Source organism: Triticum aestivum, chromosome 7B, assembly GCF_018294505.1.
Source record: "Triticum aestivum cultivar Chinese Spring chromosome 7B, IWGSC CS RefSeq v2.1, whole genome shotgun sequence".
Taxonomy (NCBI): domain Eukaryota; kingdom Viridiplantae; phylum Streptophyta; class Magnoliopsida; order Poales; family Poaceae; genus Triticum; species Triticum aestivum.
Genome location: NC_057813.1, coordinates 763659683 through 763731771, shown reverse-complemented (window position 1 = coordinate 763731771; position 72089 = coordinate 763659683). Strand labels below are relative to the sequence as shown.

General features: G+C 43.8%; 2 protein-coding genes and 1 pseudogene across 4 annotated transcripts; 2 read left to right on the top strand and 1 right to left on the bottom strand.

Annotated features, from left to right (window-relative positions):
• Positions 1-31983: 31983 nt before the first annotated feature.
• On the bottom strand, positions 31984-33392 carry LOC123158857 (uncharacterized; annotated as a pseudogene).
• A 10790-nt stretch (positions 33393-44182) lies between these two features.
• LOC780661 (serine/arginine-rich splicing factor SR45a) lies at positions 44183-49584 on the top strand. Of its 2 annotated transcripts, XM_044574641.1 has the most exons (8): positions 44238-44438; positions 44956-44985; positions 45169-45237; positions 45271-45453; positions 45691-45802; positions 45946-46095; positions 47952-48006; positions 49055-49584. In XM_044574641.1, exons 2-8 carry the CDS (start codon positions 44963-44965, stop codon positions 49180-49182), a joined length of 720 nt encoding a protein of 239 aa, XP_044430576.1. In that variant the 5' UTR covers positions 44238-44438; positions 44956-44962; the 3' UTR covers positions 49183-49584. The 2 variants fall into 2 exon arrangements, with proteins under 2 accessions (XP_044430575.1, XP_044430576.1); XM_044574640.1 differs by having other exon boundaries at positions 44183-44438; positions 45169-45453.
• An 867-nt stretch (positions 49585-50451) lies between these two features.
• LOC123156835 (uncharacterized) lies at positions 50452-56609 on the top strand. Of its 2 annotated transcripts, XM_044575022.1 has the most exons (19): positions 50455-51741; positions 52054-52125; positions 52204-52408; positions 52494-52578; positions 52679-52755; positions 52825-52996; positions 53098-53179; positions 53295-53354; positions 53513-53565; positions 53658-53824; positions 54048-54258; positions 54591-54648; positions 54737-54793; positions 54881-55123; positions 55234-55298; positions 55374-55430; positions 55516-55609; positions 55733-55873; positions 56004-56609. In XM_044575022.1, exons 1-19 carry the CDS (start codon positions 50518-50520, stop codon positions 56241-56243), a joined length of 3363 nt encoding a protein of 1120 aa, XP_044430957.1. In that variant the 5' UTR covers positions 50455-50517; the 3' UTR covers positions 56244-56609. The 2 variants fall into 2 exon arrangements, with proteins under 2 accessions (XP_044430956.1, XP_044430957.1); XM_044575021.1 differs by having other exon boundaries at positions 50452-51741; positions 55234-55430.
• The last annotated feature ends 15480 nt before the right edge of the window (positions 56610-72089 follow it).

Genomic DNA, 72089 nt, shown 5'->3' with positions numbered 1-72089 from the left:
CAGTAAGTCTTCGATGACAGGTATAGGAAATTTGTTTTTAATGGTCTGAGCATTTAACTTTCTGTAGTCGATGCACAATCTCCAAGTTCCACCTTTCTTCCTGACAAGTATGGCTGGTGATGCATAAGGGCTCATACTATGTTGGATAATGTGTTTGGATAGCAGCAGTTTCATTCTTTTGCAGATGGGGAACTCTGTATGGTCTGACATTAGGTTGTGTGGAGTCTTCCTTGAGGGGTATGGCATGATCACAGTCCCTTGGAGGTGGTAGTTCAGTGGGTTCAGTGAACAATTGCTTGTACCGTTCCAAAATCGGGAGAAGTGTAACTGGAGGTTTATGTACTGGTTGCAATGGAGCACTCTGGGGGTTGCTGACATGTGTCATGTAATTGAGACTCATAGTAAAGCCTACTGCTCCCTTGGAACACATTTGCTCCAATTTCTTTGCAGAAATCAGTTTAGGAGCTTCAATTGTAGTGCAATCAGGAAAGGTGACCAGCTTAAGTTTGTCCTTGTTGAAGGTGACAGTTCTGGCATCAAAATCCATAGAAATAGGGCTATGTTTCTTTAGCATGTCACATCCCAAAACTAGATCATAACCTTTTAGATCCAGCACTGTGAGGTCATTGCAAAATGTTTCATTTCCAATCTTGAAGCTGGTATCTGGTGCAAAAGCTCCAGAGTTGAGTGAACCTCCTCCAGCCACTGTGACTTTCTTTGTTGGTGTATTGATTAAGGGGCAATTTGTTTTGAGAGCAAACTTGAGGTCAATAAAGGTGTTTGTGCTGCTTGTATACACTAGTGCCACTCCTTGTCTGCCACCAATCATAATAGTAACTGCCAAAGTTCCTTCAGAAGTGTTTCCTGAAACTGCTTGGGCAGATATCTGCATGCACTTATCAGGTGTTTCAAGGAACTGCCCTTCAGCAGATAAAACTGCTAGTTGGGCCTCTTCTTCTGGAGATAATTCTTCAGTCTCATTTTCACTGGCAATAGCATGAATGGCTGGGGCTTGTTTGCATTTATGGCCAGGAACCCATGGCCCATTACATCTCCAACAAACTCCCGGTCTTTTTGTGGCTGGTGCTGGTTGTGGAATTTGTAGGGTTGGAGCAGCAGGAACAGATGTCTTATGTTGATTATTGTGGAGCTGGATTTGTTTGTCTTGGTGAGTCATATATGCCTGATATTTTGCTTGGAGCCCACTTTCATAGTCCTTTGCCATCCAATATGCTTGTGTTAGAGTTTTTGGTCTTTGAGGTCTCAAATTACACCTGATGTTAGGTTTTAATCCATTGACAAAGCTCACGACATAGTAATGTTCCTGCAGGTATGGGTGTTCGTCTCTGACCACTGCCATGATCTCCTCAAACTTGTCAATGTAAGCTGCAACAGATAAGGTGCCCTGTTTAACACTATGAAATTTTTCCAGTATTTCATAGATGCTAGAGTCTGCAAATCTGTCACAAAGCAGCCTACAGAAATCTTTCCAAGGAATTGCACAGTTCTCCAACTGGGCACTTCTTATCCAATTATCAGCCCTCCCAATGAAGTAAGTTAATGCCAAATCCACCTTACATTCATCAGGAACCTGAGCTAATTGGAAGTACTTGTTGACCTGCCTTATCCATCCAAGAGGATTATCCCCATTGAAGCAAGGAAAATCGATCTTAGGGCCCTTGGAGATGTTCTTCATGAACTGTGCTACACGTTCGGACTTGTGCTGATCACTAACTTCAGAGGTCTTTTCTACTTGTTTTGGCTGCGGCTCTGTTTGCTTCAAATGTAACTGAACCAATGATTCCACCTGTTTCTGCAAGTCTTGCACCGTCATCTACTGATTGGGGATCTGAGTTTGTTGCCTCCCAGCAAGACTCAGGGAAGATGAGGGTGATTCAGGGTTGGGAGGGTGGGTATTTTCACCTTGCATACGCTTCAGAAGGGCAAAAATCTCGGTCTAAACCTCCGAATTTTTCTCCACCAGTGTTTCAACCTTGCCGATCTGGCTCTCCAAGGCCTCGACCTTGGACAGTCGGGTGTTGACTTCTGCCATCTGATCTTGAATTCTGTCTTGTTTAAGTGTCATGGCGGTCACCTCCGCACGAAGAAGATCCAGTTCGTCCGACATCTCCTCCATGTGCTTGGTCCTTGTCGGCATGGCGAGATCGCACACGGCTCTGGAATTTTACCACGGGAAGACCCGAAACCCTTGCCGCGACCTCGAATCTCTGCCTCCATACACTGCTACAGGAACCCCCCGCTGCTCGATCGATCGCTTACAGAGGAATTTTACCATGTCGAAATCCAACCACTGGAGCTTCGAGCAGAACGCCGCCGAGAATCGTCTGGCTACTGATACCAATTGACAGAACTAATTTGGACAGAGAAGAAATCACACTCGAACTAGCCCCAATTTCATATAGCAGCGGAAAAGTTATAGATACAAGTTCAAGGATCTACCTCATCTACCAAGTAGTTCTAGGAGTCTGAGCTATGAACTAATACAACTTGGAGAAGGGGAAAGATGATATCCCGATCGGGAAAGGAGACTTAATAGCCCCTGTGGCTGGCGACTCCCAGGAAGCCGCTAAGGCCACGCAACCGTTGATCGCCACTCACTTAATGCATTGTAGCCGTCCATGTCCCAGTCACGTACTGTATCGCTGTAGGTGTCGAATTCTTCAGAGATGTTGTCGATATCTTTAGTTAGGCGGAACAGAGCTTCAGGGTCCTGACAGCTTCTTCTCTCTCTTTGAATCTCAATACAAAGTTCTCCTTCCTCTTCTTGGAGATCTATTCGATGTAACTCATTTTGCGGTGTGTTTATCGAGATTCGATGAATTGTGGGTTTATGATCAAGTTTATCTATGAGAAATATTTGAATCTCCTATGAATTCTTTTATGTATGATTGGTTATCTTTGCAAGTCTCTTCGAATTATCAGTTTGGTTTGGCCTACTAGATTGATCTTTTTGCCATGGGAGAAGTGCTTAGATTTGGGTTCAATCTTGCGGTGTCCTTTCCCAGTGACAGCAGGGGCAGCAAGGCACGTATTGTATTGTTGCCATCGAGGATAAAAAGATGGGGTTTATATCATCTCGCATGAGTTTATCCCTCTACATCATGTCATCTTGCTTAATGTGTTACTCTGTTCTTATGAACTTAATACTCTAGATGCAGGCAGGAGTCGGTCGATGTGTGGAGTAATAGTAGTAGATGCAGAATCGTTTCGATCTACTTGTTGTGGACGTGATGCCTATATACATGATCATGCCTAGATATTCTCATAACTATTCACTTTTCTATCAATTGCTCGACAGTAATTTGTTCACCCACTGTAATTATTATGCTATCTTGAGAGAAGCCACTAGTGAAACCTATGGCCCCGAGTCTATCTTTTATCATATAAGTTTTCCATCTACTTTTATTTGCATCTTTTATTTTCCAATCTATATCATAAAAATACCAAAAATATTTATCTTATCATATTATCTCTATCAGATCTCACTTTCGCAAGTTACCGTGAAGGGATTAACAACCCCTTTATCGCGTTGGTTGCGGGGTTCTTGTTTGTTTGTGTAGGTGCATGGCACTTTTGAGGAGCCTCCTACTGGATTGATACCTTGGTTCTCAAAACTGAGGGAAATACTTATGCTACTTTGCTACATCAGCCTTTCCTCTTCAAGGGAAAAACCAACGCATACTCAAGAGGTAGCAATACCGACAAAAGGCATGACAACGGGACGACTAACGGCCTCCCATACTAAGGCAAATGTGGTTGCACTTGTTAGCCCGATTCAGTGGCACCATGACCCGGCCAACTTTATGTTCAAGTTCAATTATCATCAGGTTTAACTTGAAAATAAATATGCTCGAGTCACTAGATGCCATACATATGCAACCATATATCATGCATCATATATCACTAAGAAATAACAGATCAACTTTATTCAAAGGTCTACTTGCACAAACTCAACTTTAAACATTTCTGGTTCTTTCTTACTCGTTATTTATACTCATCACTTTAGTTGGCATTTATCAAATAAAACTCATTATGCATATAGGAAAAATAATATCGATGATCATATTATTATAGCCATGACAAACTTACTTAGTTCAACTACTCAAGCTATATCTCACTAGTTCAAGCATTCATTTCTGTTAACTAAGCATTTTAATCATGAAAAACTAAATACACAAGAATTATTTATTTTAATACTATATGCAATGAATATCATATAAATTCAACTAGAAAATCATGAATATTGCAAAGACACCATGACAATGTTGTTGTTGCTTGCCTTAGTGCAGAGGAGCTTCACACTCCTCCTGGATGCCTTGAAGACAAGCTTCACCTTCTGAAAATAAACAAATGACAAAAAGAAAATATCAAGAACACTTCTAAAAATTACCAGAAATTCTAGGAAGCAAAGAAAAATCCCATCTTGGGTGTCTGCTCGGATTTTCTAGTAAGAACAGAATGCAAAAAGAATCAACTCATTTGGACTTGAAGAATAAAAGTTACAGCTAGTCAAAGTTCTGGTCAAATTTGAACTAAATTCGCATTAAAAGAAAAACCAAAGGGTGGTGATGTCGAAGGCGTAAACTGGCTGGGCACCACCACTCATACCGCTTCGGCCGCGGCCTGAGTGGCTGACAGCGGACCCCAACGGTTAGGCCGGAGGGGGATGGGGAGAGAAGCAGAGTCGGGCGGCGCGGCGACACCACTTTCTCCGGCAAGGGGTGCCCAGCGACTAGATCTAGGAGGATAAGGTTGTAGAGGAGATCGAGGCGCACCTGCCTATACCCGTAGCATGTCTAGGGGTGGCCGGACGGGGTCGGAACGAAGCTCTCCAGCGGCGGCAGCGGGCGGAGCTCATCGGAGATGGTGGTTCCAGTGAAGCAGGGCTAGTCCAGTAGCTCCAATGGCACCAGCACGCACCAGTGGACCACCACGAACACGCCGGAGTGGTCAGTGGAGCTCGAGCGGCTCTGGAGAGGGAGGGGGCAGAGGACGGGGATCGCCAGCGAACTCGGGGCAGGGACGGCGGCCAGAGGCCTGCCCGGCCGGGCTGCGACCTCCTACGGTGGTGTGGAGGTGTGCTGAGTCTGTGTGCAGAGAGAAACGAGCTCGGGGGAGCTCTATTTATAGGCGAGGCCGAGGCGGGGATCAAGAGCTCGCCGGAGCTCTCTGGAGTGTCGCCCAACGACGAATGGCGAGCGCCAGGGTGGAGTTAATTAGGTGTAAACGAGGATGGGGGTCCGATTTGGCAAGGTGTGGTAACCTGGTCAGCGAGCACGCATGAAACAGAGGAGTTGGCACACCGCAGAGCGCGTCGGCCGCATGCCAACCCCCTTGGACGAACGTGATCACCGCGTGCACTTTGGCATCAGGCTAAGATAAGCGCAAACACCATGTCTGGTAGGTAGTCCTTAGTGGTTTTGGTTGTTTTGCACGGTTGGCTGGGTTACAGGTGAACTGTGGGAGTGGCTTTCTTCCTGGCAAGTTTCTGGACAGAAACTTGTGAGCTTCAATGAGAAAATTTTAGTGAGAACTAAAGGTTGTGCTTTGGGGTTTAGTAATTTCTTAGGAGGTTAATAAAGCTCAGAAAAGATCAGCCCCAAAAGATCAAGCAAAAAATATACTTGTTGTGCAAAGTGATCATTCTGTCCAGAACAGAAATGGATTTCTGCAGCAAAATTATTCCAAAAAGTTATGCAATATTTCTGCTCAGGAAGGTGCCCTAGGGTTCAAAGAATATTTGTGAATTTATTCAGGATTATTGGAGCAAGAAATCTAGGGGTTGCTTTGGAGCATACTTCTCTGAAGTGATTTTCAGGGAAGAAAATGAATATTTTTATTTTATGAAAAATATTCCTTGGGCTTTTGTTGGAGTTTTTCAGAGAAGGAAAGGTGAGTTAGAGGTGGATGGGTCACTTGGGTGAAAATCAAGGGTAGGCCCAAGTGTTCAAGTCCATTTGAATTGATTCAAAATTCCAAATCCAAAGGAAATGCAAATGAAAGTCGGGGAAAAGAGAGAAGGAAAATCTAGGCTGTCACAAACCTCCCCCACTTAAGATGAATCTTGTCCTCGAGATTCGGTTGCTTGGGAAAATAATTCTGGGTAGGTTGCCCTTAAAATTTCCTCTCTTTCCCAGGTTGCTTCTTCTTCGGTGTGATGCTCCCACTAGACCTTGTAAAATTTGATCGCTTTGCTGCGTGTAACCCTTTCTGTCTCATCCAATATTCTGAACGGTCTCTCCTCATAAGTTAAATCTTTGGCAAGCTCAATTCATATCAGTCCTCTGCTCAGGTGGTGAAATACACCTTCTCAGCTGTGATACGTGGAACACGTTGTGTACTTCCGACAATTCTGGTGGCAATTCCAACTGATAAGCAACTATGCCAACTTGTGTCATGACCGGGAACGGACAAATATATCTTGGTGCCAATTTGCCTCGGGTCTGAAATCTCTTCACTCCCTTCATGGGTGTGACTTGGAGATACACGTGTTCACCAGGTTCAAAACTGACTTGCCGATGTTTGGCATCATAATAACTTTTCTGTCGTAACTTAGCCAGTTGTAGTCTATCTCGAATTTCCTTGACTTGTTTCTCTGCCTCTAATATCATATCAATACCGAAGATACGACTGTCTCCGGTTTGAGACCAATTTAATGGAGTGCGGCACTTACGCGTACAAAGCTTCAAAGGGTGAAATTTTCAGATTGGTTTGAAAACTGTTGTTGTATCAGAATTTTGCATATGGCAGACAATCTTCCCATTTGGGTCCATGGGCTAAGGCACATGCTCGAAGCATATCTTCAAGGATTTGATTTACCCTCTTGGTCTGACCGTGTGTCTGTGGATGATAAGCGGTGCTATATTTGAGAGCGGTCCCCAAGGCTTGATGGAGTCGGGACCAGAATGCGGAGGTAAACAATGAACCTCGGTCCGAAGTGATTGTTTTTGGCACTCCATGCAGACTGACAATCCGGGATACATATAACTGTGCAAGTTGATCAGCGCAAAAGGTGGTGCGGATGGGAATAAAGTGAGCCACATTAGTCAGCGTGTCCACTATGACCCATATAGCATCATTGCCTCGGTGAGTCCTGGGTAGACTAGTGATAAAGTCCATGCAGACATCATCCCATTTCCATTGCGAGACGGGTAGAGGTTGGAGAAGTCCGGCATGTTTCTGTTGTTCCGCCTTTACTTTGTTGCAGATGTCACAACAAGCGACAAAATATGCGATGTCCCTTTTTATTCCATCCCACCAAAATATCTGTTGAAGGTTTCGTACATTTTAGTGCCGCCTGGGTGTATTGAATATGAGGATTTGTGTGCTTCTGCCAAAATTTTCCTCCTCAAAACTGCTTGCTCAGGTAGGCATATCCTTCCTCGGAACCTGAGTGTATCCAGTCCGTCCTTTGAGAAATCCTGAGTCTTGCCTTCGTGCAGACGTTTGAGATATCCTTGCAGAATCTTGTCGTCAGCCTGTGCCATGCGAATCTCCTCTTCTAGAGTAGGAGTTACTTCCAAAATATTCGCAAGACCAACATTTACAGTTACCAAGTTGAGCTATCTCTTGCTGGAGTTCTGGAGGCAAAGATTCCAGCATGGCGTTTAAACTGGCAGGCTTGCGACTGAGGGCATTAGCAACCACGTTGTCTTTTCCCGGATGGTAATTTATTCCTAGATCATAGTCCTTGACCAACTCGAGCCATCTTTGTTGTCGAAGGTTTAAGTCTGGCTGGGTAAATATACATTTGAGACTCTTGTGGTCAGTAAATATTTGACATCTTTTCCAATGAGGTAATGTCTCCAAATCTTTAGAGAGTGCACAACAGCGGCCAGTTCAAAATCATGTGTAGGATAATTTCCTTCATGAGGTCATAGCTGGCGAGATGCGTAAGCTACCACCTTGCCGTCTAGCATAAGTACGCACCCAATACCCTTTCTGGATGCGTCACAATACACATCAAAGTTGCGGTAAATGTCTGGGAGAGTCAGCACTGGTACTGATGTAATCTGGTTTTAGCTCATTAAAGTTCTGCTCGCAATCCTCAGTCCATTCAAACTTCTTTTCTTTCTTGAGGAGTTCTGTCATTGTCTTGGCAATTTTGGAGAATCCTTCGATGAACTGACGGTAGTATCCGGCTAATCCAAGAAAACTCCAGACTCCGAATACCGTTGTGGGTGGTGCTCAATCTAGCACATCTTTCACTTTGCTGGGATCCACTGCGATACCTTCTGCTGATAGAACATGCCCCAGAAATCCGACCTGTTTGAGCCAAAACTCACACTTGCTGAATTTTGCATACAACTGATGGTCATGGAGTCTCTGTAAGACTGCTCGGAGGTGTTCCTTGTGTTCTTCGTCACCTTTAGAGTATATGAGAATATCATCGATGAAAACCACCACAAACTTATCCAAGAATTCCATGAACACCTTATTCATCATATGCATGAAAAAGGCGGGGGCATTTGTGAGATCGGAGGACATCACCGTATATTCATAGAGATCGTACTGGGTAGTGAACACGGTCTTAGGAATAGCTTCCTTCTTGATCTTCAGTTGATGATATCCGGTCCTTAAATCAATCTTGGAAAATACTTTTGCACCACTGAGCTAATCGAACAAATCATCAATCCTTGGTAGTGGGTATTTGTTCTTGATGGTGACATCGTTCAACTGACGGTAGTCCACGCATATTCTAAGACCATCATCTTTATTGTCTACAAATATTGCAGGTGATCCCCATGGTGACGAGCTTGGGCGGATATATCCTTTCTGCAGCATCTCATCCAACTGCTTCTTTAATTCCGCGAGTTCGGAGGAAGGCATCCGATAATACTTTTTGTACAATGGTGCAGTCCCAGGTACAAGATCAATTGCAAACTCAAGCTCTCTGTCTGGGGGCATTCCGGGTAATTCTCAGGGAATACATCAGGAAATTCACTGACCACGGGAATCAGGTCCAATTCTTCAGCTACTTCAGTAAAGACCGTCTCCCTTTTGGGTATGCCTTTGCGGGCATAAAATTTTATGGCTCGCCCTTCCTGATTTGTCAGGGTGACTTCTCGGGTCGCACAATTTATGCATACTTGATATTGAGTCAACCAGTTCATTCCCAAAATAACATCCAGCTTGGCAGACTCAATGACTATCAAAGTGGTTGGAAAACGGACTCCCTTGATATCAATTTTCAAATTTTTGCAGACAAGATGGCTTTTGATCACGGATCCTAGGGATTGAACCAGCATACTTTTTCCCAAAAGCGAGACAGGAAATTTGTTTTGGGTAATGAAACTCCGAGAAATAAAAGAGTGGTAAGCCCCAGAGTCAAATAAAATTATTGCAAGTATGTTATTAACGAGAAACATACTAATGATGACTTCGGGGTTTTCCAGGGCCTCATATGCGGAGAGGTTATGAACTTGCCCTTGGATGATCTTCTGGGTATGATATGGCCCATGTGATTGACTTGCGGCCGGAACAGAGCATTTGACTTCTTGGGACACTGCCTGGCATATTGTCCGGTCAGGCCACAATTAAAGCAGGCGTTGTTGAGCTGATGTTCCTCATGCACTGGGCTGGTCACGACATTCTTAGCTTGAGTAGTGGTCTTTGTTCACATTCTGCTGCCAATTTGGTTTATACTCCGCTTGAGTATGTTGCCAGGTATGGGCCTTCTGTATGGGTTGTTCGTCCTTCTTCGGCTCAAATTTACGCTTTTGGTCATTATTTGCGGGTCGGTTGTCTTGCACAGGCTTGTACTCTCTTTCTGCAATGAGGGCCTTGTTCACCAGAGACTGAAAATCTGGAAAGTCGAGCATAGAGAGAGCACTCCTGAGGTGTTGATTTAATCCTCCAAGGAACCTGTCGATCATCCTTTCTTCCATGGCCACATCATAGAGGGAATAACGGGCCAGATAGTTGAACTTGTGCAAATATTCGCTTACTGACAGACTTCCTTGAGTGAGACCAAGAAATTCGCGTTGCTTGACCTTCATGATACCAGCTGGAATATGATACTTGAGAAATTGGTCCTTAAAATTAGTCCATGTAATTTCTTCTCCCGCAGGCCACAGAGCTTTAGCATTATCCCACCATATAGCAACGGCTCCTTCAAGATAGTGGGTAGCAAACGGAACCTTGTCAGCTTCGTCAGTGCGAGTAATCTCAAGTTTCTTCTCAATAGTTCGCAACCAATCATCTGCTTCCAACAGGTCAACCACTTGAGTGAAACTGGGAGGCTTAGTCTTTTGAAAATCTGACAGCTTGGAGTGATGGCCATTTTGATTTCCATTCTGCCCAACCATAGCTTGCACACTTTTTAACAGCTCAATCATATCATTGTTCCTTCTTTCCTCAAACATGCACATAATTTGCTCAGTGGAGGGTGGATTTGGTGGTGGAGGCGGTGGTTGTGGGTACGGCTCGGGGGAGTGTCCTGCCTGTCTTGCTGAGCGACGAACAGGGACATCCTCACAAGCCTGTGTGCTACTGCCTCCCCGCATCATCCTACTGTTTATTTTTCCCAATAAGAGCAGCCGTGATGAGAAACATCCAATCATGGGAAGAAAAGCCAGCGACAAACCCGAAAAAGCAAACGAATGAACCGAGAAACACAGCGATCGAATAAAAAGTTCCAACATAATTATATATAGACTCATACATGAAAGTTAGACATCATGACGGGTGCGACTACTCGCATACATGCATCATGACTTATACAACTACATCCGTACATCACATGACCACTGCTGATACTCAGACGCTCTAGGACTCTGCCGGTGCTGCCGGATCCTCTCCTGAGTCAGACCCAGATCCTGAACTGACAACGCCAATCGAAACCTCCGGGTTAAAGGTAACGCGACGACACTGCCTCGAGGGCTCTCCCTCGGGGGTAGGCGCAGGATGAGAAGGGGTCATGGGAGCTGCGGGGGTAGCAAGAAGAGATGCCTACTCAGCAGGAGCACTGTGTGGGTTCACAGTCGATGTGCCCGAGCTACTCAGGGGAGTAACCGGAGAAATAGGCGAGCTAGAATTGGGCACAATATAAGGAGTAAATCCCATAGAAGGTGGAGTAGAGTAGGATCTAGCGGCGGCTAAAGCAGAACGAGCACGATTCAGCTCTCGAGCCAACTCGTGAATTAGAAGATAACTAGCAGTGATATATCGAGAAAGGTGGCTAGTGTCACTATCAGACGCCGGATCAACAGAATGAAGCGAACACGACCATCATCGTGCAGAGATGGGTAGAAACGAAAACCTGGATGGTTCTGCACCCGAGCCTCAGCATAGCGTAACTCAACAAGAATCTTGAATGCAGCATACTGGACGGCCTGAGTGGTGGTGGATGCATAACCGCTCTGAGAGGAACGAGTGTAAGAACTCACTGACAAACTAGTGCATAGAGTAACCACGGCGCGATACTCATACACAGAGTCGGCTAGACGCTCCTGGTACACCCGATATGCTGGGTCATCACCGTGAGGGTACAGTCGACGCCACACACTACGAAGGAGATGCGGAGAAGTGTAGGGCACCAGCTGCAACTGACATGGATACAACATCGGAGCCATCTACACTCACAACAATTAACCGGTTCAAAATAACAGTAAGTCTAATGCATGCAATGCAGCATCCAGATGCAAATACTAACGGCACTCAATTAGCAAACTAACTAACGTTTACTTCACGTATGGGGTCTAGTGTGTCCTGCAGTCAGCGCAACTCTGGTACCAAGCATTGTGGCACCCCGGCTCAAAGCGACCGGTTTACCTTGCATTGCCAACCCAGAGATCATGTCTTCTGGCAATACACAACATCTTGGTACAGAAATCACCGCTTTATTGAAACTAGTGAAGCATAGTGTGACATTACATCAAGTAGCGAGGCCAAGCGGCACACTCGATGCGGCTGAACAATGTTACATTATTTAGTGAACATAAAGGGGCCTCGAGCACGACATCTACACGGCAGCGGAACAATGACGTAGCAGGACTCCATAGCATAGGGACATCGATGTGGACACGGTCTAGACACGGCAGCACTGCGATCCAGTTAGACTTTCCTAAAATCTGGCATAACACGCCAGGTCAGTACATTGAATGTACTTGCAAGCAATATCATGACATTTAATCAAGTTAAATGCAAACATCAACATGCTACTCATGTAGTGAAACCAAACTTGTGCATTGAGTCACTCGGACTCTCTCTTACCAATAGGTTGCCTTGCAACCGAACAGTGATCATGACGGATCGCGAACGGAACCATACTTGGTTCAACAAGTTGCCTTGTAACCAAACAGTGATCACTCCCGGATCACAAGTGATACCACAACAGTCAGTCTCACTAACATCATCATGATTCAACCAATGCAATGCAAACAACTTAGTGTGCAAGATTTATTTATGAAAGTTGATCCCTGGTGTGACTTACTTATAAACTGGGCACTTATTCGCGGGCGCGGCTATTGATAGATTAATACACTCTGCGGAGGTAGCGCACTTTACCCACACCACGGAACCCATGGCCTCGCACTCCCATTCGGGTGGACCAATGGCATTCCGACAAAACTCTCCCATTGCCATCACACTCTTATGACCACTCCGACCAACTCCCCACTGGGATTAGTCATGGGTGACCGAGCCTACCAAAGGCAAAACAACCACCACGTGGCAAATAAACAGTCCCAAACGGGGACAAGGTACCATAACAACAACAGGTCCACAAGGTTATGTCTGCTTACTGGGCCAGGGTAACACACGCCCATAACCTTCCCTTGTTGGAGGTACCGACAAACATGACAACAGGACGACTAACGGCCTCCCCATACTAAAGCAAATGTGGTTACACTTGTCAGCCCGATTCAGTGGCACCATGACCCGACCAACTTTATGTTCAAGTTCAATTATCATCAGGCCTAACTTGAAAATAAAAATGCTTGACTCACTATATGCCATGCATATGCAACCATATATCATGCATCATATATCACTAAGAAATAACAGATCAACTTTATTCAAAGGTCTACTTGCACAAACTCAACTTTAAACATTTCTGGTTCTTTCTTACTGGTTATTTATACTCATCACTTTAGTTGGAATTTATCAAATAAAACTCATTATGCATATAGGAAAAATAATACCGATGATCATATTATTATAGCCATGACAAACTTACTTAGTTCAACTACTCAAGCTATATCTCACTAGTTCAAGCATTCATTTCCGTTAACTAAGCATTTTGATCATGACAAACTAAATACACAAGCATTACTTATTTTAATACTATATGCAATGAATATCATATAAATTCAAGTAGAAAATCATGGATATTGCAAGGACACCATGAAAATTTTGTTGTGGCTTGCCTTAGTGCAGAGGAGCTTCACACTTCTCCTGGATGCCTTCAATACAAGCTTCACCTTCTGAAAATAAATCAAATGACAAAAAGAAAATATCAAGAACACTTCTGAAAATTACCAGAAATTCTAGGTAGCAAAGAAAAATCCCATCTTGGGTGTGCTGCTAGGATTTTCCAGTAAGAACAGAATGCAAAAAGAATCAACTCATTTTGACATGTAGAATAAAAGTTACAGCTAGTCAAAGTTTTGGTCAAATTTGAACTAAATTTGAATTAAAAGAAAAACCAAAGGGGGGTGACGTCGAAGGCGTAAACCGGCTGGGTGCCACCACTCATACCGCTTCGGCCGCAGCCTGAGTGGCTGACGGCGGGCCCCAGTGGTCAGGCTGGAGGGGAAGGGGGAGAGAAGCAGAGTCGGGCGGCGCGGCGACACCGCTTTCTCCGGCAAGGGGTGCCCAGCGACTAGATCTAGGAGAATAAGGTTGTAGAGGAGATCGAGGCGCACCTGTCTGTACCCGTAGCATGTCTAGGGGTGGTCGGACGGGGTCGGAACGGAGCTCTCCAGCGGTGGCAGCGGGCGGAGCTCGTCGGAGATGGTGGTTCCAGTGAAGCAGGGCCAGTCCAGCAGCTCCAATGGCAACAGCACGCACCAGTGGACCACCACGAACACGCCGGAGTAGTCAGTGGAGCTTGAGCGGCTCTGGAGAGGGATGGGGCAATGGACGGGGATCGCCGGCGAGCTTGGGATGGGGATGGCGGCCAGAGGCCTGCCCGGCCGGGCTGCGGCTTCCTACGGTGGTGTGGAGGTGTGCTGAGTGTGTGTCCAGAGAGAAATGAGCTTGGGGGAGCTCTATTTATAGGCGAGGCCGAGGCGGGGATCGAGAGCCCGCCGGAGCTCTATGGAGTGTCGCCCAGCGATGAATGGCGTCAGTGAGAGGGGGAGAAGACGCCGGAGATCACGCGGGGGCTGTAGACAAGCTGCGACGAGCACAGGAGCGCGGTACGCGACGAGGCACAGGGGCATGGGTTCATTGTTGCCTTGGCCGCGCCGTGCCCGTGCTCGCTGTAGCGAGCTCCGGCGTCGGCGAGCGCCAAGGTGGAGTTAATGAGGTGCAAACGACGATGTGGGCGCGATTTGGCAAGGTGCGGCAGCCCAGGCAGCGAGCACGCGTGAAACGGAGGAGCTGGCATACCACAGAGCGCATCGGCCGCATGCCAAGCCCCTTGGACGAACGTGATCACCGTATGAACTTTGGCATCAGGCTGAGCTAAGCGCAAACACCATGTCTGGCTGGTAGTCCTTAGTGGTTTTGGTTGTTTTGCACGGTTGGCTGGGTCACAGGTGAACTGTGGGAGTGGCTTTCTTCCTGGCAAGTTTCTGGACAGAAACTTGTGAGCATCACTGAGAATAATTTAGTGAGAACTAAAGGTTGTGCTTTGGGGTTTAGCACTCTCTTAGGAGTGTAATCAAGCTCAGAAAATGATAGAGGCGAGGGTGTCCCGATCTTTCGATGAGATGATAACTATCGATTTGGTGGAGACGACTTTGACGATACGACTACAAACGTGCACGACGTTGCGCCTTAGCAATCGCTAAACCAATCTCCTGAGGTTACTGACGATGCCAGAAGCACGATCAGCCTGACCACGAAGGTCTATTCCTGCAAGCAATCGAAGAACGAGCAAGAATATGATAAAGCAATCTGAATATTGCAAATATATATGAAGTATTGATAATGGTGGGGATCCGGAAGCGGTCTTGGTCTGATCGTTGGACACAAACGAAGTACACGAGGTTGCAATGGCTAACTTTTAACTAAACAAATCCCAAGGAAAAAGCTACTAGATGGATCTACTTATATAGGAGCAAGGGGTGGCGGCCAAGGAGGTGGGAGGACGTCCCAAGGCAGCCTAAAACTAACCCTAGGTCGTACAAGGCTCATGGGCCCAAGTGGAGGTGATGCAACACCTTTGGGCTTGTAGTTTGACTCGGATTCTGCTGCAACGTCAGATTGTTTCATCCGTAACTCAACGCTCCGGACGAATTTGAAGGTGAATCCAATTGGGATGGAAAGAGCACGAAATCTAGTTTCCAACAAAAAAAAGAATCACCCAATTTGGAGTCCGTATGAAAAAGTTGTTGGCGTTTTGAGTCAGCTATGTGTGTGCAGTCCGAATCTGAATCCAGAACGTGAGAGACTTGGACTCTATCTTCTCTTGGCCCAAAAGTGACGTGAGAGGACTTTTTGAACACAACCTAAACTTCTCCTTTTCCCTTATCTTCATATGTGGATTGTACAAATGTCCCATACACCTGCAATTAGACAAAACACAAAAGTGTGTGAAGTATTTTTGTTCTGGATAACATAAATAGACTATTGAATAGTTTGCATTAGAAATCACCTAACAAATATGCATGTATGCAATATTTTTGGTCGTATCAAAGGTAGTCATGTCCTCATCATCCTCCCCTTTTTGAAAACAAAGCCGTCCTCGGCATTGCTTAATCTGAAATGTGGCTAACAAAAGAGACAAGGTGTACATGTTGTATATGTATATGTCATCCATTTTAACTTCCCTTGATTTTGCACATATGTCACATGTATACATGAGTAACTTTCATTGTTCATAAAATCTAAAGCCAAAAAATTATCACAAGAAGTAGAAGGCATGAAAATATTGCAACTCAGTTTGCACTTATAAGTGAAGCTCTTATTCACTTCAAAAGATTGGCAATGTTCATCATTAAACCATCCTAACTTCGATGAATAAACCTTACTTGCATCAAATTTACATGCTACAACATGCTTAAATAAGCAAACATGCAATAAGTCATTGGACACAGAATCATCATCAAGATTAGAGGTCATATCAAAATGATTAAACATTGGTTCTTTTGCATCAACAGTTAATTCAATGGGTGCACTCAAAATTGTTGATATTTCAGTTGTTTGATCACATGACGCATTCATGACAGTAACAAGAGTCTCTAAAATAGGTGGTGTGCTCAAATCAACAGGTAACTCAACACATGATGCATTCAAGTTAACTAGGCATGCTTCATTCTCATGTGAAGTTATATCATCAAGACCTTTACTGTTACCTCGCAGAGATGTAGCTGATGTAGGTACGGACGTTGACAATGCACCATACTCTTGAGATGATATCGCGCTCACAATCCGAGGTGGGGCTGCTCTAGTAGGTGCAATAGTGGAGTAACCAACCGGCGGTGGTGAGCATGAACTGGAATAGTAGTTGTTGTAGTCACCCAATGCATCCTCCTGTATTTGTCTCTCAAAGGTACAAGCACGGACATACATACTAGTAATGCAACGAGGAATATACTGAAATCTTGCCTGAATATCATGGTTCAAACCACCAAAAAATCTATTCATTGTATCATCCTCAGATTCTTCTATGTCACAATGATGCATATAAGATTTGAACTCTTGGTAGTAAGCATGAACAATGTTACTGCCTTGTTTTAATTGCTCCAATTTGCGACGCAATTCACGACGATAGTAAGGAGGAAAAAATTGTTGTCTCATTACAGCTTTCAAAACTTTCCAAGTTGTGGGTTGGTTATCAATGTTTTTCTTACAATGTACACTCCACCAAACAGAAGCAAAACCAGTAAATGCTCTAATGGTAGCTCATACTCTCTCAAGTTCAGAAAAATCATGGTGACTAAAAACTTGTTCAACTTCAAGCTCCCAAGCTAGATAAATAACAGGATTAAATCTACCCTCAAATGATGGTAAAGAGATAACCTGACCATATGCTTGTGTGTGTTGTCCCAACTCTCGTGGTGGTGAAGATGTGTCCGTCATCCAAGAACTTCTATCTCTGGAACCTGTCATGATTAGTAGAAACAAGAACCAAAATTCGAGAATAATGTTCCTATGAACTACTAGGATGTGGTTGTAAAGTGCTCACAGTAAAGCAAATATCAATATATTACAAGTTCTTACCATGCGGCAGGTGGTGACAGGCAACCAGCGGTGTCAAATAACTCCGAAGATTGTGTAAAACGATTGCCAGGGGAACGTACGTATACACGGTGTAGAAATATGTGGAGCTGGGTTGGCTATATATGGTAGCAAAAGATTAGCAATAATCAATTCAGAGATGCAATGTTGAATAAACGCTCAACGACGGTACTGTGCTGGTCCTAGGCTAGACCAAACTAGAGACGCGAGCCTAGAACACTAATGAGGTCACGTCGTAGCACAACTAGCATCAATAAAGGATATGAAGTAGCTCTGGATAGCAAGATATAAGTGAAGAACACAATAGCAGTAGACCTATTTAGAAGCTGATGTTGAGGTGCCAAATACTGAACTAGCTTCTGCAACTATTTAGATGCGGCTCATCGCTAGCTTTCATTTGAGTACTCGCGGAGGCAAAACAGACTTCATATGAGGAAGTTATGCCTATTTTACTGAACAATGCACAAAACAGATTCCAATCCGAATTCAACTACGAGATTGAGTCTAGATAGATCCGAATTTTGTTTTTTTTTCTCCTCTCTTTTTTTTCTCACACTTTTTTTCTTTTCCTTTCTTTTTTTTCTCTGACTTTTTTTTACTTTTTTTTTCTCTCGTTTTTTTTCTCTATCTTTTTTTCTCTCTCCCTCTTTCCAAAACAAACTAGATAAGATGTAGATTGGATCAAGCGAAGATGGGAACGATCTCAACTATGATTATGACAATGAACGGTGGGTAGCACGTGGAGGAAATTGATGGATGGGTGGTGGACAGCGGAAGGGATAACGATGCAGTGGCGACGTGACTAATGTGAACAGAACTCGAAACTCTAAACGAACTAGACACTAAGACCAGCAACTCGACACGACGATGCAACCAATAATTCAACTATGCAAGCAATGAAAAGAAAATTGCAAAGGCTCAGACTGGCTTGGACCAAGGATGAATAGATCTAACTCTTTTTTGTGGCTTTTTCTTGGACAATAGGTAAGAAAATAAATCTAATCTAGGAAAACTGGAAATTCTCACCGAGCAACCTGAAAACTGATACCACTTGATAGAGGCGAGGGTGTCCCAATCTTTCGATGAGATGATAACTATCGATTTGGTGGAGACGACTTTGACGATCCGACTACAAACGTGCACGACGTTGCGCCTTAGCAATCGCTAAACCAATCTTGTGAGGTTACTGACGATGCCGGAAGCACGGTCAGCCTGACCACGAAGGTCTATTCCTGCAAGCAATCGAAGAACGAGCAAGAATATGATAAAGCAATCTGAATATTGCAAATATATATGAAGTATTGATAATGGTGGGGATCCGGAAGCGGTCTTGGTCTGGTCGTTGGACACAAACGAAGTACACGAAGTTGCAATGGCTAACTTTTAACTAAACAAATCCCAAGGAAAAAGCTACTAGATGGATCTACTTATATAGGAGCAAAGGGTGGCGGCCAAGGAGGTGGGAGGACGTCCCCAGGCAGCCTAAAACTAACCCTAGGTCGTACAAGGCTCATGGGCCCAAGTGGAGGTGATGCAACACCTTTGGGCTTGTAGTTTGACTCGGATTCTGCTGCAACGTCAGATTGTTTCATCCGTAACTCAACGCTCCGGACGAATTTGAAGGTGAATCCAATTGGGATGGAAAGAGCACGAAATCTAGTTTCCAACAAAAAAAAGAATCACCCAATTTGGAGTCCGTATGAAAAAGTTGTTGGCGTTTTGAGTCAGGTATGTCTGTGCAGTCCGAATCTGAATCCAGAACGTGAGAGACTTGGACTCTATCTTCTCTTGGCCCAAAAGTGATGTGAGAGGACTTTTTGAACACAACCTAAACTTCTCCTTTTCCCTTATCTTCATATGTGGATTGTACAAATGTCCCATACACCTGCAATTAGACAAAACACAAAAGTGTGTGAAGTATTTTTGTTCTGGATAACATAAATAGACTATTGAATAGTTTGCATTAGAAATCACCTAACAAATATACATGTATGCAATATTTTTGGTCGTATCCAAGGTAGTCATGTCCTCATCAGAAAAGATCAGCCTCAAAAGATCAAGCAAAAAGTTTACTTGTTGTGCAAAGTGATCATTCTATCCAGAATGGAGATGATTTTCTGTAGAAAAAATATTCCAAAAAGTTCTGCAATATTTTTGCTCGGGAAGGTGCCCTTGGGTTCAAAGAACATTTGTGAATTTATTCAATATTTTTGGAGCAAGAAATCTAGGGGTTGCTTTGGAGCATACTTCTCTGAAGTGATTTTCAGGGAAGAAAATGAATATTTTTCTTTTATGAAAAATATTTCTTGGGCTTTTGTTGGATTTTTTCAGAGAAGGAAAGGTGAGTTAGAGGTGGATGGGTCACTTGGGTGAAAATCAAGGGTAGGCCCTAGTGTTCAAGTCCATTTGAATTGATTCAAAACTCTAAATCCAAAGCAAATGCAAATGAAAGTCCAAAAAAAAAGAGAAGGCAAATCCAGGCTATCACAACGGGACAAAGCGGCATATCAAGCCGAATACCAACCCGCGCCCCCTCGCCGAAGAGGCGGGGAGATGCAGCCATGGGATATACATATGACCTGCAACATGACCTAGCCTATAAAGCTGGTCAGACAAGATCAATCTATGGATCAAGGGGGCGTGCCCCGACGCGAGATAATGGCTATGAAGCCCGGCGTGACGACAGCTACTATGTTTGGGATCAGCACCGAACCCAGATGCCAGCCGACCTCCGCCACGACATCGCCAGAGATAGAGGAGCCGCACACCCCTTATGCTTTACTGATGAGGTTATGGAACATCAGCTTCCGGAAGGGTTTAAGCCCGTAAACATCGAACCGTACGATGGAACGATGGATCCGGGCATCTGGATTGAAGACTTCCTTCTCCACATTCATATGGCTCGAGGAGATGACCTCCACGCCATTAAATATCTCCCTCTGAAACTGAAGGGACTAGCACGGCACTGGCTAAACAGCCTCCCAGAAAATTCCATTGGAATCTGGGAAGACTTGGAAGATGCCTTCAGGCCTAACTCCCAGGGCACATAGGTCTTGCCACCGGATGCCGATGACCTGAGTCACATAATTCAGCAGCCAGGCGAATCAGCTCGTAAGCTTTGGAATCGGTTCTTTACCAAAAAGAACCAGATCGTAGGCTGTCCGGACGCTGAAGCCTTAGCGGCCTTTAAGCACAGCGTCCGCGCTGAATGGCTCACCCGGCACCTTGGCCAGGAAAACCATGGCAGCCTTAACGGCACTTATGAGCCGCTTCTGTGCGGGCGAAGACAGCTGGTTGGCCCGTAGAAGCAACATCTCAGGTGGCCCCGCCACCTCTGAGGTGCGGGACGGCAACGGTAAACCTCGCCGCAATAAAAACAAATGTCGGAATAGCAATAACGACGACGCAGACGATACGGCAGTCAATGCCGGATTCAGCGGTCCGAAGTCCAGTCAGCGGAAGAAACCTTTCAAAGGCAAAGACGGGCCATCCAACTTAGATAAAATCCTTGAGAGGCCCTGTCAGATTCATGGCACACCCGATAAACCTGCAAATCATACCAACAGGAACTGTTGGGTCTTCAAACAGGTCGGCAAGTCAACTACCAAACACAAGGGAAAAGGGCCCCCAAGTGAAGACGGTGATGAGCCCCGTTAGCCGAACACCGGGGGTTAGAAACAATTTCCCACCAAGGTGAAAACAGTGAACATGATATATCTCACACACATCCCCAAAAGGGAGCGCAAATGCGCATTACGGGACGTCTATGCCGTAGAGCCTGTCGCCCCCAAGTTCAATCCATGGTCAGCATGTCCGATCACCTTCGATTGCAGGGACCACCCAACTAGTATCCGTCACGTGGGTTCGGCTGCCCTAGTCCTTGATCCAATCATCGACGGATGGAGGAAGCAGTCTCAACTTAATCTATCAAGATACTGTCTGGAAGATGGGGATTGACCCGTCACGAATCAAGCCTAGCAACACTACCTTTAAAGGTGTGATACCAGGAGTGGAGGCCCGTTGTATGGGCTCCATCACATTGGAGGTAGTATTCGGCTCCCTCTGACGGGGGCGGATACCAAAACCATCGCACTAAATAATAAGAAGCAATAATAAAAGTAAGAAAATTATACAAGTATCTATCTAAACATACAAGTAAGAATTTTTTTTCCTTTCAGAAAGAAGATAAGAACAAGAGGCTCACCACGGTGGTGCCGGCGACGAGATTGGCGCGGGCGATCGACGATGGTGAAGACGGGGACGGGACGTGACGGACCGCTAAACCTAGACAAATGTTGAGGAAAATGAAGCTTGGAGGTCGAGCTTGGAGAGGAGAAAGCTTAAGTAGTGTGGCTCGGGCATTTCATCGAATACCTCATGTGCATAGGAGGTGAGCTAGAGCACCACAAAACCCTCCCCTCAACGGCCAGAAAAAACAGAGCACTCCACTGCTCTGCTCGGGGGCGAGGGGTATATATAGGCATCTCATTGGTCCCGGTTCGTGGCTGGAACCGGGACTAAAGGGCAAACTTTGGTCCCGGTTCAAGCCACCAACCGGACTAATGATGGTGGGCTAGGAGCGAGGTCCATTGGTCCCGATTTGTCCGATCAACCGGGACCAAAGGGGCCAGACGAACCGGAACCAATGCCCCATGAGGGCCGGCAGGCCCCTTGACCTCACGAAAGCCCTGTTTTCTACTAGTGATGATATATGCGATACCAGAAGTAAAATTATCAAAAAGAAGCTGTTTAGATCCATCATGCTATTAACTAGACAGTGGACAGTGGACGTGACGTCCATCATGCTATTTCTCATCTTAGTACATGCATGCAAATGCTGTGGACGTAGACAATCAGATATACTACTACTACATAGGTCCGTGTGTACGCATCGTTGTGCATGCATACGTATACCCGACATCTTTTTTTTTTTGCATCGACGTATACCCTACATCTTTTCATGCTGTGATCTACTCCATGTGTCATAAAGAGTGGTTTTTCTACCATGGTATGAAGGGCAGTGCAAGTTTTCCGCTAGCAAAAGCAGGTCGTGGCCCATATGCAGCCCATAGCAAATACAGTTGAAGCTGAGAGTAGTAGTAGTAGATTGGGGGGCATTCTCTATTTCGTGCTTCAGGCGCCCGTTATAGTATAAACTGCAGATGGGTGCACACCCTGCTTCGCTATTGGCCGGCCCATATGCCTTCTTATTTACGTTTAAACTTTCAAAAAATGAGCTGGCCAGCGACGGGATAGAAGTGGCGACCTCGTCATCCGAAGGGAAGGGCAGCAACCACCAGGCCACTCACCCGCTAGCGCAAGCTTAATTCTCTTTTTTCTTTTATTTCCTTCTTCAGTTCGTTTTGTTCTTTTCCTTTTTCATTTTTCTTGTACATTTCTTTTTCTTTTTGCTATTTCTTAAATGCGCACCTTTTTTAGGTTTTTGAATTATTTTTTCAAAGTCGATGAACTTTTTTAAAATAGATGAACATTTCCAGATTTGATGAACTTTTTTAAAATTTAATGAACTTTTTCCAAATAGATGAACATTTTCAGATTTGATGAACTTTGTATAATTCTTCATTAAATCTTTTCTAAATTCGTTGAACTCTTTCAAAGTTGATAAAAAAAATTCAATTCAATGAACTTTTTAAAAAATCCATCAACATTTTCAAAATTGATGAAAACTTTCAAATTAGACGAACATTTTCAATTAGATGAACTTTTTTCAAAATCCACGAAATTTAGTCAAATTTGATGAACTTTTTTGAAATTTGATTTTCTTAAAATTCATGAAAAAAATTAAAAACCGGTGAACATTGTTTTGAATTCACGAACATTTTCTTTTTTGCAGAAAAAAATCGTTTCTTTTTCAACTGCGATCGAGTGAACCAGGGGGGTATAAAATGCAATCGAGCGCTAGGATCTACAGGGGTCGGCACACCAGCATTGGTGTGTGGGCGCCAGGGAGCTTTCCTGGTGCCGGAAGCGCCGAATAGGAGCACCCAGACTGGGGTGTGAGGACAAAAATGGTGGGCTTTCCTTTGTGCTACCTGCTCAGATTTGATGATGTAGTTCCGTCATTGATAACGTGTACGGTCCACCGTCAAAAGTTAGCTAGAAATTCATGCTATGTGTGTTTCACGTTTGTGAAAGTTTATGTTGTTTTGGTTACGCAAGGTTTTTTTAGAACTTATCAGTAAATGAAAAAGGTATCATAAATTTCCGTTGTATATCGGCAAGATCCACGTGCACGAATCTCCATCTCTTTATGGACGGCAGGTCCATGCACGCCAGTACTCCCTCTCTCTCAGTTTACAGGGCATGCGCGTATCCCTAAGTCGTCAATTTGACCAATCTAATAGAAGTCATATATTACAAAAAATATACCAATATAAACTTTAGATGTTCTATTTTTAAAAGGTATAATTTTTGTGTTATATAGTTTATATTAGGGTGATAAAATTGGCAACCTAGGTATACGCGTAGGACTTGTAAACTGAGACGGAGGGAGTATTATCTTCGGTCCAAAATTAAGTATCTGGACTATATATTACAACTTTACATTAAAGTTAATGCGTACAAAGTTGAGACACTTATTTTGAGACGGAGAGTATATTGTATGCATGCTACTCTTTGTGTGACGTGTAAGTTTGGTAAGAATCTAATCTAACAGAGAGATCCGATGACATGAAGAGGAGAAAGAAGGGTCACCTGTCACATCGATCTTCATATTTTTGTGAATTTCGCTGCTTTATTCAGTGACTAGGTAGGAAATGCGGCTTGCCGCACCCGGCAGCACCGCTGCCGGGTACAATTTATATCCAATCCGGTAATACAATAATTAAAGCATTGCAAATATAAAAATAGCAAGATATTGCAGCCTGCCGCACCCCATCCAGTCCCGTTTTAGCTAATCCGGTAGTACGGTATACATCTATTCAGTCTAACAATCCAACACCTGGTAGTATTACTCAAAAGGCAGAAGATAACATTTACTTACAGCAGTAATGGTCCAATGCAAAACATCAAATCTCGTTACAAACCATTGGTGCATTTGTTAAAAAATGTAGCATGAAATACCTAAAGATCAAGGTTTGATACGATATACCAAAAGCAGGCCATATAAGTTGTTTACACTGCTTTAATACAACATAGTACTAAACTATGTAGTTGGCTATGATTAGCTTGCTCCAAACACCTTGTCATCTGATTTGCTTGAGTGTTGCGATGGACGCATCTGCTGAAAGACATCTCGTGTTAGCCAAATTATTAATATAGTGTGTTTTATGTATAGCAAGAAAACAATTCATGCACTGACCCCCTATGAAAGGTTTTGGACAGTGGGTAATAGGTGGTCCTCCTAATCCATAAAAATGAAGACACATGTATGAACTTCCTTAAATTTTGGTGACTGTTTCAGAGGGCATGGTTATGTCCATCCTAACTCATGACATCTTATGTGCTTTGAAATCATTGAGCTAACATCGTACAATCACATAAGTAATTACTGGTCTTTTCATAACATAGTCAGATAAAAGTAAGTAAGCACAAAGATTATTTGAGAAATTCAAATACTTTTGACCGAGTCCATGACCAGCTCAATGTTTGGCTAACAGAATGATTGGATACTACACCACTGATAGTTTTAACCAACATATGAGAAATTGAAATACTTCTGATTGAGTCCAGAGTCAACTCAATGTCTGGCTGACAGAATGATGGGATTATTACACTACTGCAAATTAGGACTGAGTAATACTTAAAGCAATATGATATGTTGTCGCCAATTTACCTACTTACCTTCGTTCCCTCATGATATGATGTGTAGCAAAGTTTGGCGAGGTTAGGCCTGAACACAGACATAAGAAAAGAGCATGAGCAAGAACCAATAACATATACATCTTTTATCGACCTGTCATAGATAATGTAGGATAAACAAATTAAATATGCTTTTGAAAAAGAATGTAAATTTCCACCACCGTAAACTGAAATTAAATATAGAAACCCAATTAGTCATGTTCTATTTCAGTATTTTATATCTAAAAGAATGAGGCAGGAGCAAGTAGAACAAAGGGTTTTAATGGAGAATATACATGCAAAACATAAGGCCATTCACAAACAAAGGGGAAAGGGCAGAGACGACTTCTGAATGTCATACAAAATGGTTATATAACAAAATTCATCCAAAGCTAAAGGAAGAGGTCATGGGCCATGCTATAAACCTTGCTCCTGTTATATAATTGCTTGGAAGCCACAACAATCCAAACCATGATAGGATCATGAAGAAAATTAGCAATCAACATAATAGGTGCAGATTCAGGACATGGTTCAATTTTCTTTCAACAAGGAAATATGCAAAGGTGAGATTGGTTACATCTAGCATTAATTTCATATCCTAATCCACCGAGGCATCACACATAACCAATCCGTGTCATAGAACGAAGGTGGAGAAACCGCACATACAGAGTGGGACGAAGCGCAGGAGAAGGAAGATAGGAGTGTGTGTACCTCAAAGAGGGCCAAACGCGTTGACGGGCTGTGTTGCTCTTGTCGCTGCTCCTTGAGCGCTTGGGGGAAGGGAGAGAAGGAGCGTAACATCAACAAACTGTCCAATCCGGTAATACATACATTTAATACTCGACTGTAAAACTACAGACATTCATACATGAATAAAAAAAGAATTAATACTCTACATAGCCGACGAAGTACTTATGAATGAAAAAAAGGTATCTGATAATTCAGAAAAGAAAAATTGGTACCCAGAAGTAGCTAGTTACTACTATTTCCTGATGTTTGTTCTGCACATCCATTTCAATTGATTGTATAGAGGCCAATATGTTAAAGACAGAGGAATGCAAGAGGCGCATAGTACTAACAAACTTGATTACGCTATCAAACAGTGTACAGCTAAACAAGAAGTGTGTGATTGTACAACAATAAACGCACAGAATGAGCATATAACATTTAGGAAATGACCTTCTTCTCTGATAGCTCATGAAACATACTGAATGCCAACAACATAAATTAAATATACAAGGAAGCAACCAAATAAATGAGACACTATATGTGAATAATATACAAAAAAAGAAGACGATAGTTTCTCTGTTCATATAGATCAGGTATGAACCATAAATGTGTATCTCTAGCACCACTGGGCCCTGTTTGAAACAGAGAAGTAAACCAGGAATTTTAAGTCAGCCGTGCTCGTTGTCTATCAGGTATGGAACAAAGTAAATGACCCTTCTTCTATGTATATATGGGCCCAGCTGGTTGCTTCAAACCAAAAACAAGTGAAGCACGCTCGAGGTCTTTATAAAAAGACAAGACTTGTTAAAACATGTTCACGACATGATCTTATTTCCATAGTGGTATTATATTTTATGAATATAGAGAAACTGAGGCTAGATACAAATTTAGTGAATGTTCGTATCATAAAAGCCCGGAGTGGAACAAACTTTATCACTTACGATGTTTAAATCTATTGTGTGTTCTGCTATATCTAAAATAGAGGGGGACCAGTATGGTAATATCTTTGGAATTCTGATGGCCAATTTATCAAGAATCTGTTGTTGGCAAGAAAATTTGTAACACATATTGGTGAAATGCAGTCAATTATTATGTGTAAGAGGTCAACCGATGGGTAGATACATAATGGGCTCATGAAGAAGAATGGAGGGAGTCACCTGTGGAACAGAGCCAACATTTATATTATTTTTGCAGTCGTTGGATCCAGTGTCTTTATTTTGATCTTCGATTTGGCTGGTTAAAGTGAACAACTTCTTCTGCAAATCACTTTCATGGCTTTCAAAAAGCATTGCGAGTAGCTTTGTCTGACACCTTGGTCACAGAACAAATTTATTTCCTTGCAGATCCACTGGTATTACTTGGTGATTGAATCATAACTGACAAACCTACCATATTACTTGAGATGCAACCAGTAAAAGCAAAGTTTGTGAAAGAACAAATTAAGGCTTTGACAATGTCTGAACAATCCATATGACACTAAATGGAAGTACATGATGATGTTATATACCATAACATGGATGGTTCTAGCATCAGTTCTTGGTGTAGTTAGTCGCCAATGCGGAGAGGGCAGAAATAATGGTGCTCACTTGGTCGCTCGGCAACCTCACCACCCAACTAAGGTGCAAGCTACTCCTGCAGAGAAACATCAAAAGCATATGATACATCAGTGGATATTAGTATATCACTCATCGAGATAATTTCTATACAACTAAAGTTCGGATAGACAAATTCAACACCGAAATGATCCACTCTAAGATCAGATTGTTCAATGAAATTTTATATTGCACTTTTTATCCCTAAGTAGAATAAAAGATCTGTACAAAAGCTGCAATAAAATCCTATCAACCTAAGGGAGTGAATCAAACTAATCAACCAAGTGAATGTACTGAACATAAGAACTTGTTATAGGGATACGTCAGGAAATAGATCACACCTTATCTAGTATTGTGCCTCTCTTCATTGTCACATAAGAAATTGTGCTATAGGATCTTTTCCCAGCCAAGTGAAATGACGAGAATGCCCTCGGCGGGGCAGCGTAATTACGCGCGGTGGCACGGCCAGGCGGGACATGGCTGTAGGAAAAATATCCGACGGCTGGAGACGGCCAAGCCCGAGATCCAATGGCCAGAACGCAATCAGGAAACCGATCCGACGGCTGAGAATCCAAACGAACGGGGAAGCTCCATTTTGCTTCAGACTCTAACAAGGGGATTAATTGTCCGAAATCCGTGCCAAGTTTGCTTACTTGCCTGGCCCTACCTCTAAATATGTCTAGATACATCCATTTTCAAGACAAATAATTCCGAACAATAAACAATAGTAACATTGAGTATCGCATGAAGTTGCTCTTAGCTCGTTAGGAGGTCGCCATCGCAAAACTAACTAGACAGTGGACGTCACATCCATCTACCAAGCTACTGTATATCTTAGTAGCTGCTATCCATAGCTCAACCAGACGCTGTGGAAGTTGTACACGATAAGACATTATTTTTCTTCGAGCTAGGCTTGCTTAGCGTAACCTGATGTAGCATCTCTGTGCGTGCATGCATATATTTTTTTTTCTTTCAAAAAGTGGGGAAAATCCTCATGCCTCTGTATCGAGTGATCCACACAATCATATAATTTTTTAGTTACTGATAATCATGACAGCATCATGTATAAATCAATTTACAAAGAGGGAAAAGGAAAAGCTCGAAGCCATTCACATAGGACATGCTTCATGACAGCATCCCTATGTTGTACCTGCAACGACATATTAGCAGGCAAAGGACATAAATACTTTAAGACAGCGCCTTCAAAAAGGACCTGCCTCCAAGACAACGTGCAGAAGTGTAGTTCTGCTACCATGTATACATTTATACTTTCACCGTTCCTAAATATTGTTGGATAATCAGCAACTAGTATTCACTGAGGGCTATAGGCCATTACATATACATGTGTGGTAAAGTGCAAGAAACTCCTTATACAATGGGATGTACCGAAAAGGGAATATACACATCTAACCCCCCCTCCCCCCCCCCCTCAAACTCATGGTGGATCAACAACACTGAGTTTGGAGTGAAGAAAACTATGCTGCGCTCGAGTCTGTGTCTTCGTGAAGAAGTCCGCCAACTGTAACTCCGAGGGTACATAGTGGAGAGCGAGAGCCTGATCCTGCACAGCAGCACGCACAAAGTGCGCATCCACATCGATGTGTTTGGTGAGCTCATGCTTCACCGGGTCACGTGCAATACTGATAGCACCGATACTGTCTGACAGTAAGGGGGTCGAGGTAGTACACCAAAATCCTCAAGTAACCACTATAATCAGATCACCTCAGCCGTCAACATAGTCATGGCTCGCAACTCAGCCTCTGTACTCAAGCGAGAAACTGCAGTCTGTTTCTTTGTCTTCCAGGCAATAAGAGAGCCACCAAGAAAGACACAGTAAGCAGACAGCGAGCGTCGGTCAAAGGGATCGCTAGCCCAGGTAGCATCAGAGTAGGCCTGAAGCTCAAGAGAGCTGGAGCGGGGAAAGAAAAGGCGCTGAGAAATCGTGCCACGAAGATATCGCAAAACACTGAGGAGGTGACTATAGTGGACAGAGGTGGGGGCTGAAACGAACTGACTCAGGATGTGGACAAAACAGGAGATGTCAGGACGCGTAACAGCAAGATAGACAAGACAGCAAACGAGGTGACGTTAGCGAGTGGGATTAGGAAGAGGGTCACCATCAGAGGCACGAAGCTGAATGTTGAGCTCCATAGGAGTCACCACTGTGCGCTCATCACCGAGAGCAGCGCGAGTAAGAAGATCCTGAATATATTTTTCTTGGGAGATGTAGAAGCCATTAGAGGTAGAGGAGATCTCAATCCCAAGAAAATAGCGAAGCGGGCCAAGATCAGTCATGAGAAACTGGTCGCGAAGGCGAGCCTTAACAAAGGCAATGTAGTTAGAGTAATCACCAGTGATGATCATGTCATCAACATAGAGAAGGAGGAGAGTCCGACCACGTGGAGACATGTGAACAAACAATATTGGATCATGATCACGGGGCAAGAAATCAGCGGCAGTCACCACAGAGGTGAAGCTCTCAAACCAGGCGCGAGGGGCATGTTTAAGACCATAGAGGGAGCAGCGAAGTCGACAGACCAGACCCTCAGGAGCATAGTACCCTAGTGGTGGCTGCATATAAACCTCCTCACGCAACTCGCCATTGAGAAAGGCGTTCTGCAGATCAAGTTGAGAGATAGACCAATGACGAACAGAAGCCAGCAAGGAGAGTGCGGATAGTGGTCATGTGAGCCACAGGAGCGAATGTCTCATCATAATCGCATCCCTGCTCCTGCTGGAAGCCACGGGCCACAAACGAGCTTTGTAGCGCTCAAGAGAACCATCAGAGCGAGTCTTAATCTTGTAGACCCACTTGCAGCTGATGGGACGAATACCGGAAGAGAGGGAAACCAGATCCCAGGTGCCAGAGCGCTCAAGGGCAACAAGCTCTTCAGCCATCGCAAGCGGCCATTCAGGCTGAGTCATGGCAGTCAGATAGGAAGTGGGCTCAGCAATAGCAGAGAGACCGTACCGATTAGGAGAATAGCGATCGGGCGGGGGGTAAGGCCGAGCAGGGAGGTTATGAACCAGGGGAGGTGTGAACGAAGGTGCACCAGAGGTGGAAGGCGCACCAGGCACGTCAGGGGAAGCATCCTCAATACGAGGGCGGCGAGTATAGTGGAGAGGAAATGGTGAGAGAGGGCAACGGACTGGAGATGATGGTGGAGAGGTTGAGGAGGAGGAGGATGGGGAAGATGGTGTCGGTGGTGAATGAGAATGAATGAGAGGTGCCGGAGGAAGAGCTGACACATGAGGCACATAGCAGGGTGTCTCGAGAAGAAGAAGAAACGAAATATCGCCCACAGAGAAGCTTGAGGAAGAAGGACGTGGGTAGTAAGAATGAGACTCGTCAAAAGTCACATCACGCGAGATGCGCAAGCGACGACCAACAGGATCCCAACAACGATAGCCCTTGTGCTCATCACTGTAGCCAAGGAAAACACACTCAACCGACTGAGCAGTCAGTTTGGTGCGTTCTCTGGGGGCAAGAAGGATATAGCACACACATCCAAACATACGAAGAGCTGAGTAGTCAGGAGAACGACCAGTGAGACACTCCAGAGGAATACCACCCTGCAAAGCAGTCGATGACTGAATGTTGATGAGATAGATGGATGCACAGCCTCGGCACAAAAGTGGGGTGGAGGAGAAGCGGCAATCATCAGCGCACGAGCCATCTCAAGCAGATGATGATGCTTACATTCGGCAACACCATTCTGAGCATGAGCACCAGGACATGAGAACTGGGCAAGAGTACCCTGTTCCGCGAGAAAACCACGCAATATCTGGGAGATATACTCTCCAGTGGAGTCAGCACGAAAAGTACGAATGGGCGTGGAAAACTGGATGCGAACCATGGCAGCAAATCGTTTGTATATAGATAGAACCTTGCTACGAGATTTCACTAAGTAGAGCTAAGTGTAGCGAGAGAAATCATCAATAAACAGAACATAGTAGCGATGACCACCTTTCGAATCAAAGGGAGCAGGACCCCAAACATCATAATAAACTAACACTACTAGGAAAAACACTACCAGTAGCGTAGGTTTTTTGCATACCAGCATTGTGGGTTCCCGCGCTACTATTATGACGCTACAGCTAACCTTTAGCAGTAGCGCGTTTTTTACCCCGCGCTACAGCTAAAAAAGTTAGTAGTAGTGCGGTGCCACCCACGCTACCACTATTCCAAACCTACACTACTACTATCTAACTACTAGTAGCGCCCCATTTACACCTACGCTACTACTATCCAAGTACTAGTAGCACCACATCTTTACCCCATGCTACAACTAACTAACCAAAAAATAAAGAAATAAAAATAGAAGTCAGATGCAATATTCATGGATAGAAATCAAGACACATCCAGTGCAAATAAACTAAGTTCACAGAACCATCTTAGCACTTGCAGCATTCATGGATACAACATTGAACATCTCAACTCGAGATCTCGGAATCCCATTTAACATCAGATGCAAATAACTAGACCACTTCTCTAGATATATCTACCAAGTTTCGGAGTTGAAACGTCGGTGGATCCGAGCAGTCCCTCCCAGCGGACGGTGGCGTCGAGGTCCTCCACCTCGGCGACCTCCGGCGTCGCAATGACCTGGACGATCATCTGTGTGGCGCGATCGTCGGGCTTCACGATGAAGTCCGCCTCCGAGTGGTTGAAGAGCATGACGCCCACCAGGCCGCGGTAGTCCACGTCGATCACCCCCGCGCCCACGTCGGAAAGTGAAAAATTGTTAGTTGGCGTCCACATCCGCATCCAGTAGGGTACTTTCTTTCTTTTTAGCACATGCACATGAATCAATAGCAATGCATAATAACAAGAAAAAATAACCACGAATCCTAAAGAAAAAGATCATTCTTTGGGCCAGCTTGATAGTTTCAAGGCACGGAAAGGATAATATTGGTAAAAGTCTTCATTAACAAGAAAAATGGACCGAGATTTCTCAAATGACATTTGTTTCACCAACAATGATTAATGAAGAGGCATGTAAGATTTACCTGAGCAGCATCAGCATACCCTCTGATCCTTGCAAGAACTTAAAGGCCAAGGTTCTTAGCTTTCTCCCTTTTGACTAGCACAAGTCCAGTAGCACCATCAGCATACCCTCTGATCCTAACAAATTGACTCGATTACATGATAAATCTCATCCAACTTCATCACTGTCCAGCAAGCCTATGAAGGAATTGATCACCCCCGATGGTGAGCATCATAGAATTGGCAATGAAGAAGGGTTGGCGATGATGATGGCGACGAATCCCCTCTCCGGTGCCCCGAACGGACTCCAGATCAGCCCTCCCGATGAACAACATGAGGTAGCGACGACTACGTATCATAAAATGTGATGCAACTTCTTCTCTTATTTTTTCTCGAGGAAAAGGAATTTATAGGCTTGAGATTAGGGTCGGCAGAGCCACGTGGGCCCCACAAGGTAACATGGCATGCCTAAGGAGGGTGGTCGCGCCCTATTGCCTTGTGGGCAACTGGTGCCCCCCTCAAGTGGACCCTCACTCTAGTATTTTTTATATATTCCATAAAAATCTCCAAAAAGTTTCGTATGATTCCGATAACTTTTATTTGTGCGCAAAAACAACACCATGATAGTTCTGCTGAAAACATCGTCAGTTCGGCTTAGTTTCATTCAAATCATGCAAATTCGAGTTAAAAAACAAGAGAAAAATTGTTTGGAAATGTAGATACGACAGAGACGTATCACTGTCCTTCTCCTCCTCCTTTGGTGGCAGTCCGGCCATGGCACGGACCGCCCAATTCTGCTCTCGGGTGGGGCTACGCGTGTTCGTCTGCTACCGCTTCTTCACAATGCGGGAGTGGATGGCTTTGTCCTCGGTGGCCGCCCGCATCACCACATCAGTCGCCTTCGCGGCCGCCATGTCGGGCCTCGGCGGGCCTTATCCTCTCCTTCCCACGGAGGGCACACCAGTCCTGGTGGGACTCATACTCCGCCCGACTGGTGATGGGGAAGGAGAGATTTGAAGGTTGTCGGGACCGCAGTGATCCAGCCCCGAGGATTCGAGCGCTCGTTCAGCCTACGCTAAGGAGTCGCGCCGGACAGGTCCTACCGTCGGCCGGGCGCTGTGCTCTCGGGAGCGGCGGAGTGCAATGCAGATGGACATTGCCTCCTCCAACCCGCATGGGATTATTTGTGTTCGCCTTTCCTTGTTTTTCACTGGAGAATAAGTCTCTCTCCTGGAAAGGGTGAGGGGATACAAAAGACTGGAAGGTAGATTGTGGTGTCTAGCAATCGGATGAGATGATAGGTAGATTGCGGTTGAATTTTGTTTTCTGCACTTGCATGTGGTCTGATAAGATGCTTTCCGTCCTGTTGGTGATATGTTTTGTGTAGGTTGCTGATATGTGTCTTGTAGCATGGGATTATTCTTGTACTTAACATTCATTATATAACAGTCACAACCTAGAACGATAAACAATGATTCCAATTCATCAATGTAATGTAGGCATGCATTCCGTCTATATAATAAGAACTTGCATGACATCTTTTGTCCTACCCTCTCGTGGCAGCGGGGGTCCTTAAGGAAACTAAGGGATATGAAGGCCTCCTTTTAATAGAGAACCGGAACGAAGCATTAACACATAATGAATATATGAACTCCTCGAATTACAGTTAACCCCGGAGAGTATCCCAAACAATTGTCACTATGGGGTGTACGGATCAGAACAATAATAAGTGCATATAACTAGGAGATAGGATCAAAAATTCAAATATATTCATGAAAACATAAAAAGGGTTCAGATATAAAATCATGCCACTCGGGCCCTAGCGACAAGTATTAAGCATGGCAAAGTCATAGCAAAATCAAACACAGAACATAGTGGATACTAGGGATCAAGTCCTAACAAACTGACTCGATTACGACGATAAATCTCATCCAACTCCATCGTTGTCCAGCAAGCCTACGAAAGAATTAATCACCCTCGATGGTGAGCATCATGGAGTTGGCAATGAAGAAGGGTTAGCGATGATGATGTCGACAGATCCCCTCTTCGGAGCCCCGGACGAACTATAGATTAGCCCTCCCAATGAAGAACAGAAGGTGGCGACGACTTCGTATCGTAAAATGCGATGCAACTTTTTCTCTTGTTTTTTCTTGAGGAAAAGGAATTTATAGACTTGAGATCAGGGTCAACAGAGCCATGTGGGTCCCACAAGGTAACAAGGCGTGCCTAAGGAGGGTGGCCGCGCCCTTTTGCCTTGTGGGCAACTGGTGGCCCATCTCGAGTGGACCCTCGCTCCAGTATTTTTTATATATTCCATAAAAATCTCCAAAAAGTTTTGTATCATTCCAAAAACTTTTATTTCTGCACAAAAACAACACCATGATAGTTCTGCTGAAAACAATATCAGTTCGGGTTAGTTTCATTCAAATCATGCAAATTCGAGTTAAAAAACAAGAGAAAAATTGTTTTGTCCTACCCTCTCGTGGCAGCGGGGCTCCTTAAGGAAACTAAGGGATATGAAGGCCTCCTTTTAATAGAGAACCGGAACGAAGCATTAACACATAATGAATATATGAACTCCTCGAATTACAGTCAACCCCGGAGAGTATCCCAAACAATTATCACTATGGGGTGTACGGATCAGAACAATAATAAGTGCATATAACTAGGAGATAGGATAAAAAATTCAAATATATTCATGAAAACATAAAAAGGGTTCAGATCTAAAATCATGCCACTTGGGCCCTAGCGACAAGTATTAAGCATGGCAAAGTCATAGCAAAATCAAACACAGAACGTAGTGGATACTAGGGATCAAGTCCTAACAAACTGACTCGATTACGACGATAAATCTCATCCAACTCCATCGTTGTCCAGCAAGCCTACGAAAGAATTAATCACCCCCGATGGTGAGCATCATGGAATTGGCAATGAAGAAGGGTTGGCGATGATGATGTCGACGGATCCCCTCTTCGGAGCCCCGGACGAACTACAGATTAGCCCTCCCAATGAAGAACAGAAGGTGGCGACGACTTCGTATCGTAAAATGCGATGCAACTTTTTCTCTTGTTTTTTCTTGAGGAAACGGAATTTATAGACTTGAGATCAGGGTCAACAGAGCCACGTGGGTCCCACAAGGTAACAAGGCGTGCCTAAGGAGGGTGGCCGCGCCCTTTTGCCTTGTGGGCAACTGGTGGCCCCCCTCGAGTGGACCCTCGCTCCAGTATTTTTTATATATTCCATAAAAATCTCCAAAAAGTTTTGTATGATTCCAAAAACTTTTATTTCTGCACAAAAACAACACCATGATAGTTCTGCTGAAAACAATGTCAGTTCGGGTTAGTTTCATTCAAATCATGCAAATTCGAGTTAAAAATCAAGAGAAAAATTGTTTTGTCCTACCCTCTCGTGGCAGCGGGGCTCCTTAAGGAAACTAAGGGATATGAAGGCCTCCTTTTAATAGAGAACCGGAACGAAGCATTAACACATAATGAATATATGAACTCCTCGAATTACAGTCAACCCCGGAGAGTATCCCAAACAATTGTCACTATGGGGTGTACGGATCAGAACAATAATAAGTGCATATAACTAGGAGATAGGATAAAAAATTCAAATATATTCATGAAAACATAAAAAGGGTTCAGATCTAAAATCATGCCACTTGGGCCCTAGCGACAAGTATTAAGCATGGCAAAGTCATAGCAAAATCAAACACAGAACGTAGTGGATACTAGGGATCAAGTCCTAACAAACTGACTCGATTACGGCGATAAATCTCATCCAACTCCATCGTTGTCCAGCAAGCCTACGAAAGAATTAATCACCCCCGATGGTGAGCATCATGGAATTGGCAATGAAGAAGGGTTGGCGATGATGATGTCGACGGATCCCCTCTTCGGAGCACCGGACGAACTACAGATTAGCCCTCCCAATGAAGAACAGAAGGTGGCGACGACTTCGTATCGTAAAATGCGATGCAACTTTTTCTCTTGTTTTTTCTTGAGGAAAAGGAATTTATAGACTTGAGATCAGGGTCAACAGAGCCACGTGGGTCCCACAAGGTAACAAGGCGTGCCTAAGGAGGGTGGCCGCGCCCTTTTGCCTTGTGGGCAACTGGTGGACCCCCTCGAGTGGACCCTCGCTCCAGTATTTTTTATATATTCCATAAAAATCTCCAAAAAGTTTTGTATCATTCCAAAAACTTTTATTTCTGCACAAAAACAACACCATGATAGTTTTGCTGAAAACAATGTCAGTTCGGGTTAGTTTCATTCAAATCATGCAAATTCGAGTTAAAAAACAAGAGAAAAATTGTTTTGTCCTACCCTCTCGTGGCAGCGGGGCTCCTTAAGGAAACTAAGGGATATGAAGGCCTCCTTTTTATAGAGAACCGGAACGAAGCATTAACACATAATGAATATATGAACTCCTCGAATTACAGTCAACCCCGGAAAGTATCCCAAACAATTGTCACTATGGGGTGTACGGATCAGAACAATAATAAGTGCATATAACTAGGAGATAGGATCAAAAATTCAAATATATTCATCAAAACATAAAAAGGGTTCAGATCTAAAATCATGCCACTTGGGCCCTAGCGACAAGTATTAAGCATGGCAAAGTCACAGCAAAATCAAACACAGAACGTAGTGGATACTAGGGATCAAGTCCTAACAAACTGACTCAATTACGACGATAAATCTCATCCAACTCCATAGTTGTCCAGCAAGCCTACGAAAGAATTAATCACCCTCGATGGTGAGCATCATGGAATTGGCAATGAAGAAGGGTTGGCGATGATGATGTCGACGGATCCCCTCTTCGGAGCCCCGGACGAACTACAGATTAGCCCTCCCAATGAAGAACAGAAGGTGGCGACGACTTCGTATCGTAAAATGCGATGCAACTTTTTCTCTTGTTTTTTCTTGAGGAAAAGGAATTTATAGACTTGAGATCAGGGTCAATAGAGCCACGTGGGTCCCACAAGGTAACAAGGCGTGCCTAAGGAGGGTGGCCGCGCCCTTTTGCCTTGTGGGCAACTGGTGGCCCCCCTCGAGTGGACCCTCGCTCCAGTATTTTTTATATATTCCATAAAAATCTCCAAAAAGTTTTGTATGATTCCAAAAACTTTTATTTCTGCACAAAAACAACACCATGATAGTTCTGCTGAAAACAATGTCAGTTCGGGTTAGTTTCATTCAAATCATGCAAATTCGAGTTAAACAACAAGAGAAAAATTGTTTTGTCCTACCCTCTCGTGGCAGCGGGGCTCCTTAAGGAAACTAAGGGATATGAAGGCCTCCTTTTAATAGAGAACCGGAACGAAGCATTAACACATAATGAATATATGAACTCCTCGAATTACAGTCAACCCCGGAGAGTATCCCAAACAATTGTCACTATGGGGTATACGGATCAGAACAATAATAAGTGCATATAACTTGGAGATAGGATAAAAAATTCAAATATATTAATGAAAACATAAAAAGGGTTCAGATCTAAAATCATGCCACTTGGGCCCTAGCGACAAGTATTAAGCATGGCAAAGTCATAGCAAAATCAAACACAGAACGTAGTGGATACTAGGGATCAAGTCCTAACAAACTGACTCGATTACGACGATAAATCTCATCCAACTCCATCGTTGTCCAGCAAGCCTACGAAAGAATTAATCACCCCCGATGGTGAGCATCATGGAATTGGCAATGAAGAAGGGTTGGCGATGATGATGTCGACGGATCCCCTCTTCGGAGCCCCGGACGAACTACAGATTAGCCCTCCCAATGAAGAACAGAAGGTGGCGACGACTTCGTATCGTAAAATGCGATGCAACTTTTTCTCTTGTTTTTTCTTGAGGAAAAGGAATTTATAGACTTGAGATCAAGGTCAATAGAGCCACGTGGGTCCCACAAGGTAACAAGGCGTGCCTAAGGAGGGTGGCCGCGCCCTTTTGCCTTGTGGGCAACTGGTGGCCCCCCTCGAGTGGACCCTCGCTCCAGTATTTTTTATATATTCCATAAAAATCTCCAAAAAGTTTTGTATGATTCCAAAAACTTTTATTTCTGCACAAAAACAACACCATGATAGTTCCGCTGAAAACAATGTCAGTTCGGGTTAGTTTCATTCAAATCATGCAAATTCGAGTTAAACAACAAGAGAAAAATTGTTTTGTCCTACCCTCTCGTGGCAGCGGGGCTCCTTAAGGAAACTAAGGGATATGAAGGCCTCCTTTTAATAGAGAACCGGAACGAAGCATTAACACATAATGAATATATGAACTCCTCGAATTACAGTCAACTCCGGAGAGTATCCCAAACAATTGTCACTATGGGGTGTACGGATCAGAACAATAATAAGTGCATATAACTAGGAGATAGGATAAAAAATTCAAATATATTCATGAAAACATAAAAAGGGTTCAGATCTAAAATAATGCCACTTGGGCCCTAGCGACAAGTATTAAGCATGGCAAAGTCATAGCAAAATCAAACACAGAACGTAGTGGATACTAGGGATCAAGTCCTAACAAACTGACTCGATTACGACGATAAATCTCATCCAACTCCATCGTTGTCCAGCAAGCCTACGAAAGAATTAATCACCCCCGATGGTGAGCATCATGGAATTGGCAATGAAGAAGGGTTGGCGATGATGATGTCGACGGATCCCCTCTTCGGAGCCCCGGACGAACTACAGATTAGCCCTCCCAATGAAGAACAGAAGGTGGCGACGACTTCGTATCGTAAAATGCGATGCAACTTTTTCTCTTGTTTTTTCTTGAGGAAAAGGAATTTATAGACTTGAGATCAGGGTCAACAGAGCCACGTGGGTCCCACAAGGTAACAAGGCGTGCCTAAGGAGGGTGGCCGCGCCCTTTTGCCTTGTGGGCAACTGGTGGCCCCCCTCGAGTGGACCCTCGCTCCAGTATTTTTTATATATTCCATAAAAATCTCCAAAAAGTTTTGTATGATTCCAAAAACTTTTATTTCTGCACAAAAACAACACCATGGTAGTTCCGCTGAAAACAATGTCAGTTCGGGTTAGTTTCATTCAAATCATGCAAATTCGAGTTAAAAAACAAGAGAAAAATTGTTTTGTCCTACCCTCTCGTGGCAGCGGGGGTCCTTAAGGAAACTAAGGGATATGAAGGCCTCCTTTTAATAGAGAACCGGAACGAAGCATTAACACATAATGAATATATGAACTCCTCGAATTACAGTCAACCCCGGAGAGTATCCCAAACAATTGTCACTATGGGGTGTACGGATCAGAACAATAATAAGTGCATATAACTAGGAGATAGGATCAAAAATTCAAATATATTCATGAAAACATAAAATGGGTTCAGATATAAAATCATGCCACTCGGGCCCTAGCGACAAGTATTAAGCATGGCAAAGTCATAGCAAAATCAAACACAGAACGTAGTGGATACTAGGGATCAAGTCCTAACAAACTGACTCGATTACGACGATAAATCTCATCCAACTCCATCGTTGTCCAGCAAGCCTACGAAAGAATTAATCACCCCCGATGGTGAGCATCATGGAATTGGCAATGAAGAAGGGTTGGCGATGATGATGTCGACGGATCCCCTCTTCGGAGCCCCGGACGAACTACAGATTAGCCCTCCCAATGAAGAACAGAAGGTGGCGACGACTTCGTATCGTAAAATGCGATGCAACTTTTTCTCTTGTTTTTTCTTGAGGAAAAGGAATTTATAGACTTGAGATCAGGGTCAACAGAGCCACGTGGGTCCCACAAGGTAACAAGGCGTGCCTAAGGAGGGTGGGCGCGCCCTTTTGCCTTGTGGGCAACTGGTGGCCCCCCTCGAGTGGACCCTCGCTCCAGTATTTTTTATATATTCCATAAAAATCTCCAAAAAGTTTTGTATGATTCCAAAAACTTTTATTTCTGCACAAAAACAACACCATGATAGTTCCGCTGAAAACAATGTCAGTTCGGGTTAGTTTCATTCAAATCATGCAAATTCGAGTTAAAAAACAAGAGAAAAATTGTTTTGTCCTACCCTCTCGTGGCAGCGGGGGTCCTTAAGGAAACTAAGGGATATGAAGGCCTCCTTTTAATAGAGAACCGGAACGAAGCATTAACACATAATGAATATATGAACTCCTCGAATTACAGTCAACCCCGGAGAGTATCCCAAACAATTGTCACTATGGGGTGTACGGATCAGAACAATAATAAGTGCATATAACTAGGAGATAGGATCAAAAATTCAAATATATTCATGAAAACATAAAAAGGGTTCAGATATAAAATCATGCCACTCGGGCCCTAACGACAAGTATTAAGCATGGCAAAGTCATAGCAAAATCAAACACAGAACGTAGTGGATACTAGGGATCAAGTCCTAACAAACTGACTCGATTACGACGATAAATCTCATCCAACTCCATTGTTGTCCAGCAAGCCTACGAAAGAATTAATCACCCCCGATGGTGAGCATCATGGAATTGGCAATGAAGAAGGGTTGGCGATGATGATGTCGACGGATCCCCTCTTCGGAGCCCCGGACGAACTACAGATTAGCCCTCCCAATGAAGAACAGAAGGTGGCGACGACTTCGTATCGTAAAATGCAATGCAACCTTTTCTCTTGTTTTTTCTTGAGGAAAAGGAATTTATAGACTTGAGATCAGGGTCAACAGAGCCACGTGGGTCCCACAAGGTAACAAGGCGTGCCTAAGGAGGGTGGCCGCGCCCTTTTGCCTTGTGGGCAACTGGTGGCCCCCCTCGAGTGGACCCTCGCTCCAGTATTTTTTATATATTCCATAAAAATCTCCAAAAAGTTTTGTATGATTCCAAAAACTTTTATTTCTGCACAAAAACAACACCATGATAGTTCCGCTGAAAACAATGTCAGTTCGGGTTAGTTTCATTCAAATCATGCAAATTCGAGTTAAAAAACAAGAGAAAAATTGTTTTGTCCTACCCTCTCGTGGCAGCGGAGGTCCTTAAGGAAACTAAGGGATATGAAGGCCTCCTTTTAATAGAGAACCGGAACGAAGCATTAACACATAATGAATATATGAACTCTTCGAATTACAGTCAACCCCGGAGAGTATCCCAAACAATTGTCACTATGGGGTGTACGGATCAGAACAATAATAAGTGCATATAACTAGGAGATAGGATCAAAAATTCAAATATATTCATGAAAACATAAAAAGGGTTCAGATATAAAATCATGCCACTCGGGCCCTAGCGACAAGTATTAAGCATGGCAAAGTCATAGCAAAATCAAACACAGAACGTAGTGGATACTAGGGATCAAGTCCTAACAAACTGACTCGATTACGACGATAAATCTCATCCAACTCCATCGTTGTCCAGCAAGCCTACGAAAGAATTAATCACCCCCGATGGTGAGCATCATGGAATTGGCAATGAAGAAGGGTTGGTGATGATGATGTCGACGGATCCCCTCTTCGGAGCCCCGGACGAACTACAGATTAGCCCTCCCAATGAAGAACAGAAGGTGGCGACGACTTCGTATCGTAAAATGCGATGCAACTTTTTCTCTTGTTTTTTCTTGAGGAAAAGGAATTTATAGACTTGAGATCAGGGTCAATAGAGCCACGTGGGTCCCACAAGGTAACAAGGCGTGCCTAAGGAGGGTGGCCGCGCCCTTTTGCCTTGTGGGCAACTGGTGGCCCCCCTCGAGTGGACCCTCGCTCCAGTATTTTTTATATATTCCATAAAAATCTCCAAAAAGTTTTGTATGATTCCAAAAACTTTTATTTCTGCACAAAATCAACACCATGATAGTTCCGCTGAAAACAATGTCAGTTCGGGTTAGTTTCATTCAAATCATGCAAATTCGAGTTAAAAAACAAGAGAAAAATTGTTTTGTCCTACCCTCTCGTGGCAGCGGGGGTCCTTAAGGAAACTAAGGGATATGAAGGCCTCCTTTTAATAGAGAACCGGAACGAAGCATTAACACATAATGAATATATGAACTCCTCGAATTACAGTCAACCCCGGAGAGTATCCCAAACAATTGTCACTATGGGGTGCACGGATCAGAACAATAATAAGTGCATATAACTAGGAGATAGGATAAATAATTCAAATATATTCATGAAAACATAAAAAGGGTTCAGATCTAAAATCATGCCACTTGGGCCCTAGCGACAAGTATTAAGCATGGTAAAGTCATAGCAAAATCAAACACAGAACGTAGTGGATACTAGGGATCAAGTCCTAACAAACTGACTCGATTACGACGATAAATCTCATCCAACTCCATCGTTGTCCAGCAAGCCTACGAAAGAATTAATCACCCCCGATGGTGAGCATCATGGAATTGGCAATGAAGAAGGGTTGGCGATGATGATGTCGACGGATCCCCTCTTCGGAGCCCCGGACGAACTACAGATTAGCCCTCCCAATGAAGAACAGAAGGTGGCGACGACTTCGTATCGTAAAATGCGATGCAACTTTTTCTCTTGTTTTTTCTTGAGGAAAAGGAATTTATAGACTTGAGATCAGGGTCAACAGAGCCACGTGGGTCCCACAAGGTAACAAGGCGTGCCTAAGGAGGGTGGCCGCGCCCTTTTGCCTTGTGGGCAACTGGTGGCCCCCCTCGAGTGGACCCTCGCTCCAGTATTTTTATATATTCCATAAAAATCTCCAAAAAGTTTTGTATGATTCCAAAAACTTTTATTTCTGCACAAAATCAACACCATGATAGTTCTGCTGAAAACAATGTCAGTTCGGGTTAGTTTCATTCAAATCATGCAAATTCGAGTTAAAAAACAAGAGAAATATTGTTTTGTCCTACCCTCTCGTGGCAGCGGGGGTCCTTAAGGAAACTAAGGGATATGAAGGCCTCCTTTTAATAGAGAACCGGAACGAAGCATTAACACATAATGAATATATGAACTCCTCGAATTACAGTCAACCCCGGAGAGTATCCCAAACAATTGTCACTATGGGGTGTACGGATCAGAACAATAATAAGTGCATATAACTAGGAGATAGGATAAAAATTTCAAATATATTCATGAAAACATAAAAAGGGTTCAGATCTAAAATCATGCCACTTGGGCCCTAGCGACAAGTATTAAGCATGGCAAAGTCATAGCAAAATCAAACACAGAACGTAGTGGATACTAGGGATCAAGTCCTAACAAACTGACTCGATTACGACGATAAATCTCATCCAACTCCATCGTTGTCCAGCAAGCCTACGAAAGAATTAATCACCCCCGATGGTGAGCATCATGGAATTGGCAATGAAGAAGGGTTGGCGATGATGATGTCGACGGATCCCCTCTTCGGAGCCCCGGACGAACTACAGATTAGCCCTCCCAATGAAGAACAGAAGGTGGCGACGACTTCGTATCGTAAAATGCAATGCCACTTTTTCTCTTGTTTTTTCTTGAGGAAAAGGAATTTATAGACTTGAGATCAGGGTCAACAGAGCCACGTGGGTCCCACAAGGTAACAAGGCGTGCCTAAGGAGGGTGGGCGCGCCCTTTTGCCTTGTGGGCAACTGGTGGCCCCCCTCGAGTGGACCCTCGCTCCAGTATTTTTTATATATTCCATAAAAATCTTCAAAAAGTTTTGTATGATTCCAAAAACTTTTATTTCTGCATAAAAACAACACCATGATAGTTCTGCTGAAAACAATGTCAGTTCGGGTTAGTTTCATTGAAATCATGCAAATTCGAGTTAAAAAACAAGAGAAAATAAAAGTTGCCCTGCCTGCCCTGCCCTGCCCTGCCCTGCCCCCTGGATTCATTCATTCATTCATTCTCCCTCCCCTCCTTCCTTCCTACCTAATCCTAGAGGAGCATAGCTAGGGTTCCTCCCCGCAGCCGTCGCCTCCTCTCCTCTCCTCACCCCGCCGCCGCCGGCCAACGAGATCCAGCCAGCGAGATCCGACCGACGCCGTCTCCGTCTCCGTCTCCGCCTCGCCGCCGCCGCCTGGTAAGCTCAAGCTCCTCGCCGCCTTCCTTGTTCAGATCGGCCAGCCCAGCCCAGCCGTCCATGGAGGAGAGGAGAGGAGAGGAGAGGAGAGGAGATGGATCCCCTCGCTCGCTCGCTCCCTCCCAATCGCTCGGTCGGTCGGTTGTTGCTGTTCGATTCGATGCCAAACTAGTACTAGTATAGATCTGAAACTAATAATTTATTTTTATTTTTATTTGATTTGATTTATTAATGGATTGAAACAACTCTTTCACCATATTTATATATATGCAGATTAGATTTGATTTTATTTTATTTACAGACAGATAGATATGGATATAGTAGCTCATGTACCACCATAATATGCTGCTGTTGCTTTTATTATATTATTATTATACATCTATATCTATCTATCTAAGATTTTTTGCTCCCTCATGTTATGTCATAGTGCTTGCTATATACTACATCTGCCTGTGGTCTGCTCTGACTGCTTGCCATGTCATGTGCTCACACTCTTCTTCTTCTTGTTTGATTTCAGCTTCGGCATGTCGCATTCCAACGAAGTAAGGTCGGTCCACTACACTACACTTGCTTTCATTTCTCCCCTAACAGACCATCATCACATCTCCGCTACAGCCATGTCATCAAAAGATGCTCCAATTTATCTCTTCTTATCACTTTGACTTTGGTTTGCTGCTCTATTCTTGTCCACACTGTAAAAAGGGAGAAACCCTGCCTTTGTTGTTTTCAGGTACACCGCGCGCTCCATCACGCCTCCGGCAGACAGGGACAGCGGCTCCAAGTCGCCCCCACCACGGAGGCGCGCGGCTTCCAAGTCGCCCCCACCACGGAGGCGCGCGGCTTCCAAGTCGCCTCCCCTGCCTCCCCCTCCCCCTTTCCCTCCCAAGGGGGTGCGCACCATCTCGAGGTCGCCTCCACCTAGTAGTAGAAGACGCAGCGTCTCGAGGTCCCCTCCACCAAAGAGGCGCGGCAGGTCCAGGTCCAGGTCCAGGTCCAGGAACAGGAGCCGCTCCAGGCAAGTCGTCATCGGTTTGATGTTTATTTCTTTGTACCATATAATAGACCATCCATGTTTATGTGTCATTTTGCTAGTGATGATGGATAATGCTGCTGCTTCTTCTGATGATGTATTACAGTTATGTATGTATATAGCTGGTCAAAAACAATAGTTGCTTAATGATGTACATCATCACAAAGATACTGATATTGACATCGCTTCTCTTCTCTTCTCCTAATAATATGTATGTTTCAGGAGCAGAGACAAAGACGATGTGAGGAATCCTGGCAACAACCTCTATGTCACTGGACTGTCCACACGGACGCAGGAAACTGACCTGGAGAAGTTCTTCAGCAAAGAGGGCAAGGTACTCTGTCTGTCCTCTGCTTTGTTCCTTCATGCCTGATGATGCCTGCCACGATGCTTCTCCTTTTATCTGGGATGGGGCTGCTTGTTCATTGCGTGATTCTTATTTCACTAAACCTGACGCGCGATGCGGCAAAACTGCAGGTTAAAGACTGCCGTGTCGTTATCGATCCTCGTACGAAAGAATCACGTGGCTTTGCGTTCGTGACCATGGAGAATGTTGAGGATGCAAGGCGCTGCATCAAGTACCTGCACCGTACTGTACTTGAAGGCCGCCTCATCAGTGTGGCAAAGGTATAAACAAACTTCTCTGCGTGTAACAACCTTGATGCTAACTTGTGTCACACAACCATCTTCTTCTTTGCATTTGCATATGCGTTTAAGGTAGTTCCTGTTACCAGGTAGTCATAGCTTTCTGGGCCAACTTTATCTGGAATAAGCCACACATCCTAGGATGCAGTTTACAAGTTAAGAGCTCAGTAGTTCAACACCAGAACGAGCCCATTACAGGCCTTCCTTTTATGCTGCTTTCTAGTCAACTAAATATATCTTGATCTCTAACATCTTCTTCTATACATATGAAAACCTTGACCAATATGGTTATAAACTCGGTCAAGTGTCCCTGAAAAATCTGCCAGAGCAAATTGATTCTTAGAAACACTGATGTGAAAACTGAAAACTATCATGTTCTTTCCATATCCACTTCAGCAGTAAGGTAGTTCTTGTTACATGATGATCTTGACTTACATTTTTTACCTTTTCTACTGCCAACTTTTTGGGTCAACTTTATCTGGGAATAAGCCACAAACCCTAGGACACAGCTTACAAGTTACGAACTATTGATTTCAATACCATAATGAGGCCATTACAGACCTTTCTTGTGTCGCATCTAGTCTAAAACACAGTATGTCTTGGGACATATTGTTTTGTAAATATCAAAACCCTGACCAGTTTTGTATCTAACATCTTGTTCCAACTTTTAAGTGTCCCTGAAAATCAGCCAGAGTATTGAGTAGTTCTTAGAAACACTGATTTATTTGGGTTCATTGCTATCCATATATATATTGGGGTGTCCTGAATAATTTGATTCATCAGGAGAGAATTGTTTGGTTATGCTCGTTAACATTTTCAGTGCAGGAAATAAAAAAGTACCTTGTTTTCTGTGTTCCTTTGCTTTTTTTTTGTGCTGATTTCCACGACCATGCAGCTTCCACACTGCTGGGCTAGCATTAATTCTAGTCAGTGTTCTGTGTAGAATTATTGAACTAAATGCTGGCTGCACCCACCTGTTGGTTTGTACAACCTCTTCTTCAACCTTACAATCTGTTGCCTCTCGAATCTCCATCACCCTCACGAACATCACCATCACGCTCGTGATCATCGCCTACTACGCTGTCTGCACCGACTTCGAGTGAGAGCACGGCTCGGAACGCTGCACTGCTACGCGTCACCACCGACCGACCGAGCACCTCATTCTGGGGACCTTGGAGTGAGAGCGCGGCTCTCGAGGCTGCACTGCTACGCGTCACCACCAACCGACCGAGCACCTCAAGTCATTCTGGCGATCTTCGAGTGAGAGCGTGGCTCTCAAGGCTGCACTGCTACGCGTCACCACCGACGGACCGAGCACCCAAGTCATGCTGGTGATCTTGGAGTGAGAGCACGGCTCTCAAACGCTGCACTGCTATGCGTCGCCACCGACTGACCGAGCACCTCAAGTCATGCTGGTGATCTTGGAGTGAGAGCGCAGCTCTCAAGGCTGCACTGCTACGCGTCACCACCGACCGACCGGGCACCTCAAGCTACTCTGGTGATCCTGGAGTGAGAGCGCGGCTCTCAAGGCTGCACTGCTGCGCGTCACCTCCGACAGACCGAGCACCAAAAGTCATTCTGGTGTTCTTGGAGTGAGAGCTATGCGTCACCACCGTAGACCTCCCCGTGTTACGTGTAGCTACTGTGGTACGTGGTACTACATTGTTGGAGCTACTGTGGTAAGTGTAGCTGGTGTTGGATGTCTTCAGCGCGCCTTCCGTCAGGGCCAGTTTGATGCACATTTCATTCATTGCCTCGAGTAAAATTATTTATTAATGCAGAATGATTATGATCCATGCATTCGAATTCGTATTCGCTGACGACCTTGTGAATTGCAGGCAAAGAGAACTCGTGAGAGGACCCCTACCCCTGGAGAATACTGTGGTCCGAGAGGTATGCATGGAGACGAGTTTTGCTTCCCGCGGTTGCATTTGAAATAGATGCTTTGCTTCCTGTTATTGATATTTTTTTCTGTAGGCTGTCTTGTCTGTATTATAGCATGAGTTTCTTGTACTTGCCTTTGCTTTGATTAGATTCCTAGCATTTGGAGTAGCTTATTATCCCACGGTTGACTTTAGCCGACACGATGGGATGTGTATTTTTAATTCTCCAGTGGTGTCATGTTAGATTAATTCACAGCATCGTTGTTCCTCTTGGTTCACTGGAACACTTTTCATGTAACCAGAGGTTTTAGTATGAACATTGTATGGCTGTCTTGTTTTACACTGGAGATTAGTTAGTCTCCTGGGAAGGATGGGATACCAAGATTGCGGTCAGGTTAGATGATTTGTACTGCGGTTGTCTGATCTGTCTTGTAGCATGATTTTTTTTTTACTTGCCGTGGCTTTGCTCAGATTCCTATAATTTAGAGAAGCTTATTATTCTATGATTAACTCTGGCCAACACGATGGGCTGTGCATTTTTAATTTTCCAGCGGTGTGATTTTAGATTAGTTTGGTTCACTAGAACACTTTACCAGTCGTCGCAGGTTTTAGTATGAAGAATGCGTTGTTATTTGTGTCCACCTTTCCTTGTTTTTCACTGGAGAATAAGTCTCTCTCCTGGGAAGGGTGAGGGGATACAAAAGACTGCAAGGTAGATTGTGGTGTCTAGCAATCAGATGAGATGATAGGTAGACTGCGGTTGAATTTTGTTTTCTGCACTTGCATGTGGTCTGATAAGATGCTTTCCGTCCTGTTGGTGATATATATTTTGCATGGTGTAGGTTGTTGTGGATCTTTTTCTTATAATGACCACTTGCATCATTCTAGATCCATTTACAGGATTGGTACTCTTGTTGTTTCACTGGAGCACCACTGCTCCAATCATCTTTAGTATGAACATGGGTGCATAGTACAGTATTATTTAATTTGCGTCTGTCCTACTATTATGGTTTTGTACCAAGCATTTAAGAATCCGGATCGGATTTGTATGCATGCAGGCGGGCGCTCCCGGGTGGAGCCGCGGCGGAGCCGTTCTCCACGCCGTTCCAGCAGGTCGTCGAGGGACCGGTCAAGGTCGCCGGCCGCAAGGAGGGACAGGGACAGCAGGGACAGGAAGCGCGACTGAATGAAACAAGGCAAGGGGAGAAACAAAATGATGCTAAAATCACATATCGCCGCGAGTTGTCGAGTATGAATGTGTCTTGGATTCTTTGTTGCTGAATGAATGTTTGTTTGATGAAGGAGGACTCTAGTCAGTATTTCTGCTGGATGCTTTCTTTAGATAAGCAGCTGATTTGTCTTGTCTTTCTGTTTTATCAGAGGAGAGGATTTCCCTAACATTCATTTCTTTTTAGGTTTTGTGTTGTGTATGGACGATGAAGGCGCATTTCGTGTTTTTAAGGTTTCTCGCTATCGAATCGGATGCGTCTATTTGGTTGTATGAGCACCTTTGTCTTGTCTTGGCTGGATGCTAACATTATTATTATTATTATTATGTCTGTGATGGTATGCAAAAAATTTGAATTTGTGTCTGATATCATCATCTACAATACGACAGTTGCTTAAGCCTTTTTGTTTGTTAGCAAAGAGTATCCCTCCTTGTGTCTCATAATATAAAAACGACGTTTTTGACGCTAGCCTAGTGTTATGGGAGAAATACTCCCTGGTTAAATAGATAGAATTATAAGAGCGTTTAGACCACTACTTTAGTGTCTGATATTTCCACTTTACTTTACTTTACGGAGGGAGTATAAAACATCCTTTTTTATATATAGATCACTAAAGTAGGTAAAAAAACCATAAACCTTTTGGAAGCCATGTTTGTTTGTATCACATCCATTGAGGTATCGAACTAGTTTTTATTTTGACAGAAAGACCTTCATGGCTAGCTTTATATTCAACTCAAATACTAACACTTAGGTCATTCACTTAAAATGTATAGTATAGATGAAATCGCATCCAACCACAAAATCGCATAGAAGAAGGCACACCCTTGACAAGCTATCGCATTATCTACCATATCAGACTCTCTGTCACCAACGTTCGTTCAACGGGAGGAAGCTTCTCGAACACCACCCCCCCTCCTCCTCCATCTCTTCGTTCTAATTAATTTCTCTCCCCTCATCGCTTATCCATGCAACGAGCCACCGCCGCGCCTTGGACAATAAATGTTTTGACAAAGCGACACGCCTTCTTCGCCTTGCACCTGGACACGAAAGCGGCACGCTCTGCATCGCGTCGCTGATACGCGGTCCCCGACCCTACTTGTCGGTGGTGTTTCCGGGAGGAGGGAGGGACGGCGTGCGGTTTCGTCGAAAACCCTAGAAACACGCGATAAATTGGAGGGCGCGGATCGAGAAAGCCAGTTTGCGCCAGCCTCCATTTTTTGCCAGTTCAAAGAAGAAAAAGAGTGAAGGCAAAGAAAAATTGGAATCTTTGGTTCAAAAACTGAATCCTTTCCATGTCTATGTCTTCCATCCATCTTTTCCCCTCGTATTCAATTGAATGCGCCACCGATCCCACCGCCGCCGCCGCCCCCATCCCGTTGGGGCCGCCGGATTCGGCCTGCCCTAGCCCTAGCGCCGCCGCCGCCCCCCTCCCGTTCGGGCCGGCGGATTCGCTCTGCCCCAGCCCTAGCGCCGCCGCCACCATGGACGACTTCGTGCTCCGCTCCGGCGTGCGCGTGGGGCTGAAGCGGGAGTTCGCCTTCGCCATCGCCTCCCAGGCCGCCCTCGCCCCCTCCCTCGGCCGCACCCGCTCCTCCCGCTCATCCACCGCCGCCGCCGTCCTCTCCCCGCCGACCACCAAGCCCAAGCCCTCCTCCCGCTCCTCCAAGCGCTCCCGCCCATCGGCCTCGGCGCCGGCCAAGCGCGCCCGCTCGCGGCCCCCGGATCCGGACCCCGCCGCCGCGGATCCGCCGCGGGATCCTCCTCCTCCCCCCGCCGCCGCCGACGCGGATGTGCCGGTTGACGCACCGTTCGCTGCCGCCACGCCCATCGCAAACGGGCCCCAACTGCCTCCCGCCGCCGCCGACGGGGATGCGCCGGTGCGCGCCCCGCTCGCTGCCGCCTCGCCCACCGCAAACGGGCCCCAGCCGCCTCCCGCCGCCGCCGTCGCCGTCGCCGGGGATGAGCCGGTGCTCGCCCTATTCGCCGCCAACGCGCCCACCACAAGCGCGCCCCAACCGCCTCCGCAGCAGAGGCAGCAGGAGGAGGCCTTCTTCATCCCGCCGGAGACGCCGCCCAGGCGGGTCACCCGCTCCATGCTCTCCCCTGCCCCCGCCCCCGCCACCGCTCCCCCCCAGCCCGCCAGACCCAGACCCAAACCCAAACCCATGCTCAAGCCCAAGCAGGAGCCCGTGGACGAGCCCACCGACCACCTCCAGCCCTACCCCGGGGGACTCACCGGAGGCGTAGCAAGCCCGGCCTCGCCGCGCCGCTTCACCAGGTCGCTCTTGCAACAGGTCAAGCAGCCGCCCACCGACGACGGCGACAACGACGAGTCAGGCACCACCACCGCCAGCAGCTCCCCGTCGCCCTCCCCCAAGAGCAAGAGCACCAAGCGCGGCGCCAGCCTCAAGGCCAAGTCAGAGGGGCCAGATGGAATCCCCAAGAACCTCAGGGAGCTCTTCGCCACCGGCTTGCTCGAGGGCCAGCCCGTCAACTACTTCATGAACAAGGGGAAGGTAATGCTCCTTCTTGCTAGTTCAGTCAGTATGCATTTCAACCAGTTATCAAAGAATTCAGTCGATATGTGCATTTTGGTAATAGTGAAATGAAACCGAGCATTCGATTCGATTGTTACACACACGAACATAGTTCTGGACCTGGTTTATCTATCCATTCAAACATTGCAAGCTTAGGCATGATATTGGAACTTGTAGGAGATGCGAGTAGCACTTCCCTTTTTTTTAATCCTAATAATGCTAGTACTGCCTGGTTTCATTTCACTCCTGCTGTAAATTTTGATCAGGAATTTGTTTCTTCTCTCGTTTCAGCGACCAGTACTCCGTGGAGTCATCAAAGACACCGGCATATTGTGCTCTTGCACTTCATGTAAAGGCCGAAATGTAAGTACTCCCCTTCTGCCATAACACCAGTTTGCCATGCCATATGCCAATACCCAACCAATCTGCCATGGCTCGCAGGTCGTTTCACCTTTTTATTTCGAGGTGCATGCCGGGAGTCATAAAAAGCGACCCTCCGATTACATTTTCCTGGAAAGTGGAAATACTCTGCATGATGTATTGAGGGCGTGCACGGATGCTACCGTAGACACACTGGAATCTGCAATACTGGGAGCAATAGGCCCTGTGCCTAAGAAGAGGACAGTGACGTGCCAGGACTGCAAAAGTGAGTCCCCCCCTCCACCTCGCGCATCCATACCAAGCTTTGTTTCATTCGATGCTGTAAGTTTGGCTGATGTCTTACCTTTTAGGTTCGTTCAAAACTTCCCGCGCTGGAAAATTTGCTTCCTTCTGCGAGATATGTCTGGAGTCTAAGGAAGTTCAGAGTACGGCAAGGTAATGCCTGTGATACTATATAGTTAGCCATGTGATTATTCCAGTTTCTGTTCTTCTTCTTCTTCTCTTATAGACCGTTGTTTCTGCTGTTGGTATTTAGGCCGAGAGGACGGCCACCTAAGAATCTCTCCCCAGGGACGAAAACCACAAGTGCAGCAAGCCCAACTTCATCATATGGTAGGGCACCTAAAAACACCAAGTCCGACTTCATCTGGCAGGGTATCTAAGAATTTCTCTTCTCTCCAGGAGCGAAGACCACACGCGCAGGAAGTCCAACTTCATACGGCAGGGTGCCTAGGAATTTCTACCCAGTAGCCAAGACAATAAGTGCAGCAGCAAGCCCAACTTCATCTGGCAGGGTGCCTAAGAATTTCTCCCCAGGATCGAAGCCTACAAGTGCAGGAAGAATTACAAGAAAGTAGGCTCTGCCGCTTATCAAACTACTTTAGCTTTGTTTCTCCTCGACTTCGTCATCTCATTTTTTGTTGCTCTGTCTGTATATGTTGTTGCATGCTGCAGGGACCATGGCTTGCACAAGTTGGTTTTCATGAGTGGTGTTTTGGCAGAGGGCACAGACGTCGGCTATTATGTCCAGGGAAAGGTTTACTTCCTGGCTTCTTTCTTGCTGTTTGTTTCTTTATGCAACTTCGTTCTTCAGCCACTCCGGATAAATATTGTATTGTTGTTATTAATACTGTTATTGACTAACATTCTAGAGGTTGCTGGATGGCCACATAACGGAACATGGAATCTATTGTTATTGCTGCAACACAGTGGTAAAATTACCGTCCCTTCCTTCCATTAGTTTAGTTTAGATACATGAAACAACTCAGTCAAGGAGTCAGCCTGGACTTCTAATTAGTTCCTTTATTTATGTTAGCGCCATATGCTACTACTGAACCTGACCAGAAATATCCTTGTGCTGGATGAACAGGTTAGCCCTTCACAGTTTGAAGGCCACGCTGGCCGAGCTGCTCGACGCAAACCGTGAGTCTATTGTATTCTTCTTGTAACAATGTATTCTGCTGGGCCCTGTTGTTCATACTCTCAATTCCCTTTGCTAACACTACTGCATGCAGTTACCACAACATATACATTTCCAATGGCGTTTCACTACACGAGCTGTCGGTTTCTCTTTCAAAAGGCCGAAAACCTTCAGAAAAGCAGAACGATGACTTATGCACCATCTGTTCAGATGGCGGGGAGCTTCTTCTTTGTGACTCCTGTCCGAGAGCTTTTCACAGAGGTAACATCATTCATTATGCACCTATATATTATATGCCTAGCCAGTAGGGGGTGCATGTTTCCCAGTTAAGCCAGCTTCCATTCTTCTTGGGTATTCGGGCATGCGACCATCCGGATATTTGTTTTGATGGCAGAATCGTTGTCTTTACCATGTAGTTACCTAGCGATTTAGAGTGTCAAAAGGCCCCTCACCACTGGTTGTCTTGGATTATTGTTTATTGCAGAATGTGTTGGCTTGTCTTCTGTACCGAAGGGAGCTTGGTGTTGCCGGTATTGTGAAAATAGGCAACAGAGAGAAGGTTATTTGGCATACAACAACAATGCAATAGCCGCTGGGAGGGTCGATGGAGTTGATTCCATCGGACAAATATTTATGCGGTCGATCCGTATTGCCACAGCACCTCAGGGTGCATTTGGTGGATGCGCATTGTGCAAGTAAGTGTCCATCCATCACCCTTGTATGTTCAAGTTCTTGTTCATTATCTTTCCAATACAGCAATATGTAGAACCAATCGACCATATGAAACTATCCTCCACAAACAAAGGAATTAGGTAAAAATTGATATCAAATTTCCTTTATGGAGTATGGACTGCTGGAGTTATGGAGTCTTAATATCTGAATATCAACCTTTTGAGTTTCTTAATATCTATATAAGCCTCACTGCATCTGATCTAGGATTTAGGATACTCACTTGTTATTTAACTATGCTGTCCGTTTGGCTCTCCGATGCTGCTCCAACAAGCCTTTCCGTCTTTTGCTTTTGCAGGCAACATGATTTTGGCAAAAGGAAATTTAGCGAACGAACTGTGCTGCTCTGTGATCAAGTAAGTTGATCAATCACATCCATCTTCCCATGATATGCCTGTATTGAGTTGTCGTGCTGTTTTCATTTTTGTGTTGCTATTTGTTCAGTGTGGGAGGGAATATCACGTTGGATGCCTGAAAGAACACAACATGGCTGACTTGACGGTGATCTCCCTAGCCCAATATTATATTCTGAAAATTTTGCATCATAAGGAACGAAGAAGTATATTAATGGGTTGACTGCTGCTGCAGGCATTGCCCGAGGGAGCATGGTTTTGTTCCACTGTATGTGTGGAGATCTGCGAGGCACTGAAGGACCTAGTCAGTCGTGGAGCAGAACCTGTTCCTGCCGTGGATGCTGATCTCATAAAGAAGAAGCGTGCGGAGAAAGGTTTGAACGACGATGGCGACCTTGATGTTAGATGGAGGGTTTTGAGGGACAAAAGTTCAGAAGATAGTAAACTGGTGCTGTCCAAGGCGGTTGGTATTTTCCATGTAAGTTGCCGTGGCTTCTTGAGTTGATTGTGTGCAACCAAACCAATGATACATATATCCTAGCCTAGTTATGGGTGGTGTGGGCTAATTTTTCTAATGCACTTTTGCAGGAATCATTTGATCCTATCATCCAAGCTGGGACTGGGCGAGACCTGATTCCAGCCATGGTCTATGGGTATGCCATTTACCCGTACGTACCATACTTGAGCGTAAACAAGACACCTAAGTCGTATGATGTTTCTCGTTTCAGGAGGAGCGTAAGGGATCAAGATTACACAGGGATGTACTGTGCGGTGTTAACTGTCGGGTAAACTCTTTTTTTCCTCTGGGTGTTGTATTTGGCAAAAAGGAAAATGGTAGTCTGAACCAACTGTTGGGTTCTGTTGATGCAGCAAGACGGTGGTTTCTGCTGGACTCTTCCGTGTGATGGGCAACGTAGCCGCGGAGCTCCCCTTGGTCGCGACGAGCAGGGATAACCAAGGCTTGGTAAGTTTATACTATCTATTGTTGGTGTAACTAGCAAGTGCTGCTACCTTTTTATACTACTAGTGTTTGCACCAAAAAAGAAGGAAACAAAAAAAACCGACTAGTGTGTGAGCATGCATGCAGGGGTACTTCCAGGCGCTGTTTGCGTGCATCGAGCGGGTGCTGTCGTCCCTGAAGGTGAAGCACTTTGTGCTGCCGGCGGCGGAGGAGGCGGTGTTGATCTGGACGCAGCGGTTCGGGTTTGGCAAGATAACCCAGGACAAGGTGTGTCATGTCTGTTGCCTTTTGCAATCAATCGTCCTCTGTCGTCATGTCACGCGTTGGTAGATAGAGGAAGGAGAGCTTGGTATTTGTAACGTGTGTGAAAACAAAATGTCTTGTTGTGTGGTTGCAGCTGCTGGAGTACCTCAAGGGCGGGCGGCCGACGGTGTTCCATGGCACGTCGACCCTGCACAAGCCTATCCCGGTGGCTGAGGCGGAGGCGGAGGCGGATGCGCGGGTGCCTGAGGAGGAGGAAGAAGCGCCGGTGCCGGTGCCGGAGGAAGGAGAGCCGGTGCCTGAGGAGGAGGAAGGAGAGCCGGTGCCCGATGAGGAGGAAGGAGAGCCGGTGCCCGAGGAGGAGGAGGAGGAGTGAGGAGGAGCTAGGAGGAGGAGTTGTTTCACTTTATTTTGGGAGGGGGGGAGGACGGATTTGTAATGGTGTAATGTAGAGACAGAGACAGGGATTTTCCTTCATTTTGGTTTGGTCTAGTCTCAGTAGTCTAGTAGGAGGAGAGAGATATGATGATGGTGTGTTTTGTTTTGTCGAGGGGTGGTGGATATGATGTATGGATGGATCCTTCCTTTCCTTCCTTGTGTGGTATTGTTAGTTAGTTAGACAGAGGAGGAAGAGGAAGAAGAAGCACAAGAGACAGAGAGAGAGATAATCCTTGGTGGCTGGCTGGGTGTACTAGGAGTATTTGAGGAATGAAATTGTCAGTCAGAAGCACATGTTGAATGATTTGTTTTGTGGGAGCAAATCTTGCTTGAATGTGTCTTGTTGTTAGCTCTTCCTTGTATGTTTGTTAGCCATACCATAGAATCCTTAGTGTTGGTGGTGTTGTTGGAATCCATACCATACCATACCATACCATACCATACCATAGATGTGTGTGTGTGTGTGTGTGTGTGTGTTTATATCAATAAATCATATGTAAGAGCATTTCTACATCAGCCAATCAAATTTTTAGAGCAACTCTAGCTGACTAGACTAGACTAGCTAGTTAGGCAGAGGAGAAGCAAGAAGAAGAAGAGGCACAAGAGAGAGAGAGAGAGAGAGAATTTGAGGAATGCAATTGTGATTCAGTCAGTCAGAGTTTAGTTTTGTGGGAGCAAATCTTGAAGAGTGTGTGATAATGAACCGAGAGCAAAAATTTAAATCCTACTTACTAATAACTACTCCCTCCGTCCCATAATATAAAAAAACGTCTTACATTATGGGATGGAGGGAGTAGATTAAATCACATAAGGAAACAAGAAAAGAGAAACCACTTTGACTCATATATACTGTACAACAACAATGTTGATTAAGCCGCTCCCTCCCTTGCGTAAAGAAAGAAAGAAAGAAAGAAATATATGAGCGTCGTTTAGATCACTTCACTAGGGGGCTGTTGTATTGTTGTACTCTTACCCTATTCCTTCCATCATCTTTGTTAGCCTAGCTCAGCTCACTCCTTATCTTTTTGACCCATGAGTCAAGGGAATGAAAGTGACTGACTGGTAATGTGTTTAAGAAACGATGTATCGTCTTCTTGCCGAGGGCGGGAGGCCGACGTGAGGAGGAGGAGCCCCCTTGTGGATGGAGACGAACCTTGCCATGGAGGAGGCCGCACGCACAGATTGATGCGCAGATTAGGCCAATTTCATGATGCTCACTGCCGTGCGTGAGTAATTCCATCGTAGGCTTGCTGGACTGTGATGAGTTGGATGAGGTTTACCATGTAATCAAGTTAGTTTTGTTAGGGTTTGATCCCTAGTATCCACTATGTTCTGAGATTGATGTTGCTATGACTTTGCTATTCTTAATGCTTGTCACTAGGGCCCGAGTGCCATGATTTTAAATATGAACTTATTATGTTTTCATGAATATATGTGAGTTCTTGATTCTATCTTGCAAGTCTATAGTCACCTATTATGTGTTATGATCCGTTAACCCCGAAGTGACAATAATACTTACCGGCGATGACCGTAGCTTGAGGAGTTCATTTATTCACTAAGTGTTAATGCTTTGGTCCGGTACTCTATTAAAAGGAGGCCTTAATATCCCTTAGTTTCCAATAGGACCCCGCTACCACGGGAGGGTAGGACAAAAGATGTCATGCAAGTTCTTTTCCATAAGCATGTATGGCTATATTCGGAATACATGCCTACATTACATTGATGAATTGGAGCTAGTTCTGTGTCACCCTATGTTATAACTGTTACATGATGAACCACATCCGACATAATTATCCATCACTGATCCAATGCCTACGAGCTTTTCACATATTGTTCTTTGCTTAGTTACTTTACCGCTGCCACTGTTACAATTACTACAAAACTGCTACTTTTACTTTTGCCACTGTTATCGTTACTTCCATACTACTTTGCTACTAAATACTTTGCTGCAGATACTAAGTTATCCAGGTGTGATTGAATTGACAACTCAGCTGCTAATACTTGAGAATATTCTTTGGCTCCCCTTGTGTCGAATCAATAAAGTTGGGTTGAATACTCTATCCTCGAAAACTGTTGCGACCCCCTATACTTGTGGGTTATCAAGACTATTTTCTGGCGCCGTTGCCGGGGAGCATAGCTCTATTATTTAAATCACTTGGGATTTATATCTGCTGATCACTATGAGGAACTTGAAAGACGAAAGAACTAAGATTTTTTCCGTCAACTACGAGGGGAGGTAAGGAACTGTCATCTAGCTCTACACTTGATTCTCCTTCTGTTTTGAGTAAGCTTGCGACACCTAAACCTACTTCTGCTATTAATTATGACATGTCGCATGTTATTGATAATGCCACTTCTGCTATGCATGATACTTATGATGAAACTACTTCTATGTTTGATACTACTGTGCCGTTAGGTGAATTTCTTGATGAACAATTTGCTAGGGCTAGAGAGAATGAAATTATTGAAACTGATAATATTGATGAAAGTGATGATGAAGATTCTCCCCCTAAATATGAATTGCCTGTTGTGCCTAAGGGTTATGTTATGGATGAAGAAACTGCCAGAGATTTTCTTGCTTGCAATGATAGATCTGATCTTAAGAAGTTACTAGCTAAGCTTAAAGAAAAATCTCTGAATGCTAGAATGAAATATGACCCTGCTTTTGCTACTTCACCTATCTGTGTTACTGATAAGGATTATGATTCTCTGTCGATCCTGAGATAATTACTTTGGTTGAATCTGATCCTTTTTATGGTTATGAATCTGAAACTGTTGTGGCACATCTTACTAAATTGAATGATATAGCCACCCTATTCACTAATGATGAGAAAATTCGTTATTACTATATCCTTAAGCTATTTCCGTTCTCATTAAAGGGTGATGCTAAAACATGGTTTAATTCTCTTGATCCTGGTTGTGTGCGTAGTCCCCAGGATATGATTTATTACTCCTCTGCTAAATATTTCCCCGCTCATAAGAAACAAGCTGCTTTAAGGGAAATATATAATTTTGTGCAAATTGAAGAAGAGAGTCTCCCACAAGCTTGGGGGAGGCTTCTTAGATTACTTAATGCTTTGCCAGATCATCCTCTTAAGAAAAATGAAATACTTGTTATCTTTTATAATGGACTAACCGATGCTTCCGAAGACCACATGGATAGTTGTGCTGGTTGTGTTTTCAGGAAAGAACAGTTGATCAAGCTGAATTGCTATTGTATAATATGTTGACTAATGAAAACAATTGGACACTTCCTGAGCCAACTCCAAAGAAAAGCGGTGTTCTATTTCTCAGTCCTGAAGATATGCAAGAGGCAAAGAAATCTATGAAAGAAAAAGGTATTAAAGCTGAAGATGTTAATAATTTACCTCCTGTTGAAGAAATACATGACCTTAATATACCACATATTGAAGAAATACATGGTCTTGATAACCCGACACAAGTAGTGAAGGTAAATTCTCTTTATAGATATGATAAAGTTGAAATCCCGTCTACTAAGTTTGCTAGCCAATGCTTGGATGAGTTTGATGACTTTATGGCTAAACAAGAAAACTTCAATGCTTATGTTGGTAGAAAATTGAAAAGTAATGCTTATATGATTGGACACTTGAGTGATTATATGTCTAGAGTTAAGGGTGAACTTAAATTCATTAGTAAACATGCTTCTATGGTTACCACTCAAGTAGAACAAGTGCTTAAAGCTCAAAATGATTTGCTCAATGAATTAAATGATAAGAGAAATGATAATGCTGTTAGAGTTATGACTAGAGGTGGTAGAATGACTCAGGAACCTTTGTATCCTGAGGGCCACCCTAAGAGAATTGAGCAAGATTCTCAGAGAACTAATGTTGATGCACCTAGTCCTTCTAAAAAGAAGAAGAAGAAAAATGATAGGACTTTGCATGCTTCTAGTGAACCTGTTGTAGACACACCTGAGAATCCTAATGATATTTCTATCTTTGATGCTGAAACACAATCTGGTGATGAACATGAACCTAGTGATAATGCTAATAATGATGTTTATGTTGATGCTCAACCTAGCAATAATAATGATGTAGAGGTTGAACCTGCTGTTGATCTTGATAACCCACAATCAAAGAATCAACGTTATGATAAGAGAGACTTCAATGCTAGGAAGCACGATAAAGAAAGAGAACCATGGGTTCAGAAACCCATGCCTTTTCCTCCTAAACCATCCAAGAAAAAGGATGATGAGGATTTTGAGCGCTTTGCTGAAATGATTAGACCTATATTTTTGCGTATGCGTTTGACTGATATGCTTAAGATGAACCCTTATGCTAAGTACATGAAAGATATTGTTACTAATAAAAGAAAGATACCGGAAGCCAAAATTTTCACCATGCTTGCTAATTATACCTTTAAGGGTGGAATACCAAAGAAACTAGGAGATCCAGGAGTACCAACTATACCATGCTCCATTAAAAGAAACTATGTTAAAACGGCTTTATGTGATCTTGGAGCCGGTGTTAGTGTTATGCCTCTCTCTTTGTATCGTAGACTTGAATTGAATAAGTTGACACCTACTGAAATATCTTTGCAAATGGCTGATAAATCAACCGCTATACCTATCGGTATTTGTGAGGATGTGCCTGTTGTGGTTGCAAACGTTACTATCTTAACAGACTTTGTTATTCTTGATATTCCCGAGGACGATAGTATGTCGATTATCCTTGGTAGACCCTTTTTGAATACTGCACGGGCTATTATTGACTGCCACAAAGGCAATGTCACTTTTCATGTTAATGGTAATGAGCATACGATACACTTTCCGAGGAAACAACCTCAAGTTCACAATATCAATTCTGTTGGAAAAATTCCATCGATTATTATTGGAGGTTTTGAATTTCCTCTTCCTACTGTCAAGAAGAAATATGATATTCTTATTATTGGGGATGTACATATCCCCGTTGAGGTAACTTAGTGTTATTCGAAATTTCTCTGGTTCCATGTTATTCGGAATGAGTTTGTTAACAAGACTTGATCAACCTTATTAGTGGATTCCTTTTGATGAGCATGAGATGGATGAAGCTAGAAAGCACAACCTTCTGTATCCTCCTTTTACTTTCTGTTATTTAGAATAAATAAAGCAAAAATAGTATTTTCTGTCTGTTTTCTGATTTATCCATGCAATAAAAAATACCCCGAAAATAGAAGTTCTCCAAATGCCCTGAAAATGAAATATGTTTTTTTAGAATATTTAAAAATATTTGGCACTGAGAACATAGCAGGGGGGCAAGCATCTGGCCACGAGGGTCCAGCCCCCTCGGGGCGCGCCGCCTGCCTCGTGGGCCCCTGGTGGCCCCCCTCCACTTATTCCTGCACCCACATGATACGTCTCTGTCATATCTATAATTTTTGATTGTTCCATGCCAATATTATTCAACTTTCATATACTTTTGGCAACTCTTTATACTATTTTTGGGACTAACATATTGATCCAGTGCCCACTGCCAGTTCCTGTCTGTTGCATGTTTTATGTTTCGCAGAAAACCAATATCAAACGGAATCCAAACGGGATAAAAATGGATGGAGAATTATTTTGGAATATTTGGGATTTTGAGGAAGAATCAACGCGAAACAGTGTCCGAGGTGGCCACGAGACAGGGGGGCGCGCCCTGGACTCTCGTGGGCCACCCGTAAGGCGGTTGATGCCCTTCTTTTGCTGCAAGAAAGCTAATTTTACGAGAAAAATCTGGGCGAAAGATTCACCCCAATCGGAGTTACGGATCTCCGGATATAAAATAAACGGTGAAGGGGTAGAATCTGAGAACGCAGAAACAGAGAGATAGATCCAATCTCGGAGGGGCTCTTGCCCCTCCCAAGCCATGGGAGCCAAGGACCAGAGGGGAAACCCTTCTCCCTTCTAGGGAGAAGGTCAAGTAAGAAGAAGAAGAAGAAGGGGGGCTCTCTCCCCCTTGCTTCCGGTGGCGCCGGAACGCCGCCAGGTGCCATCATCATCACCGCGATCTTCACCAACACCTCTGCCATCTTCACCAACATATCCATCACCTTCCCCCATCTATATTCAGCGGTCCACTCTCCCGCATCCCGCTATACCCTCTACTTGAACATGGTGCTTTATGCTTCATATTATTATCCAATGATGTGTTGCCATCCTATGATGTCTGAGTAGATTTCCGTTGTCCTATCGGTGATTGATGAATTGCTATGATTGGTTTGAGTTGCATGTTTCATTATTGGTGCTGTCCTATGGTGCTCTCCGTGTCGCGCAAGCGTGAGGGATCCCCGCTGCAAGGTTTGCAATATGTTTATGATTTGCTTATGGTGGGTGGCATGAGTGACAGAAGCACAGACCCGAGTAAATAGGTTGTTTACGTATGGGATAAAAGGGGACTTGATGCTTTAATGCTATGGTTGGGTTTTACCTTAATGAATCTTTAGTAGTTGCGGATGCTTGCTAGAGTTCCAATCATAAGTGCATATGATCCTAGTAGAGAAAGTATGTTAGCTTATGCCTCTCCCTCAAATAGAATTGCAATAGTGATTACCGGTCTAGTAACGTAGTCAATTGCTTAAGGACAATTCCACAACTCCTATCACCACTTTTCCACACTCGCTATATTTACGTTATCGCTTCTTTATATAAATAGCCCCTAGCTTTTATTTACGCGCTCTTTATTATCTTGCAAACCTATCCTATCACACCTACAAAGTACTCCTAGTTTCATACTTGTTCTAGGTAAAGCGAACGTCAAGCGTGCGTAGAGTTGTATCGGTGGTTGATAGAACTTGAGGGAATATTTATTCTACCTTTAGCTCCTCGTTGGGTTCGACACTCTTACTTATCGAAAACTGTTGCGATCCCCTACACTTGTGGGTTATCAAGACCTTTTTCTGGCGCCGTTGCTGGGGAGTCATAGTGTGGGGTGAATATTCTCGTGTGTGCTTGTTTGCTTTATCACTAAGTAATTTTTATTTGCTGTTCTTAGTTGTTCTCTATCTTTAGTTATGGATATGGAACACAAAATACCAAAAATATTAGAGGTACTTTCTACTCATGTAGATGGGGTAACTCCTAAAACCCCCGATTCTCATTATGTGAAAGATATTATGTACTACTTCGATAATGCTGAGAAAACCCCATTCAACTTTATAATGGGAGACACGTTGGATCAACGTGAATACTTTAGGGATTATCACTCGACACAAAAAGGGAAACTATTATGGGATCAATTATTATTTTGCGTTGGAATACTCGTCAACTATGCGTGATGCATGATTATACTTGTTGCTCTAGGATGAAGGATCCACACCTTCCCTTTTCATGCAAATTCAATGATAATAAAACCTTAGCTTCTTATGCTAATGGTAGATATGATTACTATGATGTGGAACAAATTGAAGAATTTGTTGCTTTTATGGGTGCTTATGAGATTGAATCTATGTTTAAAGCGTTTGATGATTTTGATGATTCAGTTTATAGACAAGAAAATCTTGCTATACTTAGATATTGCTATGAAAATTATGAATACAATTACTATATTAATGCATTTATTGAGAAAGTCTCCGCTGTCCAAGAAGAGACTAATATTTTGCAGGAAGCTATGGAAGAAGAAATTGATGAAACTGTGAGCTCATTGGATGAAAAAGATGATGAGGAGAGCGAAGAACAAAAGGAGGAAGAGCGGATTAGCTACCCGTTCCCACCTTCTAATGAGAGTAACTCTTCAACTCATACATTGTTTAATTCCCCTTCGTGCTTACCGAAGGATGATTGCTATGATGATTGTTATGATCCCATTGATTCTCTTGAAATATCCCTTTTTGATGATGCTTGCTATGCTTGTGGCCAAGATGCCAATATGAATTATGCTTATGGGGATGAACTTGATATAGTTCCTTATGTTAAACATGAAATTGTTGCTGTTGCACCCACGCACGATAGTCCTATTATCTTTTTGAATTCTCCCAACTACACTATATCGGAGAAGTTTGTGCTTATTAAGGATTATATTGATGGGTTGCCTTTTACCGTTGCACATGATGATTTTTATGAATATAATATGCATGTGCTTGCTGCTCCTACTTGCAATTATTATGAGAGAGGAACTACATCTCCGCCTCTTTATGTTTCCAACACGATAAAATTGCAAGAAACTGCTTATACTATGCATTGGCCTTTACTTGGTGTGCATGAATTGTTCTTTTATGACATGTCGATGCATAGGAAGAGAGTTAGACTTCGTTGTTGCATGATATATGTTACTTTGTGCTCATTACTAAATTACAAATCATTGTTAATTAAAATTGGCTTTGATATACCTTGGGATCCGGGTGGATCCACTACTTGAGCACTATTTGCCTAGCTTAATGGCTTTAAAGAAAGCGCTGCCAGGGAGACAACCCGGAAGTTTTAGAGAGTCATTTATTTCTGTTGAGTGCTTTTATATAGTTTAAAAACAAAAAAATAAAGAGGGGAACCTAAAAACTTTTCAAAAAGGGAAGTGAAAGTAGGAGAGACAAGCATTGTTGAAGTGGGAGAGCTCCTTGAACTTTGTTCATGCTCACAGAAACTTTGTGAATCTTGATTACAGAAACCTTTCATCAAAAATAATTATCCCCTTGTACAATTCCATTGTATTATAACAATAATGTGCCAAGGTTTGCCTTTAGGATGTTTACAATGCTTGTTGGTTTGTGCGGTGCAGGACAGAAACTTTGGCTGTAGTGCTCGATTTTACATTTTTGCTGGAACGTCAAACGGTTCTGATTCTTTTTGCACTGTCTTGATATACAACTTATTTATTTTTCCTAATTTTGGTAGAAGTTTTGGGATATCATAAGTATGGTGGATGTTCAGATTGCTACAGACTGTTCTGTTTTTGACAGATTCTGTTTTTGATGCATAGTTTGCTTGTTTTGATGAAACTATCAATTTATATTAGTGGATTAAGCCATGAAAAAGTTATATTATAGTAGACACAATGCAAAAAAAAATATAAATTGGTTTGCTACAGTACTTAGAGTAGTGATTTGCTTTATTATACTAACGGTTCTTACCGAGTTTTCTATTGAAGTTTTGTGTGGATGAAGTGTCTAATCGAGGAGGTCTCGATATGAGGAAAGGAAGAGAGGCAAGAGCTCAAGCTTGGGGATGCCAGAGGCACCCCAAGTAAATATTCAAGGAGACTCAAGTGTCTAAGATTGGGGATGCCCCGGAAGGCATCCCCTCTTTCTTCAACAAGTATCGGTATGTTTTCGGATTCATTTCGTTCACGCATTATGTGCAAGTCTTGGAGCGTCTTTTGCATTTAGTTTTCATTTTTCTTTTATGCACCATGATGGTATGAGATAGTCCTTGGTTGATTTATAGAATGCTCATTGCACTTCACTTAAATCTTTTGAGTATGGCTTTATAGAATGCTTCATGCGCTTCACTTATATCATTTGAAGTCTAGATTGCCCGTTTCTCTCCACATAGAAAACCGCCATTTGTAGAATGCTATTTTGCTTCACTTATATTTGTTAGAGCGTGGGCATATCTTTTGTAGAAAGAATTAAACTCTCTTGCTTAACTTATATCAATTTAGAGAGATGACAGGAATTGGTCACTCACATGGTTAGTCATAAAATCCTACATAAACTTTTAGATCGCTGAATATGATATGTTTGATTCCTTGCAATAGTTTTGCGATATAAAGATGGTGATATTAGAGTCATGCTAGTGGGTGGTTGTGGATTGTAGAGACACTTGTGTTGAGGTTTGCAAGTCCCGTATCATGCACGTATGGTAACCGTTGTGTGACAAATTTGAAGCATGGGGTGTTTCTTTGATTGTCTTCCTTATGAGTGGCAGTCGGGGACGAGCGATGGTATTTTCCTACCAATCTATCCCCCTAGGGGCATGCGTAGTAGTACTTTGCTTCGAGGGCTAATAAACTTTTGCAATAAGTATATGAGTTCTTTATGATTAATGTGAGTCTATGGATTATACGCACTTTTATCTTTCCATCATTGCTAGCCTCTTCGGTACCGTGCATTGCCCTTTCTCACCTCGAGAGTTGGTGCATACTTCGCCGGTGCATCCAAACCCCGTGATATGATACGCTCTATCACACATAAACCTCATTATATCTTCCTCAAAACAGCCACCATACCTACCTATCATGGTATTTCCATAGCCATTCCGAGATATATTGCCATGCAACTTCCATCATCATCATATACACTAGATTATTGCACATCCCGGTACACCACCGGAGGCATTCATATAGAGTCATATCTTTGTTCTAGTATCGAGTTGTAAGTAAATAAAAGTGTGATGATCATCATTATAGAGCATTGCCCCCCAAAAAAAAGAAAAAGAAAAAAAAACGGAAAGGCCAAAGAAGCCTAAATAAAAAAGGGGGCCAAAGAAGCCCACCAAAAAAAAAGAAAAAAAGAAGAAAAGGGGCAATGTTACTATCCTTTTTCCACACTTGTGCTTCAAAGTAGCACCATGTTCTTCATATAGAGAGTCTCTTATGTTGTCACTTTCATATACTAGTGGGAATTTTTCATTATAGAACTTGGCTTGTATATTCCAACGATGGGCTTCCTCAAATGCCCTAGGTCTTCATTAGCAAGCAAGTTGGATGCACACCCACTTAGTTTTCAGTTTGAGCTTTCATACACTTATAGCTCTTAGTGCATCCATTGCATGGCAATCCCTACTCCTCGCATTGACATCAATTGATGGGAATCTCCATAGCCCGTTGATTAGCCGCGTCGATGTGAGACTTTCTCCCTTTTTGTCTTCTCCACATAACCCCATCATTATATTTTATTCCACCTATAGTGCTATATCCATGGCTTGCGCTCATGTATTGCGTGAGGGTTGAAAAAGCTGAAGCGCGTTAAAAAGTATGAACCAATTCTAAATTGTTCCATGCCAATATTATTCAACTTTCATATACTTTTGGCAACTTTTTATACTATTTTTGGGACTAACATATTGATCCAGTGCCCACTGCCAGTTCCTGTCTGTTGCATGTTTTATATTTCGCAGAAAACCAATATCAAATGGAATCCAAACGGGATAAAAACGGACGGAGAATTATTTTGGAATATTTGGGATTTTCCGGAGGAAGAATCATCGCGAAACAGTGTCCGAGGTGGCCACGAGACAGGGGGGCGCGCCCACCCCCCTGGGTGCGCCCTGGACTCTCGTGGGCCACCCGTAAGGCGGTTGATGCCCTTCTTTTGCCGCAAGAAAGCTAATTTTACGAGAAAAATCTGGGCGAAAGATTCACCCCAATCGGAGTTACGGATCTCCGGATATAAAAGAAACGGTGAAGGGGTACAATCTGAGAACGCAGAAACAGAGAGATAGATCCAATCTCGGAGGGGCTCTTGCCCCACCCAAGCCATGGGAGCCAAGGACCAGAGGGGAAACCCTTCTCCCATCTAGGGATAAGGTCAAGGAAGAAGAAGAAGGGGGGCTCTCTCCCCCTTGCTCCCGGTGGCGCCGGAACGCCGCCGGGGGCCATCATCATCACCGCGATCTTCACCAACACCTCCGCCATCTTCACCAACATCTCCATCACCTTCTCCCATCTATATTCAGCGGTCCACTCTCCCGCATCCCTCTGTACCCTCTACTTGAACATGGTGCTTTATGCTTCATATTATTATCCAATGATGTGTTGCCATCCTATGATGTCTGATTAGATTTCCGTTGTCCTATCGGTGATTGATGAATTGCTATGATTGGTTTGAGTTGCATGTTTCATTATTGGTGCTGTCCTATGGTGCTCTCCGTGTCGCGCAAGCGTGAGGGATCCCCGCTGTAGGGTTTGCAATATGTTTATGATTTGCTTATGGTGGGTGGCGTGAGTGACAGAAGCACAAACCCGAGTAAGTAGGTTGTTTACGTATGGGATAAAAGGGGACTTGATGCTTTAATGCTATGGTTGGGTTTTACCTTAATGAGTCTTTAGTATTTGCGGATGCTTGCTAGAGTTCCAATCATAAGTGCATATGATCCAAGTAGAGAAAGTATGTTTGCTTATGCCTCTCCCTCAAATAGAATTGCAATAGTGATTACCGGTCTAGTAACGTAGTCAATTGCTTAAGGACAATTCCACAACTCCTATCACCACTTTTCCTCACTCGCTATATTTACTTTATTGCTTCTTTATCTAAACAGCCCCTAACTCTTATTTACGTGCTCTTTATTATCTTGCAAACCTATCCTATCACACCTACAAAGTACTTCTAGTTTCATACTTGTTCTAGGTAAAGCAAACGTCAAGCGTGCGTAGAGTTGTATCGGTGGTCGATAGAACTTGAGGGAATATTTATTCTACCTTTAGCTCCTCTTTGGGTTCGACACTCTTACTTATCGAAAACTGTTGCGATCCCCTACACTTGTGGGTTATCACCACACACTTCTTCTTCCTCTAAAAAAAATCACCAACCAGCTCAAGCACGAGTTCTAGCTCATCTTGCTGCCATTTTCGATCTCCTTGCCCGAAACTTCATTCACGAAACTGCTTTGGGGGATTGTTCTTTGGTATGTGACTCCTCCAATGGCCCAATTAGTTTTTGTTCCAGTGCTTTATTCATTGCAAATTTTTGCTGCTGAGGTGACCCTGTTCTTAAGCTTGCATGTCAAATTTATTTGGTCCCAAGTAGTTCTAATGCATGATTTAGTCTCTAGGCACTTGTGGGAGTAGTTTCTATCAATTTTGTTAAGTCTGGTTCACTTTTATTTTGAGTCACTAAAAATTTCAGAAATTTTTCAGAGAAAGAAAAAAATGCATAGGAAAATTACCAAGGTGGTTCTTCAAGGAAGTAAGGACCAAGGCTCGCGATACGTGAGCCAGACGATGAACCACCGAGGGAAGCTCAAGTGCGGCCTTGTGAATGGCTGTCAGAAGATTTCATGGTCCAAGCAGGAATTAAGGAGGAATTTGACACATATGTGCGTAATGCTAAACTCGAGGGCTTCGTGCTAGATAAGTGCCCTCAGTATTACCACGTAACTGACTCTTTTGTGAGAAGGTTCAAATTTACATCATCACACAATTCTCACACTGTCCTATTTGATCTTTATAATAAATCTTATACCATGGACTTAGAAGATTTTAATACTGCTTGTAAACTCCCACAATGGGGTAGTGTGCTACCTCTTGAGCATGCATTGGTTTTTCCCTTGAAGAGGAAAGGGTGATACAGTAAAGTAGCGTAAGTATTTCCCTCAGTTTTTGAGAACAAAGGTATCAATCTAGTAGGAGGCTCCTCAAAAGTCCCACACACATACACAAATAAACAAGAACCTCACAACCAACACGATAAAGGGGTTGTCAATCCCTTCACGGTAACTTGCAAAAGTGAGATCAGATAGAGATAATATGATAAGATAAATATTTTTGGTATTTTTATGATATAGATTGGAAAGTAAAAGATGCAAATAAAAGTAGATGGAAAACTTACATGATAAAAGATAGACCCAGGGGCCATAGGTTTCACTAGTGACTTCTCTCAAGATAGCATGATTATTACGGTGGGTGAACAAATTACTGTCGAGCAATTGATAGAAAAGTGCATAGTTATGAGAATATCTAGGCATGATCATGTATATAGGCATCACGTCCGCAACAAGTAGACCGACTCCTGCCTGCATCTACTACTATTACTCCACACATCGACCGACTCCTGCCTGCATCTAGAGTATTAAGTTCATAAGAACAGAGTAACACATTAAGCAAGATGACATGATGTAGAGGGATAAACTCATGCAATATGATATAAACCCCATCTTTTTATCCTCGAGGGCAACAATAAAATATATGTCGTTTCCCTTACTATCACTGGGATCGAGCACCGCAAGATTGAACCCAAAGCTAAGCACTTCTCCCATGGCAAGAAAGATCAATCTAGTAGGCCAAACCAAACCGATAATTCGAAGAGACTTGCAAAGATAACCAATCACACATAAAAGAATTCAGAGGAGATTCAAATATTTCTCATAGATAAACTTGATCATAAACCCAAAATTCATCGGATCTTGAAAAACACACCGCAAAAAGTGTTACATCAAATAGATCTCCAAGAAGAGGAAGGAGAACTTTGTATTGAGAATCAAAGAGAGATAAGAAGCCATCTAGCTAATAACTATGGACCCGAAGGTCTGTGGTAAACTACTCACAACTCATCGGAGAGGCCTTGGTGGTGATGGAGAGGCCCTCCATGGTCGATTCCCCTTCCGACGGAGCACCGATGAAGGCTCCAAGATGGGATCTCGCGGATACAGAAGGTTGCGGCGGTGGAAATAATTTCTCTTGGTGCTCTTGGATGTTTTCGGGGTATGTAGATATATATAGGTGAAGGAAGTCGGTCAGGGGAGCCACGAGGGGCCCATGAGGCAGGGGCGCGCCCACCCTTACTGGGCACGCCGTCCACCCTTGTGGCCGCCTCAGCTGCTTCTTGACGCCCACTCCAAGTCTCCTGGATTGCGTTTGTTCCAAAAAGATCGCTCCCGAAGGTTTCATTCCGTTTGGACTCCGTTTGATATTCCTTTCCTTCAATATACTGAAATAGGCAAAAAACAGCAATTCGGGCTGGGCCTCCGATTAGTAGGTTAGTCCCAAAAATGATATAAAAGTGTAAAGTAAAGCCCATAAACATCCAAAACAGGTAATATAATAGCATGGAACAATCAAAAATTATAGATACGTTGGAGACATATCATAGTGCTAGTGAACCTCGCAAATCTGAATTGAAAGATTTTCTTGCTAGTATCACTGTGGAGGAATCCAGAGAAATAGCACAAGCTACCATAGGGAGCATTCATTTTCCTGGTATACATTATTTTGCTCTCTTTATATGTAGATGCATAAATGGTGAGGACGAGGCATGTCACATGTGTGTTCCAGATCTTAGTGTCCTCAAGAGTGCTGTGTTAGGAGATAAACAATATAACTTGGGGGCCATTGTTGCACGTAGGTTGCATAATAGTAGTTTAAATGGAGACTTGTTTGGTGGTATTTATGCAACCTGTGTGGCTAATTTTCTTGAGATACCCATACATGAAAACGATATGGAGTTGCTTCCTGCTTATCTAGATTATAGTGCCATGGTTAGCCATCAGTTTCTTGAGAGGAATGAACAGTTCCTCCAGTATCGACTAATCTTTGACAGACGGCGTACTGTCCATATTCCTCTCCCTACTCCTACTTTCTTTGACTTTCAGGCAAAAAGGAGATGCTTTATAACCAGGGAGGAGGCGAACGAGTACGAGAGGAGGACGGAGGCAGCTCGCCTCCAAGCTGCAGCTCATGAGGCAATAGCGGCTGCATCTCGGTACAACCCCAGCTACAACTTTGATCCATGGGCATAGACCAACTTAGGCCAAAAGCCTAAGCTTGGGGGAGTACGTATTTCTCACCAACATTACATTCATATTCACACACTCATTCCAGTTGTCGGTGTTCATACTTTTTCATTGTATTATCCATGCTAGTTTATTTTTTTTCTAAGTATTCTTCTTGTGTGTTTGAAAAACCTTAAGAAAAACCAAAATAATTAGTTATAGCTTTTAGCTAGTTTACTTTCCATGCCTGTAGCAGTAGTAATTAAAAGAAAACTCAAAAAGATTTCTCATTCTTCTTTTGCTTGTTGGGAGCTTTCCCGTGTAAATAGTTTTATTTTTTTTCTTTTCTTTGGGAGTCAAGAGGAGAAGACCATGATGAAAATTATGAGTGGCTCTCATATGCATTATTGTTGATTTAACCAAGAGCCCATATTACCTTGTCTTCTC

Bases quoted from the DNA above. Each gene is read 5' to 3' on its own strand.
- LOC780661 (XM_044574640.1), top strand. From the start codon at position 44,963: ATGTCGCATTCCAACGAAGTAAG. The intron at 45,454-45,690 runs GCAAGTCGTCAT...TGTATGTTTCAG, and splicing joins AGGAACAGGAGCCGCTCCAG to GAGCAGAGACAAAGACGATG. The intron at 45,803-45,945 runs GTACTCTGTCTG...GCAAAACTGCAG, and splicing joins TCTTCAGCAAAGAGGGCAAG to GTTAAAGACTGCCGTGTCGT.
- LOC123156835 (XM_044575021.1), top strand. From the start codon at position 50,518: ATGTCTATGTCTTCCATCCATCTTTTCCCCTCGTATTCAATTGAATGC. The intron at 52,756-52,824 runs GTAGGGCACCTA...TCTTCTCTCCAG, and splicing joins AAGCCCAACTTCATCATATG to GAGCGAAGACCACACGCGCA. The intron at 55,431-55,515 runs GTAAACTCTTTT...CTGTTGATGCAG, and splicing joins TGTGCGGTGTTAACTGTCGG to CAAGACGGTGGTTTCTGCTG.